Source organism: Haliotis asinina, chromosome 3 (genome assembly GCF_037392515.1).
Source record: "Haliotis asinina isolate JCU_RB_2024 chromosome 3, JCU_Hal_asi_v2, whole genome shotgun sequence".
Taxonomy (NCBI): Eukaryota; Metazoa; Mollusca; class Gastropoda; order Lepetellida; family Haliotidae; genus Haliotis; species Haliotis asinina.
Genome location: NC_090282.1, coordinates 14,503,682 through 14,567,833, shown reverse-complemented (window position 1 = coordinate 14,567,833; position 64,152 = coordinate 14,503,682). Strand labels below are relative to the sequence as shown.

Sequence of the window (64,152 nt, the reverse complement as noted above, 5' to 3'; positions counted from 1 at the left end):
TGTTGCAATTAAAACAAACTAACAGATGATTGGTAAAGTGTGTACGAACTGAAATGCTTAATATAGACTCAACGTTATGTTTTAAGTATATTGATGATGGTAGGAAAGATTTAGCAGATTTGTCCTACTAATAGGTAACGGGATGATGCACAGTATATTCGTTAAATCTTGACGTTGTTAAAATGAAAATAAATAATCATGAAAATACATAATAGTGCCTTACACACGCACTCTTTTACTCTCTAAACATATAGGGTATTTATTTATTTATTTATTTATTTATTTATTTATTTATTTATTTATTTATTTATTTATTTATTTATTTATATACATGTATATTTAAGAGTAAGAGAGTGTGTGTGCTTTCAATGACTTACTGAGAATAGTTTCGATAGACTCTGATAAGGCCTATCACAAGTTTGGGTATGCTTACTATGAATAGTTGTCGGTGCTACATTTTCACAGAGCATTTTCATATATGCACCTCAATGTCCGTTGTCTTGTCTGTAAGACGCACCTGCTAATAATCCATAACTGCAAAAGTCACTGTGACATACTCTTTATGACGTAACAATTTGGATGACGTCACACCTGAATGAAGCAGTAGGTGGACTGGAAAATGTAAACATTTTGCTCTTCACTGAATGAGGAATGTATTTTGTAAGAAAATCGTAAGCATGATGACTGCTGCAGATTGATCACTGCATATATGTCGTGCACAAAACTGACCATATTTGTTTTCTGTCAAAATATACAGAGGCACTCACTTTACTTTAACTGTTGTGAAATGTGTCTTTAATAGTATTTATATTCTTGGTTCCTAATTGTTATAGGAGACTCGTGGAGGTCCCAGTCAGGACTGATCTTCAGTAACCCATGTTTGCAGCAACGGGATCGACACAGTTATAGTGCGTTCGACAAAAGCGGACCGATGAATTGCAGTTTAACTCAAAAGATAATAAACATAAATTACTCAATGAAACGCAGATCATAATCAAAACACCATACCAACTCTGTGAGTTTTTTACAGAAATTTTGTCCTAAAAATAAAAATGCTGTTTAACAAACTATCATTAAAATACTGACACAGTTCACTGTTTGGTACGAGAGAGGCGTGCAGAGAAAGTGAAGCACGTGCACAAGTGCCGACAAAGCTACATACCTGTTCGCCCCTTTCTCTGAACTCCTTACTCGTAACAAATAGTGAACTGTTTCAATATTTTTATGATAGTTTGTTAAACAACTTTTTAAATATTCTTTTTGACAAAAATTCTGCAAAAACCTCATGGATTTGGTATGATGTTTTGATTATGATCCGCGTTTCGTTGAGTAATTTATGCTGATTAGTTTTCGAGTTAGATTGCAATTAATCGGTCCGCTTTTGAGCCAAACGGACTACCGTCTCGCTGACTTGGTTGACGCATGTCATCGGTTCCCATATACGCAGATCTATGCACCTGCTGTTGATCACATGATTGTCTGGTCCTGACTCGATTTTTTTGCAAACGGCCGCCTTGTATAGCTGGACTTTACCAGAACGCGGCGTAAAACTAATCTCACTCACTATTGCCATAGATAATGTAATGAGGTCTTGGCGATCTGTAGAAATATAACATATAGTTTGTCTTTATGATTTGCATGTATTTTACTGTTTCCACTTAGAAGTGCTTAGGAAAAGTCTTTAGACCTAGAATAATTGAATTTGATAGTGATATTTGTAGTGCACTCTGTGAGCATTACCTCGCGAATGGAGTTTGCCGCATTATAAATGCACATATTATTACTATTTTATTTCGGGTCGGACGGGAAGGTAAATGCTTGAAGTGCTGTGACATCATGTGCCAGCTCTCCATTTCCATAAAGGTTTGGTATGTCGAGCTGCATCTGAGAATTGTTGTGCATGGACGTCGTAGACTAAAATTTTCCGCAGGTGCATCAGCTCTTAGCGGACAGATCTGTGAAATAATGCAAGCGGATTCAGCTGTAGTGTTTATTGAGTATGATTGCCGATAGTTGTGCAGCAAACGAACGCTTTGTGAAATGGGGCATGTTGTGTGACGCGTCGCTCCTTCGATATGCCCCAAGCCCACGACATATCCACGATTATTGTTAATCTGTGGAAGTGTGAAACTGTGATGGTTGGTTTTGCATATAAATAGAACATATTACTCCAGCAATAAAATTAAACGGCATCTCCACATGCAGAGGTGTATCGTTTGTTGATCGCACTGCAAGTGCATGGATTTATGATTTTGTCCATAACATCGCTCAGTACCCATTTTAAGGACCTCCCAGGCAAAGGTGGGACAGTCTCCCGTTGTACAGAGTCGGTACGCAGAGTTAATGATACTGTAATACATAATCCACATGATCTGTACCCATCACATGCTGTCAGTCACGTAGTCTCAGCCATTGTAACTGAACCATATAATATTTCCCTCTCCACCAAGCCCTATCTGTACTGCAAACACTTTAAATGAATCAAGTCTAGATTTTTCCTGGCGAATCTACCATCTTTTATGGGCCTCTTTTCAAATTAAATGGAGCAGGTGAGTTGGGTTTTACTGCATTTACTGATATTCCAGCAATATCACATCGTGGTACACAAGAAATTAGCTTCACACATTGTACCCATGTGAGGAATGCAAAGAAAAGAGTGAACCACTGGACTGCCCCACTGGCCCCAATATAAAAGGAATGTTCTACTCAATTTAGGCACACTCAGAAAATAAGGTTAACTTGTCAGTCAGGTCACTGAGCTGCTTACCAGATCCCTGTTTTCCTTCACTGACATTATGATCATGGACGCTCATGCATGTTAGGAGTCCAAATTCAGAGTAGGCCTGCAGCAATCTAACTGTGGTTTTCCTTACACTTGTCAGACTGCAGTGATCAAACTTTGTTTTTTCTCTCACACAAAACAAAATGCAGTGATCAAACTTTAGTTCCCCTCATGTAAATCGAACTGCAGTGATCAAACTTTGATATATTCCTCTTACATAAAAAGGACTGTAGTAATCAAACATTGTCTTTCTCATCAGCTGGGATAAAGGGACAGCTGTGATCACATGCTGGCCTTCCTTTCTCATCAGAAACACTGTGTTGATCGAATTTGGGTTTTCCTCTCACATGAAGTAGACTGCAGCAATAAAACTTTGATTTTTCTCTCACACCAGTCAGGCACCAGTATTCAAACTTTGATTTTCCTCTCACATACGTAAGACTGCAGTGATGAAACTGAAATTCCATGTCACAGACACCCCCTTCCCCATCCTCTTCACACCCATATTCTTTCCAAGCCTGTATGCTCAGTTCAGAAGATGGCGGTAAATGGCTCCAAAACTGCTGATGCATTGTCATGAAATACTCATTCAGTCACAAAATAAATTGTTTGTTTACATAACTTATTTCACAGTATTTTGAAATAAGTGACCAGTCAAAAAAGTTATCAAATTTCTGTGTTTTCAACTGTTCAAATGAACATTTCAATATTTTTCTACGCCAGTAAATACCAGTTTAGACAATCATATCTTCACACTGAAAGTGACACAGTGTAACCCACAAATTATAATGTTCATGGATTATTCACATCATATTTATTTCACCAGCTGTCAAAATAGCAAATAATGTGAAAACATAACAAAACTCTTGTTATACAGTAAGACAAAAATCAACAAAAACAAATGATCATCCATGTTTGTAAGAACAGCACAAAAATAGAAGAACCTGGACGATATATACTACTCAAGCTAAGTTAGACAATAAAGATTCTTCAATATGTCTAAAGTGGAAGCTGTCAAAACAAGCATCTGTCCAATCCGGCAAGTTGTCAACATCAGCATAAAATCTCAGTCCTGTGGCATGTACATTTATCATCAGCAGTCCACTCTGGCACATCGTCTTAATTGGATTATTTCTTCAGTCCCAATGAGTGCCAATTTAAACAGCTTCCATTGTGTAAGTAACAGTAACCTGACATAACATGACAAATTAACTACAGTTCTATGACAGAGTCAGGTGTTCCCTAACATACTTTGAGTAGTATATATTACATGCCTCTGTATGTATCAAACCATACACAGCAGCATGAGGTAGAAACGTATAAAATCTCATAAATATTCATTCATAATTACTACCTGCTGTTACCTTCTTTAAAAAAAATAGCTAAAAATTAAAACACTTGTCTTAGATATTCCTTTGCCTATGCCAATAAATAACATTAAGGTTTTTGAAAACATGAACAAATTTGTTCCGATAAAACATACCTATGTTACTGAAAAAATAGTAAAAGAAACCAAATAATACACATAGTGTTATTTACTTGTGTTGCAAGTGGTCAACATCAATAACAATCCCACTGAAGCACAAACATAGCCCAGTGCTGTGTATTTACTAGCAATGCACCAATCGAAAGTTTGCCACTGGATATATTTGTTGTCTGTTTAATGTATTTCCTTTCAGCAGGATGGCTTTGCAACAAACATGATACCATATTACTGCAATCTTTCACACTCATGATAACAATGAAATAATTTGGAATAATTTCCTCCATGATACATGCATACAATAACAAACTGGTCCCCCTGAGTAGTCCTTGCTACATTTGTTACTACAGCTACTACAACTATCACCTACAGCTAGTACTACCATAGCTGATATCACTACAAAGTCTGAATCTATCCTCAGATAGGAGAGGTGCTTGCATGTATACTCATGAAAACAAATAAGGGAACACCTAAAAGTACAATGTTCCTTTATTCTTTTCCAGGTTTCTTTACAAGGTATGTATTGCACTGTGGGTGAAATTCTGGAAATATATAAAGGAACACTTCTCCGTTCATGTGTTCCCTTATTTGTTTCCATGAGTATATCATCAAAGACATGTCGTCTCAACAGTTGTGCATCATTGATACTTATAACTGATAAAACTATGTAAAAATGAATATTTTTGGTATAATCTGACCTCCAGTCTTATTGGTTTTCAGAATAAAATGTGCAGCAAGTAGTTAACAAGTGTATGAGGGAACTTTCAGATACAGCATTACCAGCATAACCTTTACGCATCAGTATAACATATAAACAACCAATAATAGTTTTCATCCTTCATTTTAAACAGGGTAAGGTATTATACAGTTTACATATATCTTTCTTGTCTCTGGATTCTTAAAACATCTGTCTGTAGATTGAAAATATATCGAGGATGAATTTCCATGAAAATATTTATCACATTGTAATGTTCCTGAGAGGTTAAAACAGGAAACAATTTTAACACAACAACAAAATACTGAAAATTAAATACTGAAACAAATATGTATTTTTTTTGCTATTTCAGACAGTCACCTTATATGAATGAAGAAGGCAAAAGGCGGTTCATACAAAGAAAGGCGTTTGGATTTGCACAGACTTAAAGTGATAATGGCTGTATTATTTATAATAATGAAGAACATACAATTTTCTAACCATCTGCATGTCTAACCAACACATACAATATGACCAATGAATACGACTGAGGCAAGAATATGCAAGTATTAAAAGACCAAAATGCTTTTAAGTTAAATTGTAACTTCTGATTATGATTCTTCAATTAATGGAACATAATATCTGTATTTCTAGAGCATTACATTTACGTAAATTTATTCACTGGTACATTCAAAACAACAGAAAACATAATATTTTGAAGATATAACATATATTTGGACGCTTAATTGGCAGTACATCATATTTAATTCTACCCTTAGTTTTATGAACTAGGAAATATGAAGACATAACTCCAGAGCATCAGCACCAGAAAATCATTTATCAAAATCAGATCAAAAATTATTTTAAAGGTCACACGCAACTAAATAAACAAACATAATTAAAAACACAATTATCACTTATCCATCACATATAATATACATTGCTGATTGTGAAAATTCAAATGAACAAAATTATAAGTGTATAATCGCAATCTAAATTGCAATATTTTGTACTTGGGCATACTTCCCTCGAAACAAAGCAACTGGGAGATTATTCCCCATCAGAGCGGGCGAGTGTGCACTCAAGTGTAACAAAGACTTTTCATTGACTGGTTCATTTGCCGATACGCAGAAGGCTCATTGTGTGTATGATTGGCATTTCAGAAGTATGGTGAGTAATAGGAAAGTAATTTTTTGTTATGGATAACAACTTCTTCAAGAGTGATAACAGTGTAAGAATCCATACTTAAAAGTCACATCATATACAATAAAAGAAGTTGTTATCCACAAATAATGTATATAGAGATGTTGGGTTTTGCAAATCATCACATACAATTACAACATAAACTAATCAAGGCGAAACAAATTTGGGTGTCAGTAACTTATGTTTGTGAGTGGATCCAACAGATCTTAAATCATTACATGGAACATTATGCCCTGGATCCTAGAAGATGATACACATTGCACAACCTAAAACTATACAATGTCTTGCGACTAACAAATGCATGGGGTATATATATCTTGGTATAGAAGTTGGAGTCAACAGGCATTAGTTCACATAATATCAAAACAGTTGGAGAAAATAGGTGTGCATTCATACATTGTCTCAACAGTTGGTGACAATAGGTGTCTGTTCACATATTACCTCAACAGTTGGAAACAACTGGTGTGTGTTCACATACTACCCCAACAGATGGAGATGTGTGTGTCCATGTATCACCTAAATATTTGGAGACAACAGGTGTGTGTTCATATATCACCTAAGCAGTTGGAGACAACAGGTGTGTGGTCACATATCACCTCAACAGTTGGAGACAATAGCTATGTGGTCACATATAACCCCAACAGTTGGAGACAATAGGTGTGTGGTCACATTTTACCCCAATAGTTGGAGACAATAGCTGTGTGGTCACATTTTACCCCAACAGTTGGAGACAATTGGCATGTGGCTGAGTATTGTCCTTGGCTGTGCTCTCCAAGAGTGCAGAATTTCAAGCCGGAAATCATTTCAAGAAGTGTAAGTAAGTACAATGTGGTTACATGATGGTTGCAGTGGGCAGTATTCCAGCTGTATCAGTGCATCCTGTATGTTATCAAGTCTATACAAGACAATCAGCTCAACACGCAGGAACAATGATCCTGTGACTGCAACATAACATCCAGTATGTCATGTCTCAACAACTCTTGTTGGATCAGGGACATTTCTGTTAGGTCTAAGACAGGTCAAAGGTCTACCCAGGTACCCTATCCTACCCAGATACCTGTTGTTTTAATCCTGACATCAAATTTGCAAGAAATGGCAATATATTCTTTAGCTTGGAGGCTAAAATTTTGAGTACTTCAGTATCTTAACCACGTATCATTTTCAAAAGAAGTCACTGTACATTATGTCCAAATCTACAAATACAATACAACCTTACAATCATGACAGAATAACATAGTACATTGTTTAATCTATTTGTCACATAATCATGACAAGTCTGGGCATTGAGACTGACACTCATTACCCTCATGTCCCGGGTACCTGGGATACCTGTCCCAGCCCTAATTACTTTTTAATTCCTTTTGGGGATTTACCCACAGGCCCCCATCTATTTGCAAGGATTATAGATTTAGAAAAAATATATAAAAATTGAGATCCCCTCCCCTCCCGACTCAAAATGCTACACCATATAATACATCATGACAAAACTGGACACTTAGGTGTACCCGATCTGCATGCTTTGCTGATCACTGCGCTACCATAGCATGCAATCAATTAAAACTCTATGTACACATAATCATGGTTGATTGGCCTATTGACCACCACTCATGACACCTGCCTATGAGTTATTGTTATTTCTGAAAGCTGACTGAGACTCAAATTTGACTATCAACTAAACGATCTTGCAATATTTATTATTTTTTTCAATTCTTGCAACAATATGAGGGTCTATGGATCTACCTGGAAAACTACCCATCTTGTTTAATGCCACTAAACACCCAGATGTCAAGTCAATGTATACAGACGGATGTTGTTGTTGATGCTGCATGGCTGTCTTTGAGATCAATCAAGGTAAAATGTCAGAACTGGGACAAAAGCAGCCTGTTATAATATACTGGAAAAATGGTGCCGTGGATAAATACAGGAGCACATGATTATAAGAAAACCTACAGGCATTAAAAGTGTTTCAAAACATTTGACTGAGTTAAATACATCTCATATACACAACAGATTTATCACACAACTGGTAGTTATCGACAGAGTTACATGGACAATGAAAAGAAGAATATGAATAAATACAATATTCTGAGTATGTTTAGGCAATATAAATACAAGATATATATATATAATATATATATATATATGTGGTCTCTGTATAACTAGAAATGTTGCACACATTAAACAAATTAACTTCCTTGCAATATACATTTGAGACATTTCATTGTCTGTTTCCCTTTTGTTCATTTATCATATGTGTATGCTATAACTAAGTGTATTTAACCATCAAGGGCTCAGCAGCATATGGGCACTGTTGCTCATCTTAGGCGGCATAAGAGAGACATCAAGTTGATATGCTTGCAGGGATTACAGAGGGTTGAATGTTATATGAAAATATATAAATACATGTATTGCTATGTCACAGAAATGTGTGTTTTAAAATATGTCACTAGCAGTTCCACCTCTGAGTGAAATTCTGACAAGTGCCAATTGTAGGACATATATTCTGATCTCCACTAGGATACTGAAGCATCTTCAGCACAGCCTGATAATGTTATTACCTCCCTTTGCTGACTTTTTATCCAACCAAGGGTCTATGCTGGGAAGTTGATCATACCAATCACAAGGCTTTTATCATAACTCACTTTCCCTTCTTTCGTGTAACTGATTAAATTTGGCAATACAATTATTGCAGAGGTACTCTGAAAAAGAAGGAGCATACATTTTTTGAAGGTTTCAGACCTGTCAATACAATTGTCTGATGCAAGTCGCACAGTGAGCAAACCTTGGTAGCTGCAGATGCTATCTTTGTTGACACTGGCAAGCTTGGTTGTAATGGCATATCTGACTCGTCACTGTGTGGACCCAGCAAAGGGAAGTAATAAAATTATTGGGGGGAAGGTGCAGATATATCCAGGATCCAAGTGAGATTTTAGCATATACCCTTGAGATTACTGAGGATGTGTGCAGGATAGTTTAGTCAGATGACATTTGTCTGTGCTGACCACAAGGATATGTGAAGTGATTGACAGTGCTGATTGGTCAGCATCGCAGATTTTCAGAGATTCATCTATTAACTGAACAATAGATGGACTTGAGTGTATGTTCAACCCTACTTATTTTCAATACCAATATATTCAAAGGAAAGAAAAAACTAAGTAATGAATTGAATAATGAATACAGAACTACATCTTGTCTGTGTCTCATAAATAAATGTTTAGACATTTTCCAAGGCCAAAGAACACCTCAACATCATTACAAACAGAGACGTCCACATTCATCAAGTGACGTTGGTTTGTATATAAACATTCAGTATAAACATAATATTTCATGCCAGTGCCCTCAGCCACCTTAAGCCTACTTTCAAGTCGTCAGTACAAAATGACTTGTATACACTTCCTTCATCACTCAATACCTACTGCCAGACATATATGTATATATACACAGGCTGGGTTGTAATGAATGTTGTCTGGTTTCAATCTGTTCCCTCATTGGTCAAGGCTTTTCCCTTAATGAATTTGTTGATGTGTGCAGCATAGATGTAGAGATGAAGAAGAAATTGTCCTCAAGTGATAATAAGAATCTTTTCAATATTCTTTCACTTTCAAATTCACAGGGTTAGCAGCTGTGGAAATGGATTAGATACAGATGTCTAACCTGATGTACCTGGGAACAAAATACAGCAGACTGTAGACAAATATATATATACTGTCTCAGTACTACTTTCAATAAAGCAGATTTAACTGTTTCATAGACTTTAACTGTTGGAAGAGATTTGCCCCAAATGCAATCAACCATTGGTAGGCTTTTAGAATTGTAAAAAACAGTTAAATATCACGCTGTAGTTTCCTCCAGTGGTCTTCCTATGGGTGTTGAGTCATTGGACCCTTCTAATACTGTGTATTCACTTCTCTTTTCACCATGGCAACAACTGCAATCCTTTGTGCAGCATATATACAAAGACAGGTTTATACCCTGAAACAAACAGGTAATTATGTCATATCCTCCCTTTCATGTAATATTATAATTGATTTCAATACTTTGGGTACATAGTGTTTTATGAACATATTTCCATGAATCAAATTATTAAAGAAAACATACCTGGGCAAGGGTTGTGAAGCCACAAGCTCATGCTTGGTGACATTCATAACTATAAGTTTGGTTAACATCCCAGAAGCACAGGTTGATAACAGCAAAATTGTGGTGAAATATATATCCACTGACTTAATAATACACAAGCACATAATTAGTGAAACCACCAAGCAATGGTGAAACCCATTGGCACAGGTTAAGAGAAACCAACTGGCACAGGTTTAGTGAAACCCACTGGCATGGGGTTAGTGAAACCCTCTGGCATAGGATTAGTGAAACCTAGAACCCACTGGCATGGTATAATGAAACCCCCTGGCACATGTTTGGTGCTGGCAACCAAAGGTTCAACCCCCATGTGTTTGGACTTTGTCTATTCCCTTACAGTAACACAAAATATACAGCCTTGGAGGTCAATGTAAGAGCATAATTTAGGTCCTCTGCTACTCATACTTGTCGACCATACGGTTACATTGCATTTAGCAATATTCCAGCAATATCACGGGGGGGCAACACCAGAAATGAGAATTCACATATGATACCTATGTGGAGAATCGAACCGGGGTCTTCAGCACAATGACTGAACAATAAGCCACAAACCATAAGGTAACAAAACACACTGCACACTGGACTGTACAAAGTAACTCAAGGTAACAAGGCCACCACCCTTAAGGTAATGAAACACACTGCACACTGGACTGTACAAAGTAACTCAAGGTAACAAGGCCACCACCCCATAAGGTAACAAAACACACTGCATACTGGACTGTACAAAATAACTCAAGGTAACAAGGCCACCACCCCATAAGGTAACAAAACACACTGCATACTGGACTGTACAAAGTAACTCAAGGTAACAAGGCCACCACCCTTAAGGTAATGAAACACACTGCACACTGGACTGTACAAAGTAACTCAAGGTAACAAGGCCACCATCCCATAAGGTAATGAAACACACTGCATACTGGACTGTACAAAGTAACTCAAGGTAACAAGGCCACAAACCATAAGGTAACAAAACACACTGCATACTGGACTGTACAAAGTAACTCAAGGTAACAAGGCCACCATCCCATAAGGTAACAAAACACACTGCATACTGGACTGTACAAAGTAACTCAAGGTAACAAGGCCACCACCCATAAGGTAACAAAACACACTGCATACTGGACTGTACAAAGTAACTCAAGGTAACAAGGCCACCATCCCATAAGGTAATGAAACACACTGCACACTGGACTGTACAAAGTAACTCAAGGTAACAAGGCCACAAACCATAAGGTAACAAAAACACACTGCACACTGGACTGTACAAAGTAACTCAAGGTAACAAGGCCACAAACCATAAGGTAACAAAAACACACTGCACACTGGACTGTACAAAGTAACTCAAGGTCACTAGGTCACCACCCATAAGGTCACTAGGTATACTTACGGCCAAAAGAAACATAGCTGCTACTAATGAGGATGCCCAGCCGAAGCCAAAGTGTTCCTTTAACACTCCACCAAGTGTGGGGCCTATAAAAGTCCTGCAATACAACAATCGCGGTTACAACAACAACTCTGTAGCCCACCTGAGATTTTTCCTGAAACATTTAACAAAATTGGTAAAAAAAATATGCAAACAAAATTGAAGACATGATTATGAATATGAATACAATATATTAAGGCATTTTTCATTACCTGCCTAAAAGAAAGATATTCATTAATAGATTACTTTATTTACATAAGTTAATACTCACCCCAAACAGTATGCTGAATTGAAAAGCCCAGAGACTAAAGCATAGGTGTCTAAACTGTCTTTAAATCCAAGTTTCCTGAAAAAACATATATCAAACAATTACCGTAACAAATAAGGTTGGTTGGTTATGACAACAATATCAATTGACATACATACTTGGCACCCACAAGGTAGGTTATATCCCCCATGACAGTTATCTACTTACTGGTCTCCCAGAAGGTGGGTTATAACAGCTGACCTACTTACCTGGCACAAATGAGAAGGCAGGTCAAGGTAGGTATGAGGGCACAACCAACAAAGAGTCCAACCATCATCAAGCTGACGATATTTAGCCACAATGTACTGCAGAAAAACAAATATGTGTAGAAACATATATGTTATGAAGAAAGTTTGTTTAAATGTATTTAACTCTGAGGGAAAAGAGTAAACTAAATCAATGCACCCTCCTAATTAGGTACAGTGAATTTTATGATTCCTCTCCAGGCGCAATTCCGCTATTTACAACCTGCACTGGTGCATGTATAAAATGGCTGGTAGTAGGTTATTTCTAATACTTAACAGATTGCACTCAACACAGGTAACATCTTATAGCTGTTATTGTGTTTTAATTTGTAAAATTTAAATAATATGTTATCGATGTGACTTGTAGTCATGGTAGTAAGTGCAGCAGTGTTGTTATGAGCACACAATGAAGTGATGTTAATCACCAAGGAAGTTAATGGTTCCTGGTCCTTATTTAACTACAGGAATGATAAGATGATAAACAGAACTAACTTAGGAAGCACCTTACAGTCTCACATCTGTTGATAATGCTGGTGCCTAAAATATCCAGTCGTGATGAGTGACAACAAAACTCCAGTGATAGAGTCAGTCAAACACATGATTAGCTAACTGAGTTTTGATAAAGCTTATGTAAAACTGAAAGTTAACAGAATCATTCATCATTTATCATAAAGTGGTCTGGTTCTGTTGAATGTATCTGATATCTGATTCAAAGCTCTAAATTATTATTGTTGCAAAATGTAATAACTACATTATGAGCAGATATGAAATGAAATCCAAGAATATTTGCAGTTTGAAACCATAAGTGGAAATTATCAAGTAGTCCATGGACAAGTAAGATACCATTATCTGATTGCCCGAAATGAAAACTGACTTGTACCAGGCGTCCGGCGATGGTACTTTTGAACCCCTGATTCATCTAATATATGTTGCCAAAAATGTTTTCCTACCTAATTTCATGTGTTACAATATTGTAGATCTGAAGAAATTAAAAAAAACAACAACATGTGAACAACATTTGCAAAATGAAGCATACTAACAGACTGATGCATACAATGCATAGTCTCAATGCATAATAGATACGACTACAGAATATCGGATACCTTCCACCATCTTTGAAGGCAAGAGAGTTTACTTTTAGTCAGCATAAGGTTTAGGGTTAGGGTGACATGACGCTAAACAATATGGCTTGTAGGTATCCAATATTCGGTAGGTGCACTGATTTGTGCAAGGGTCTGGAATGTTTACTCACAGCATAAGGGCATGAGAGGTGTACTCACAATGGCAGGAAAGGCAGCAGCGGACAGGGGCCCATCAGGAGGAAGGCAACGCATGACATGAAGTTCCCCACCACCATCAGTGACTTGACCTGACCCTGACATCAACAAACAGGTACTGTTAGTTGGCTACTGACCTAAAGCTCAGTTGGAATATCATGCACAAGCATGGAATTAGTCTAAAAACGATAATGACAGTTTTACGATGGTTTTGAAGAGGCAGTTGGGTAGCCTAGTGAATAAAGCATTCACTCGTCATGTCAAATACCTGAATCTGATTCCTTACATGGGTACAGTGTGTAAAGCTTATTCCCGATCTCCATCCCGATATGATCTTGGTAAAATGTTACTAAATGTTTCGTAAGACTAAACACACACACTCATTAAATATAATAAAGAATGAATGTTGTTAAATTTATAGCCACAATCAGCTATATTTTTCAATCACTATATTTCATTCATATCACAGAGGCTTTTTGCTGGCATATTACAAAAACTGGCATAGAACAACACACAATTCAGAAATTATTACCCATGGGAACAATATCTAGGATAGTTCAAGCATTGAATATTATTTTGAAAGGTATTACATTCATCATACCAAGTTAGTGTAGGAAGAACAACCACATGTCTCAAATGTTAATAGCAAAGGTCAAACCCCACACTGATGTTTTTGACAGACCGAATATTGAAATCAGGGATTTGCATCCCACTAACACGTGAAGGTCCCGGGGTAGAATAGGCCTTCAGCAAACCATGCTTGTCATAAAGGGTGACCGTGCTTGTCATAAGAGGCGACTAACGGGATCGGGTGGTCAGACTCGCTGACTTGGTTGACACATGTCATCGGTTCCCACTTGCACAGATCGATGCTCATGTTGTTGATCACTGGATTGTCTGGTCCAGACTCGTTTTTTTACAGACCGTCGCCATATGGCTGGAATATTGCCGAGTGCGGCGTAAAAGTAAACTCACTCACACTGAATCCAACTGATCAGCCAAGATGGAACAACTAAGGGAGGCAACTCTGCCAAGTGAATTGCTAGGCCTTGAAAGTGTGGTTGGTGAGCGGTGTTACCTTGGCATCTCCGACCCAGCCCCAGATGGGGGCTGTGAAACCATACACTGCTGGAGCTGCCAGGAAGATGAATCCTACAACCAAGGTACTCAGGTTGAACTGCAACAGACCAGAAAAGTGTAGGGGTAAAACAGTCACAGTATGGTATGTAATGTGGAACAATGTTTTGGTTCTGTGTTTATGATATGATCATAATGCAGAAAATTGACAACAATAGTCAAACCTTACTCTGCTTAATAACCCAGAGAAAAAATAACCACAGTCTTTGTCATTTTTAATGAACAAAACAGTAATTTTTTTGCAAGATGGTAGAACGGTACAAAACATCGAAAATAATAAAGTTTTGGATTGCATTACGGTATACTGAATTGAGGGCCAAATACTATACAAGTATTACTAGTTGTTTTCACTTGACTAATAAACATAGACCACGGATGCTTGACTACAGACAAACTTTATACTTCACCACATAAGTGTGAGCATTAGTCGAAAAATAATATTGTTCAATGTGGAAATCGGTGACAAAACTAGGAATGTATGCTCAGATTGTAATACAGCAAACTGAACATTCCCCCTAGAGTTGGGTATTGCAGAGAATATTCCCTTTGCAATTCACTGCAAAAACCTATATTGCGATATGTATTGCAATACATTGCAACATTTTATTTTAACAAAAAGCTACTCATAATCGAGTTAATGCTTGATTTATAAAGAAAAAAACACAACAAAATCAAAATCACTATGCTTGATTAAGCCTGAATACAACCTTTTAATTCATTATGAAATAAACAATATTTGGCACAAATGAAACAAGGAAAAGAAAAATTTAAGATCAACACAGTGGTTACTTCATTAATGAGTAAATATCTAAAACATTCAGACCCAAAACATTGTGAGACACTTGAATAAAAATTAAGAACACAACTTCAAACCAAACATAATTTGACTTAATGACATAAGAAATGGAAACAGCTGAAGGTGTCTAAGTTACTAAGTTTTCTGAATGCATGTCCAAATATTGGTTTTACGTTAGTGCATTGCAATATGTACTGAGTTCATGTCTGAAATGGAAAACACCTGTAAAACGCTAATATTGCACTGTCCTAATCCCCCCAGCTGATGATAGTATGGATTCTCTGGGTCTGGCTCACCTCCAGGCTGTACTCACCTCATGGAGATGGGAGGCCAGAGTTGGGTCGAGGAACCCGAGGGAGAAAGATCCACAGAATATAGAGAAGCATGTGACCCACACCTCCAGACTTGTCAGCAGGGTGAACACAGAACCCTTGTAGGGCTGGCGTGCCTCTGCAACAAATGTATTGATCATTACATTCAGTTAGAATATCACAAAAAAGGTGAAGTACCGAATTTAGGACTATTCATAATTTCACCCTGGCTTTTATAGAGAAGCTTGTACAATGTGAATGACTCCCTTAAAATTTATGCACAAACTAAATGCACCCCCTCAGCAGGTCATGTACAAATTTAATGACCATCCTTCCCATAAGTTTTAAGCATAATTCTATGAACATTCCCTTAATCTGCTTCAGCTATATTCCAGCAATGGGATCCATAATCAAGGATCTGATATCATGTATGTCATCAAGGAGTGATCAAAAAAATTATCAGACATGTCAGCATTTTGATCCTGTTTATTTCATCAAGAAGTGATCACAAACTGTCAGACATGTTTGCATTTTGATCTTGTTTATTCATCAAAGAAGTGATCAAAAAAATTATCAGACATGTCAGCATTTGGGTCCTGTTTATTTCATCAAGAAGTGATCACAAACTGTCAGACATGTCAGCATTTGGGTCCTGCTTATCTCATCAAGATGTGATCACAAACTATCAGACTTGTCAGCATTTGGGTCCTGCTTATCTCATCAAGAAGTGATCACAAACTATCAGACATGTCAGCATTTGGGTCCTGCTTATCTCATCAAAGAAGTGATCACAAACTGTCAGACATGTCAGCATTTGGGTCCTGCTTATCTCATCAAGAAGTGATCACAAACTATCAGACATGTCAGCATTTGGGTCCTGCTTATCTCATCAAGAAGTGATCACAAACTATCAGACATGTCAGCATTTTGATCCTGTTTTTTTCATCAAAGAAGTGATCACAAACTATCAGACATGTCAGCATTTGGGTCCTGCTTATCTTATCAAGATGTGATCACAAACTATCAGACATGTCAGCATTTGGGTCCTGCTTATCTCATCAAAGAAGTGATCACAAACTATCAGACTTGTCAGCATTTGGGTCCTGCTTATCTCATCAAGAAGTGATCACAAACTATCAGACATGTCAGCATTTGGGTCCTGCTTATCTCATCAAAGAAGTGATCACAAACTATCAGACATGTCAGCATTTGGGTCCTGCTTATCTCATCAAAGAAGTGATCACAAACTATCAGACATGTCAGCATTTGGGTCCTGCTTATCTCATCAAAGAAGTGATCACAAACTATCAGACATGTCAGCATTTGGGTCCTGCTTATCTCATCAAGAAGTGATCACAAACTATCAGACATGTCAGCATTTGGGTCCTGCTTACAACCAGCACTGGTTACAAGGGAGGGACTGTAACAAACCAGTGCAAAGTACCTCATCCTGTTTCATAACTATGGGTTACAGTCCGTGATTGGTAATAGTTGGAAGAACATGACCACATAACAATGATATAATAATGGTATGATGGCTCTAGTATGGCAATGGTCTGATTCTGACAGAGCAATGATCTAACAGTTGACAGTGGTATAACAATTATATAACAATAGTATGACAACAGTACAGTAATGACAACAATTTGACAATGGTATGGTTAAGGTTATGGTATTACAATGATAAAGCAACGGTTTCACTAGGGAATGACCATGGTATGCTAATGATATCGCAAAGATTTAATGAAGGTTTGACAATGGTATGACAATGGTATGGTTAAGGTATAAAAATGGTGCAATGATGATATACCAATGGTTTGCTTAAGGTATGATAATGGTATGATGCTGATACTGCAATGATTTGACAAAGGTATGACAAAAGTATGGTCACAGTATGAAAATGGTATGATAATGATATACCAATGGTTTGACAAAGGTATGACAAAGGTATGATGACATACCAATGGTTTGACAAAGGTATGACAAAGGTATGATGATAGAGCAATGGTTTGACAAAAGTATGACATAAGCGTAACCAGGTCTTTGTTCCTACCGTTATTAGATGGCATGAAGAAGAACGACGAGATAGCACACATCAGACATAAGCCACCTAGTGTCCAGAACGGCAGACCATAACCACCTAGCTGTAAAGCATACAAATGACATATTATGTGCAGTAACATGAAAGATGAGTGGTCATAAACTTTGATTGAGCTGTATATTATATACCTTTTACTCTGGCACCATACCTCACTGTTTTTAAATGACAAGGCAATATGACTTTATACAGAGGGAAACGCGTGTTCAGAGAACATCACTGGTCAGAGATGAGCACCCTCTATATTGGAGTTCTATCAAAGGAGCCTTTCACCTTATTTTTGGGCTCCATTAAGGGAACCTGTCATCTTGGTCAGAGAACAGCACCCTCTATATTGGGCTCCATCACTGGAACCTTTCACTTTGTACAGAGATGAGCAGCCCTTCTTTGGGGCTCCATTAAAGAACAACTAAACTCAATTTTTGGGTACTCTTTTTACCACTGCAAATGAAAGACTTCTGGATAGTCATAAACAGAACACCATTTATTTTTTTTAAGAAAAACCTTGTGGTTAATTAATGCCAAGCACCCAAAAGTTGCTAAAAAGCCGTCTGCTTCTCTCTCGCCCGCAAACGAAACCGCAGACTGGTTATGTAACTCTGTCAACAGAGCCCTACAGTGATGTCATAGAAGGAATGACTTTCAGTTAGTTGTATAGAAAATGTGAAGGAAGCTCATCATTTTGCTGATTTCTCCATGTCATCAAAGATATGAGGAATTGTTGTGTTGCCATCACTATGCACAAATTTCCACCGGACCCCATAGTTTGAGCTTAAAATGGTTGATAGTGTGTGCGAAGCAAGCGTTGTGGAAGCCTGTGGTATATACTAAATCGGATGGTTCGTCCCCTACCACGCTTCCAGGATAGAAAATGGAGTTCAAGTTTCATCGAGCTGATAAAATCAAGACTGCTTACTAAACATTGCTGACGAAAAGGATTTTGGATGAATATAACGCTTCCTTTCTCGGAAACGAGGTAGTGGTCAAAGTGACAATATTATCGTAATTAATATTATATTGACCCCTTATATTGACCGCTTCCAAGAGTGAAATCGTTATGTTATAAGCAATGTCATGTAAAATCCTAATGTCCTATCAATAAAATACATATTTTACTACCAGTAGAAAGTAATTTTGATTTTGTAAGTCGGTGAAAACAAATTTAAATAGCATTCATCCCAAGACAGGGTGCCGACATTTTTGAAAATCATAAAGTCATATCCATTTGAATTAATGAGATCATGTATGGTTTATTCTCATCACGTTAGAAAATCAAAACTACATAAATATGTATTTGAATCATTACCAAAAGGAGTTTGTATGACACAACCTGTAACATAACCTAAGCAAGGATGGGGTCGAAGTGAAAATACTGCGCAATAAATTTCTTCACTTGCTAAATTTACTTGGTTTGTAACGTTCACTCACCAGTATGTAGACACTTGTCAAAATATGTCTTTGTACTTGGTCTCATAATCCTAATTACTTTATAATCATACTTGTATGCATTTTGAAACCTAATAAAAAGAAACGATCTGCGAATGTATAACAGGAATGTAATATGTAGACATTTTACAGTTTGCCTATATGAATCATAATTCGCACGCATGCCCTAGTGTATGTCGTCTGCATCATTACACTTCACGACGAAAACAATGATTCTGTTGAAAGCTACGACAACTTAATAAAAACAAAAATTATAGTTATAGGAGCAATGTCAGGCTATTACCTTGTAATATCCACCTTGTGTATCCATCAATATCCACGAAAACAAGTGATATATAATTCATCTGCAGATTTCCCAAGTGATGTGTCTTTTAACCGTCTAACATACAAAAACGTGATGTATCGTTTCAAGTTTTTCACATTGCTGAATAGTTTCATTGGTCACCCAAGATAGCACACCTGGCAACTAATTGCATAATGTGCATCATTCTTTTAAAAAAGTTATTTAGTTAGCCAATAATAAGCAATCAATCAATGTATTGGCGGTTAATCCTTTGAAAGAAGGGTGTTGTTTTTACATAGACACAGACACGACAGAGTGTATTCAGTATAGATTAGTAAATGTACATACATAAACACTACCTTTTGACAAATTACCCATTTAAATCTGCAAAAATCTAATTAATCAATCAGCATGTTATCAATTAATCCTTTGATCGATCCAGACACAAGAAATGCCAAATGGGGGCCTTTGTTGGGTAATCTAAGTGGCGTTACCACTAATTATACCTGTTATAAATTCATTAACTGAGCATCAAGTGAACGATGACAAATAACGTGTAGGTTTATACCACCTAACATGGATTACAACCTAGTGACACCAAGTGATTTTGACAGAATCGTCTATGAAAACAAGGGTTGTAACTCGAAAACTAGGCAAAGCAGGAGACAAAACTAAATGATAGTAGATTGTGAGAACATATAGCTTTCATTTTTCTCAACAGCTTTTGCGATTTCAGGTTTGTACAAACCTGTAAACGAAATAGTTTAACCCCTGAAATGTAGATGAATACTGCACAGACCCTCATTTCTATACCTACAATTACGTCACAGAGACGCGTCGCTCTAATTGGTTGAAATTTCGTTTGAGGCTGAGAATTCTGCACTGTTGACAAAAAGCTCAATTTAAGTTAATTATAGGTCGAAATGAGTAGTTTTATTGGCAGGGTTTCATTTAGAGTGATGTCAGCAAGTGATTTTGTATTTGTACCCTACATGAGTATATGTGATCTTTAAGAACACTACTCAACTTGTACAGAGAAGGGCAGTCCCTATTTTGGACCCCATTCAGTGTACTATTCAGTGCTCTGTACTCACCTGATACAGAGCGCCCCCTATTGGAGGTCCAATCATAAGGCCCAGCCCACTGAATGTTTCCAAGGTTCCCTGAAACACCACAGTACAACATCATTTCTAGTATCACTGAATGAATGTAGCATGCTTGTTACAGGAATGTTATTACACTTTCCCAGTAAAGCACAGATTCTGGTTCTTTTGTTGGGTTGAGTCCCATTCGGGACACTGAGAGTCAGGCACCTAATCACCAGAACACAAAGTCAGCCGTCTAACCAACTCAGAAGAAGCTGCAGAGGTGGAGTGGGTAAAGTGACCGACTTAGGGTTTGATTTCCAGATGGGACTTGAAGGTCACATACAACGTAAAACACAACTTTGCAGATTCTGGTACCTTTCCGTATGCACTTACCAAAACAAATCATAAAAAATGCCAATTCAACCTATAAAGTTGAAAAAAAAACGCGATGAAAAAAAAGCCAGTGAAATTGGAGTTCAAATGTTTCACTAAATTCCCCCCAGTAGTATAGGGAATGATAGTCCGAAAACACTTTTCAAAAAACCCCTCTAAAAAGCCTCATTTACTAAATGAGGCTTTGGTGGGACCCTTAGCTCTTGATACTATTGCCCCTACTACAAAGCCACGCCATCACGTTTACCGTGACTTGGCAGGCGGTAACACTGTGCCGTACGGTACGATCAATAATTCTTCTCTTACAAACCCCCTACCCGGCCCACCCCTCAAGTAGTACAAGTTAGGTTCGTCGGCTTTCATATCCACTTTATCTATGTTGTAAGTTTTGACCGACCATATAGGATCGGTGGCTCGCTTACGGCTATCACCCTCGTGTTCCCCAGGCTGGTACAGATACCTCACTAGGGCCCTATCCGGTATCTGTTTCTCCTTCCCACGCAATGGAGCGGCCGACTCTGCAACTATTGATTTTAGTTTGATAGCGTCTGCCGGTTTCTTACCGGTGAGACGGGTGACTTCATGGTTGATTGCCGACACCACCTCGGGTAACCTCGTGACCCATTCGGTCGATCGTTTTCCAGGGGTGGTCATCTCCCTAGCATACTGATGGCCGAACAAGCGCTCAGCCAAAGTCCTATTAAATCTCTCAACTATAGCTTGGCTGCGATGGGCTCCAGCCGTGCCACGCCTGACCTTCGTATCGTGTTTGGCTAGCAGTTGTGACACGGCACCCATGAACTCCCGTCCGGGGTCAACTTGCAGCTCTGTTGGCCACGTCAGCGGACTGCGTTTGTATATACGTTCGAATCCTCTGGCTACCTGGGCCGAATCTTTCGTGGTCAAGGGTTCGGCTTCCTTGTAACGACTGGCTACGTCCACTACGGTTAAGGCATACTTGTACCTCTTATCGTGAGGTAGGAACAGTAGGTCTGCCTGGTGAATGCTATTAGGTATGTTAATACCGAACCTCCTTCTAGGTACGTAGCGTGGTGCAGGCAAATAGATCTGCCACAGGGCTTGTTTTTCAAGCCACGCTTTGGCTTCCTCCGGGGGTACTCGCGCTAGTTTAGCTAGCTTATCTACTGCGCTAGCTCCTTTCCAGTACCCACGCGGGCTGTAGTAAATAGACTCAAATTTTTTCATGTCCATACGCGTATGTGTTTATCCCATCAATAGCTATCCAACGTTTCGTGTCCATAGGCGATAGGGACGTCTTGTTTATAGTCAGTCCGTATATCTTGTGCCCATCACTTCTAAGTGTGTTCATTTTATGTCTAAAGGTAGGGGTCTTGAACAGGGCTTCCTTGAATCTGGCGTGTTTGATGTGTTGTTTCACCACATACTTCTTAACCCCCTTAGCCTTCCGGATCTCGCTATTGTCGGCTTTCAGTATGGAGTACATCTTAGGCCTCAAACCTATGTACTCGGCTATGGGCGTGCCAGCACACTCGTCCTTCATCTTACCTAGGACCTTTTTATTTACCGTACTGTGTATGGCATGGGTCTTAGGGTAATCGCTGGTGTCGTATAAATCGATGTGTTTTTTCATGTCCTCGTACACGTCCTCAGTTCGAATCTCCATCAGCAGGGAATCCGTGTCAGTGTACAGCACTTCGCACCTGTCGCCGTACTGTTTCTTGAGCTCGTTGTAGTAAAAGTCGTACATCAGGTGTTTGGATAAATCGAGGATGCTCATCCCCACGTAAACAGGTCGGTTGAATTTTATGTGGCTTTTCTTCATGTGTAGGGCAGCCAGGTCGTCTGTGAATATCTTGCTACGGTTGAATGCCGGACTGGCTATCAATTTCCTGAGCTTGTCTTCCTCACTAGATCTAACCAGCTTCACGGTCACGCGTTTCCTCAGGTTCTCCATAGTCTTACCAAACACCGAGTTGTTCATGAGCTTGTAGAGATTTTTCTCGAAATCACTGGTGGCTTTTTTTCGTAGGTCTGTGTTCATTCTGATGTAGGGCTCCATCCATGGGCTCTGGTCAAACATGAGCACCCTGTGTATTTTGGCCAGCCTCATACCCAACGACAGGTACAGCTGTAGGTTGCGATAGTGAACGATGTACTTGGTCTTATTCATTAAGTTAGGCACGAGTTTTTCAACGTCTGTCACACGACCACCTGACAAGTTATGTTGGTACTCAGACATCCAGTCTGGGTTAACCCTCATACGTTCGGGTGCAAGGGGATAGCTGTTGTGCGATGCGTGTAATGCCTTGGGATACTCTAAGTCAACCTCGAGGATATAACCTTTGTTCGAATCTGGTGCAATGCTCATAACATCAACGTGGGGTACCCATTCGAATCCCCCTGTAGGTAGATACTGGCTCATGGCCCAGCCGTACAGGTTATTTGCGTCGAGGTAGAGAATGTGATTGGTTGGTTTGTTAGGATCGTAACCTTTCACGTATTGATTATTTGCTTTAGCGTATCGTTTGGATGCCATGGAAATCCCACCTCGCAAGCCTTTCTCAATGAATAGGTGCATGTCGTAATCTGTGAGCAATTCTAAATTAACTCCGGTCTTTTTAAGCAAGGCGTCCCACGACAGACCTGGGCTGGTGTAATACCATGCGGGGTCGAGTTTATACTGCTTGAAACATGTCCGCCGAAACGTCTCGAACACGTCGGCTAACAGCAGTACATCTGTTCTCAAGTACAGGTCGTGATAATCGCCCAGGTTCTTACAACCCAGTTTATTCCATACGTTAATCGCGTGCGAGTAATCGTCTCGTGAGACGGGCGCCTCATTCAGCTTGCTATAAAAGCAGTCGATAGGAGGTAGTCTGGTCTCGGTGAACTTGACCCAACTATCCATGTACTCATATGGGTACACACCCTTCCTCATAAGCAGGGGTCTAGTCTCGGCGTCTGTGTATCGATCGGTGATAGGGAAGGTATTGTTGGCCTTGACCAGACTGTCGAGTGACGACAGGAGGAACTGAAACGAGTCAATGAACCTAAGTCCGTTTAAGCTGAAGGAGATGTATCTCTCCATGTTGTTTGGGATGCACGATATATTACCATCGATTTTCGCGATGGCCTGCATGATCAAGTGTGAGTCGTACCCTCTCAAGTTGTGAAAGACAACGGGAATGTTTATTGTCTTAGGGTTGATTTTAAGCTTGAGGTTGCACGCGTTGTGAGCGGCGCCTCTATACTTACCAGTTATGTGACAGTGATCTCTCACCGAATCACCGTTAAGCGGTGAGTCACACACGTGACACTTAGTGCTACTAGCGTGAGCTAGCCTGTCGGCTCGGGTCATACGCATGGGAGCGATTCTATACAATGTATTCCTAATAATTTTTTCTTCCTCCTGCAAACACTTTAGAAACCTTTCAGCCGCGTCAGGACCCCTATACACTACCGGAGCTTTCGTTTCCCCGTCACAACGGACGACGATGTATCCAAAACCGCAGGCTATATGCTCTTGTGTCTTGTGGGTGAAACTCTCACCACTAGGGGGTGTTGGGGATGATTCCCCTACCACCAAGGCTTCGAAGTCGGCGTATATGATATAAGGCACAGACATTTGATTCTTGTGATTGTCGAATTTTAGGATATTTTCACCTTCCTTAGGCATGTCGACTCGTATGGCCGTCTGCCCCACACCTTGGCAATCCTCCCGGTGGGATTCTAATAAATCGGCCCGACTGAAACCGTGTAGGCATCGTACACAAAAGTGTTTTTCCCCAACGTGTTTCGACTGGTCGTGCAACAACCGGCTGAGATTTTTTATCCACGTGTAGTGATACGTTTCACCTCGCTTGATCATGAATAAATTAATAACTTGGCGATCCTTCACCGGGCTGACCCTGTGTATTATTGTTGTGTTACCTTCGTGTCCAAAGACATTTATAGCCAGATTATTCTGTTTTTCTACTTTAGTGATCTGGGATATTGGGGTGGGTTCATCTATACCATCCCAATTAAGCCCATCGTCTTGTGGATAATTAGAAGGCCTGTTCGGATTAGTGGCAGCTGGAAATAAGGCTGACCTGATAGCTAACCTCAGGCAATCGTTTCCTCTATTCTTAACGTTTACTATGGCTTGTTTGTTCTTATAGTAGGGAGGCAAGGCTAGGTATGACCCACCTCTGAACGGCACGTAGTTAGCTATGTCTAGATAGACGTTATCGATTTTATCTACAGCCCACCCGGACCCCATGTGCGTGTAGCGTTCTAGGTATTCTCGTATCTGCTGAAAACTATTATCGATTGATGCGTCAATGGTCTCTGCATGTGTGACGACCTCTTGTTGACCTCGGAAGTAAGGCTGAACATACTCAGTGGTACTCCCAACCTGCTTATCGAGCGACATTTTCACTGTGATCTGAAACTTGATACTTCCTAGATTATTTAGTTCCTGGTTGACCTTATCAGCTATCAGAGGCTTGATATCTGTAATGTCTATGTTTCTATCAACGTGCATGCGCCAACCTCTCAAATAGTTACCTACAGCGCGCTCAGTGCTCACGAACTGTAGGTCAATAGCTCTATTCTGCCGTAATAATTCTAAAAGCTGTGGTTTTCTCATACGGGAATACCCGCCTAAACCCAAATCGTGTGCCTCGGCTTTCAGTTGTTTTACAGTGGGACGTTTTGCTACGGGGGCATGTGATAACAATGCGGTTAACCCGGCTCTCCCCAGGTTTGAATAACCCGTGTGTCCAAGCTGTTTTGCTTGAGCTTTTAATTGTTTTACCGTAGGAGGGACTTCTAAACCTAGTAATCTCAACAATGCTGACTTCCGCATTCTAGAATACCCGATAACACCTCTCTGTTTTGCGACCCTCTTGAGCTCGCTTACAGTAGACATCGTGTTTACACCTAAGAAAACTAATGACTAATTGGTTCACAGTAAGGGGAGGTAACTCTTAAGTGGCTATCTTGAGCAGTCGCCTACGTTCTTTTATGTAGCCTTTTTTATTCTCGTATATGAGTTGATGTCTGACTACGTTCGCTCCGTGAGCTTTACATAGACAGTAGTGCCCTTTAACCCCGATACCACACACAGAACACGTGTAGTTAGGACTTCCCATATGGAAACAACAGAACCCCTGATTCCTGCATTTCCTACCACAGGCCTCGGTCTTCCCCATAAGTATGTATTCGCATCGGTATGGAGCGGGTCTCATGTTTACTTATATAGGTATTTTAGTTTAATTGCTTTGCAACCAACGCAGTAGCTGCTATACCCAACACTATGAAGCCCAGTTCACGATTCATTTGTCCCTTGGATGGTGTGTAGTACTGAGCGAGTGTGGGTTTATTGAGCGGTTCCAATTGTTTACCAGTTAGTAGATAGTATTCTTTCATTGCTTCATCAACATCGTTGAATGTTTGAACGGCATGGTTTTCACGCGTGAGTTGTTCGTTAATAAAATCGATCCTCTGGAGGCGTTTTTTAGCGTACTCGGCCTGTGCTCTTTGTAATTTCTCAGTAGCGAGATCGTGTCGCTTCCTTTCTTCCTGTATTTCAGCCGCGTGATCATCTCGTAGTTTCGAGAAGAGGAAATTACTCCCGGAAAATGCCAGGGCATTCACTAACGCCCCACCGACCATCATAGCTATCGTGGCCATCCCTATATTTATTTCATTATATTATCAGGTATTATTCCTTGTTTTACTAGGATGTCTTTTGTGGCCATCGCCATACCAAGGTTCATTATGAGCATACCCATATCCTGCAGGTTGAAATCTAGCTTGATAGTTGGTTGTTTAAGCACCATTTTAGTTAACCGAGCGTACCCTACTGCTAGACTAGCTACCACTGTGGCGTGGTATGCGTCGTTGACGAACGTTTTCCCCTCAGACATTATGTATATGATATAAAATATTTTAAATTATAACATGATATGCGGGTCGACGGTGGGGGTACCCCCACTGTTGGGGGTTACCACCTCAGGTACCACCTCACGGTGAGGGTTTCCATCACGTGTATATAACCACGAGATAGCCAAGGCAGCAGTTACACCTACAGCCAACAACAGTCGGGTTGGGTTGGTCACTTTATGTTGGTTACACCACCGTTTTTTACCGGCAGCTACTCTCTTAGGATTCTTCTGTCTGGTTACTGTTGAAGTGGTCTCCACCGTCACTGTTGGGGGTGGGGTCTCCTCCACTGGGGTCTCCACCGTCACCTCGGGACTCACTGGTTCCGTCACCTCGGACATCTATACTATTATTATTATTCTTTCTCTCAAATTGACAATGTTTTGCCGTGATAATCGCCGCCGTCACTGGAGCCAACAACATACCATATTTGTGGTACAACCCGCAGCTGATAGAGCTCACGGCGTGTTCGATAAAAGGGTCTTTCTCGAGGTCCTCCCACAGGTAAAGTCGGCGCTCTGGTGGAATGGGAAGGAAATGTGATACAATACCGGTGTATATCTGGGTCATAGCCGATCCTATTGTCTTTGTCATTTCTGCTCCGAGCCGGGACTCGTATCTAGCGTACAGCTTATCGATTTCTTCGGCTGACATTTTGTGAATTTTATCCGGGGTGTAGTCTCCAAAGTAATGTTTGGCTTTGCCGCCAACAGCCAACGCCACCAGTTTCTCTCGCTTGTCATCAGTGGGGCCTGCGGGCGACAATTGTTCGAGCAATTCCTCACACTCCATCTTATAATATAACAAGTAAGATTTAGTTTTAACTATATAATACCCGATACAAACAAAACACAGAGAAATGAAGGTTAAGTTGCACACGACAAATACTTCAAATATCATAGCTATGCTTAGCATTTGCTTAGCTTTGCTTAGCTTTGCTTAGCTTTGCTTAGCTTTAGCTTAGCTTTGCTTAGCTTTAGTATACTATATATGCTACTGGTTGGTCGGTCTTTAGAACGAGCTTAGCGTGTTTAGTTTCAGTGAGCTGTTTCTTCACCCGTTCCCGTTCTAATTTACTCATCACATCGTTCTCTCTCAAACACTCCTCGAACGAATCCCTGTCCTTGCAGTGAAATAAGGCCACCCATCGCGTCTGCTCCCTGAGGTCTTTCAACACCGAGTTGAACTTCTGCGTTAGCACCCAGACGCTGTGATTTGCATGACGGCCGGAGAAGGCCAGGTACGATAGCATGTCTCTCTTTTTTGTTATCTCGCGATTAGCGCTGCAGTCGTCCAGTATGAACAGCGTCGGTTCCCCTTTAAATTTCTCGTGAAGAGCTTTCAACCAGTCCTGCAGGCGTGTTCCAGGGTCGATTTTATGTACGTCCGGGTCAGTCATCACCCAAGGTCGCGCGTACGTTTTATTCATGCTCAGAGTAGGGCACATGATAACGATGTTATCGAACACATCCTTGTAGTAACCCTCCAACATATCCAACACGAAAACGGTCTTCCCACAGCCAGTCTGCCCGCATATGATAGCGCAGTGTGGGTCAGTGGGTAACCCCAGGGGGTCTCCCCCACTAGTAGATGGCTTGCACAAATCTCCCATTGTCTATATTAAGTTGCGCGTCCATAATTACGTACAAATATAATTTCAACTTACCAGCGGTTTGGGCCTTCTTATTAATCTGGATAGTTATCCCTTCGCTACCGTTATCTATACGGCGCCCGCTACCGTGCAGTTTATCATCATCCGTGGATCGCATGTCCAACCATAGGGCGTACTTGGTGGTCAGGTATTCACCGATCTGCACGGAGCCGAGGTCCAGGTCCTTTGTTATGTAATCCCCCACTGGTAGCTTTTTTATCTCATCCCACTGCTGGTGTGGCCCCATACCATGACTGAACAGCTGGTTGGGCACGCCCTCGATGGTAACTTCCACCTTTTCAATCTCGGGGTTGAAAAACTTCTCGCTGTCCCTCCGGAATGGATCGTAATCCTCCACGGGGACGACCAGGATACCTTTCATCGATCGCGCCGGCACGTTCAGGTTGATATTCCACACAGTGTCGCTCTTATCTCGCACGACTGATCTATGCCTCAGTACGCGATCGTACAGGATAGCCATCTTCCCAGAGTACTGACTTCGAACCTGCCTGGCCAGCTCCGGGCTAGTGACCATGTCGAACTCCAGAGAGATGTTGTCTATGGCATAACTGGCCTCATCACCGTTCGGCGTACGCACTACTTTGCTATAGTCGTTAAACGTGAGCTCGTATTCTAGCCTATCACCCAGCGCGGCCTGGTAAAACGGCGCGTGTCCCGTGAGCAACTCGAAGTCGAGCGGCACGCAGAATCGATTCCCGTATGCTAGAGCGATAGCCTTTTCACCGTCCGATAGCTTGTCTTGCTGGTCTGTCGTGAAGACGTATCCTATGCGCGCCCGGGTTGATTTGCTGATACCCTGGTACACATCATTGACTCGTTCTCTCTCGCTTTTCCAGAGATCCTTGTAGCAGTGAAACACGTCGCTGTCGTCGATGCTCAGTACCTCGTTACCGCTGATCTTGACGGTCGTTTTCTTGATGATAGCTCGACCCACGTTCCGCACTAGCTCGCGTTTGTCGTTGTCGGAGGTCAACGTGATATTGAACGCCAGTCGAACAGTGCCTGGTACAATGAGGTCATTCTCACCAAGGTTTGGAAATCTAACCAGCAGAGTTTGATTCTGGTCTATCTTGCTGGGATTGTTGGTGATAGTCACCGACTGGCGCACGGCTCTGGCACCTAATGGCTCTCTCAATCTTCTGAAAGGATCTAATTTTCTACCGTACATTGTTATATAAATGAAATATATTTTTAATACTAATGGATGAAGACATACCTATGGATGATATGTGGGACGATAGTGCCCAGGCATTCAATGATGACCAGGAGACCTCATTCTCGCAAGGTGACGAGCTCCTTAAAGGCGCCGTCGACGGTTATTACGACGTAGTTGAAAATAAATCCAAACTCAAGTCGTCGGGAAGGAACTATTCCGATTTTACCCTCGATAGCAATGGCACGCTGCGTTTGAAGGCTCACCCGGATATCGATCTCATGCATCAACACACGAGAAAACCGCTTGCCTTATCAACATTGGCCGGTAAACATGGAAGTAAGTTTGTCCAAGATGAACTAGGCTTCAAAGATTACGGTGGCGCACGACCTAAGATTCCTCCGAAGTTAGTTCAAGGCCTGGAAGGTATCAGGGACGCCACATCAGATCAAAACATGACTTATGATATTAAAAAGGTGTTGGCCGACTACGAGAACAAACCATTCCCGGGGCTCGAATTTACCGTTCGGGAACTGAGGGGGTTGGACCTGTTGATGCAAACCATTCGTGGTCAGCTCTGGAAAAGCACAGCCAAAATGAGTGAAATAGACGACCACATCGCCTATGAAAAGAAAAAACTCGGTGAAACTGAGGACGAGTCTATGAAAGCCACCATTGAGGAACGAATACGTAATTTGGAAGATGAAAGGCAGACCTGGTTGGAGACAGCGTCCGGCTACAAAGAAAAGCTTAGATCCCAGGTCAGCCGTATACGGGAAACCATCAATCAAGTCCTCCACCGAGACACCACGTTAGCAGACAGGATTCGGATATTGTTCCGGGAGCAAGGGGTCACCATCGCCAGCATTCTGACTGCATTGGGTTTTATCATATCAACCCTGGTGGTGTCACTAACAGGGGGTACCCCTGTGGGGCCTGCCGGTGGGGGAGTTACCCCCACACCCCCTGGCGGCGGTGTTAAAGACTGGATTAAAAAACTCGGGGAAGGCCTAGCTAAACTGGCTGGTAAAGCCGCCGAAGCCCTTCCCGGCATCCTGGGTAGCATCGTCTCGTGGTTGTTGAGCGCTCTGTCTAAAACTGCCATGTGGCTCAGTCAAAACCTGTGGGCAGCCATCGTCGCCGTGGCGGGTCTGGTGTACGTAGCGGCTAAGAAATCTTTAACCAAATAAGTCCCAAAGTTACCCCGCCAACCACTAGGGCTGTTTTATTATCAATATGCTGCTGATAGGTGGGGGTTTCCCCCACACCCCCCGGGGGTACCTCCACATGAACTTTAGGCTCCGGGGGTGGCGCAACTATACCCGTTTCACGTGGTTGGGTGTGTGGGATATGTGGGGTGTTAATATCGGGGTTGATACCCAACTTTTGATCCTTCGTGGCTATGACTATTTCATTGTTATAACCCACCACTTTTTTTATTCTCAGTTGCATATCACTCGGAGCCATGTACAACCCCACGCCGAATACGTAATTGACTTTCGATCTGGCGTATTCTAACACGTTTTGGTAGCGTTCGATGGCCCTCGGGAGATCAACTGGAGAATTGATAGCATCCTCAACGTTGGAAACGAATTGTGTCTGAGCGTCGTAAGCAGTTCCCTTACCGAGGATGTTGGAACGCGTCATCGACTGCGCACCCAACAGCGCCCACACGTACGTTCGAATCGAGTCGTTCAAGCGTATTGTACCAGCACGAGTGAATTCTTTCGATGTTTTTGAGATCATTTTAGTCCAGGCTGTGGCTGCATCAGGACTGGTTTGCTTTATACAGCTGACATGGATCTTTTCATTCGTTGTGGGGCCTGTAAATGTATGACGGTTTGGGTTGTATGAACCATCTTTAGAACCGGCATAATATTTTCCGGACCTGTAGAAGTACACGAGAACTATACCGAGACCATGGTTCACACCAGGAAGGCGAAAGTCTTTATTCGTTGGAATCTCAAACTCCCCACAAATACGTTCATAAGCGCGTCTATCATAGGGGTTATTCGTAATACTCCACGCTTTATCTTGGGGAAGAGGAGCACTTATTTCCTTCAATATTCGTCTCGTTTGATAATAAATATGAAACAAAACAACCGCCTTACTCAGTTCGTCTATACCGTAGTCTGGTGTCACACCCGACCCTGTCGTCGCACACCACACAGCAAAGTTTAGTTGGTTCTGCCAAAACTGCATTGGGTTTTGATTCCAGTTTACCACCGCCTGCGCGTTATTAACGGACACGACATACTTTTCAAAGATATCAATAAAGGTTGTTTTAAACCCCGTACCATCTGCATTCACCACGATTTTCAAGTGTGCTAAATCCATATTATAATATATAAATTATATATTATAATATGTACATAACACTTCCAGGAATAACGAGCGGTGAGGCCGTTCAGCTGACGCACGCGATCGATAACACGTCAGGTCAACTCGAAGTCGCACTCTGCGATATCACCTACCTACCGCAATGGACTAACATCAACGCCAGCAACAATAAGCTGTTCGTCAGTGGAACTCGCAGCCAGATAACTGACGGCTACTACAGCGTGTGCTCTCTAAACGACGAGGTCTTCAAACCCCTGGGAGCCGAACTCAAGATGAACGACTCAAACGGTACAGTGATGTTAATCAACAACGGAAGAAACCCCTTGAGGCTCGGCCGACCATTAGCGAGGATACTCGGTATGTCTCCTGACGAGATAAAACCAACAACAACCGTCACAGGCACGAAGTTACCCGACCTAGTACCGTACCGAGAGCTGTACATTCATCTCGGTCAGGTGAGCACAACGTACAACATTCAAGGAGGTCACCCTTCCACTATACTGAGAGCAGTGCCAGTGAAAACTGAGAAATACAACGACGGTAGAACCGAGTCGTTTTCACCACGGCAGTATAAGAAATTAACCCAGGGCAACATACCTGAGCTGACAATATCGGTGTTAGATATAAATCATAATCCTGTAAATATAGGATACCTCAGCTTAACACTTCATGTAACATGACCAGCGCACAAGGACCCGGAGGGAAAAAATGCGTCAATATCGGGATCTCCGACCTCGGAGACACACGCGGTTTCGACGCTCCCGGAGTAGATGGTAAAACGTACGCCTTGCAACTGAAAAACAACATTTACAAACGCGTTGAAGTCTCCTCCGGTGGAGCCCTAAGTGATATGATAGATACCACAGGAGCAACAGTCAACACTAAGTACGCCCTCGTCAACACCGGTGATGACAACTGGAGAATATACCCATCGTTCGGAGGTAAACTGTTCGACTTAGACGATGTTGAGAGAACTACCATCAAAAAGAACCGACCATATAAGCTCGTCTTCACCGAAGATGACAAGTGGGTGTTGTTACCCGATTACGACAACTACTGGTTTCTCAATATTAAGCTCTTCTCCCCCTACGTGTTCACTGATAACAAAGACCACTACCTAAACAAAGTCGTGAACGATGGATTCCTGCTCGTGGCTTACGTCCCAACTCAGAGACGTAGCGTAGTCGTCAGCCCAATCAGCAATTCACCACTCCACATGCTATCGAGTAAAACGGGCATACAAAACGTGGCATTACAGTTGGTGTCTGAATTCGAAGGCGTGGATAAAATACTAGATGGTATACCATCAAACACAACACTGGTCATCAAAGTCTACCTAGGGGAATCATCGGGGGGTAACGTCGAGATCGTGAAGGGGGTCAAACTAGGGTGGGAGAAACGGCACAAGGATCAAGTTTGCAACGTTTACGTGCGGGTGGGTGTCGGCTCCAACACCAGTCTGCAGGGTGTCAACGTGATCGTGGAAAACAAGATATCACTAACCAAGATCTTCCTACCTAACAACATACACTTTATTGGTATGAATTTAATCCCTGAATTATTAACAGAAAACCAGTTGGAAATTATATAATAATATTATAATAATGACCAGTCATCATCCCAACACTACGCTTAACGACCTGGAAGATACAGAGGGATTCGATCAGCCTGGTGAGGAAGATGAATTATACATCCTACACTTCAAAGACAACGTGTACAGACGGGTGTCGTTATCAGATTTAAAAGAACCCAAATGGTTGATCAACTTAACAATCGCCTCACCTTATATCACATTAAACGAACTTGGGACTATCGCTAAGATTAGGAACAACGGCATCTGGGCCGGGGATTTCATTCCGGATAGTGTAGCCATAGGAACTACTAATACCGAAAAAAATAGGTTAAAGTCTATATTAAAAAATAAATTAACATTTAACAATTATCCTGCTGACTTAATACCTGATATATACACCCCTTTCACACTCATCATAGAAGTCTTCTTTTTCTATTTAGGTAATGAAAACACCTCAAAAGTACACCAAATTTTACCCGGGGTGTCAATACACTGGTTTGACGAACACCAAGACCAATATTGTCGTATTGTTATACAACAGGATACCCACGGGGGTCCTATAAACCGCTTAATAAACCTCAGTGGGGTTTTTATTACAACAGGAAATTCTATTAACCTCTCACCTATTACCCTAACTAGTAGTCTAGAACTTGTAGACTTCAAATTAATTGATAGAATATTAACTGAACCTCAATTAAAATATCTTTCAAAATATATATTATAGGATGGGTCTGTACCCAGTCGTAGAGGAAGTAGCGAAGACGTTGGAAACCGTAGATGGGTTCCGCTTGAGGCAGTTATGTGATGTGAAACGCCAACTAGAACAAGACCGTGACACGCGGAAAGCACTATGTAAAAAGTACCATAGAGCTTTCAATATCGTGGATGGGGCTGACACTACCCTTATAGCAACCAGCATGGGACTAGGGGCGGCAGGCGTTGGGTTGTTAACCACCATCGTGGCTGCACCTATAGTGTTAGGTATTGAAATAACGGCTGGGGTGACAGGGTTGGTAGGGTTGGCGCTTAAGTTAGTATCACGCAGACTTAATCGTAAGGCATTGAAACACGATGAGATAAAGGTTCTGGCCGAAGCAAAGCTGAACACAGTGAGTGAGCGAATTTCCACGGCACTCTCTGACAGTAAGATCTCAGAAGAGGAGTTTCGTTCAATCCTATCTGAACTCACAAAATATAACGGAATGAAACAAGATATTCGGTCCAAGTCTCGTAAGTCTGCTATCAGCGAGGATGAGAAAAAAAAGTACATAGAACAGGGGATACAAAAAGCCCAACAAGCCTTTATTACGAACACCAAAGAGATCATAGGCGGTTCACGTTAAACTGTTTCATCGAGGTAAACGTGACATAGGGGTGATAGCCGTAAGCGAGCCACCGATCCTATATGGTCGGTCAAAACTTACAACATAGATAAAGTGGATATGAAAGCCGACGAACCTAACTTGTACTACTTGAGGGGTGGGCCGGGTAGGGGGTTTGTAAGAGAAGAATTATTGATCGTACCGTACGGCACAGTGTTACCGCCTGCCAAGTCACGGTAAACGTGATGGCGTAGCTTTGTAGTAGGGGCAATAATAGCAAGAGCTAATGGTCCCACCAAAGCCTCATTTAGTAAATGAGGCTTTTTAGAGGGGGTTTTTGAAAAGTGTTTTCGGACTATCATTCCCTATACTACTCCCCCAGCGCTGGGGGGAAAACTGGTTTCAACAGCTGTTCTGCGCTGCGTCCAAAACGCATGCACAGTGAATAGGTTCGCAGAGCTTGAAACAGTATGCATGACCAGCATCTGAGGTTGTGAGCAGTAGTCTAATCTTGGTTGTGTACATAAACAAGTAAATAATCTACTCGTTACGTAAAAAACTTGTGGTAAGCAGTCTCTATCACAGGGAAAGCTCAGTGTCTGGTTTATTCACACCTATATGTCTGTCTGCCTGTCTGCTAAAGACAACAGGCAATACACAGCTTCAATCATTGACCACGTGCAATTTGAACTTAACACCTATCAGAATATACGACACAAAGAAAATAAGTTGATTTATGACTCCTGCACCCGAGTCCCGTATCTGCCACATTATGTAATTAGGCATGTGTGATACACATGACATGTTTTTATGTCTGTGGGTTGCAAACAAACTACATTCATTTTTTTCGGATGACTGGATCTGACGGAAACTGGTGCAAATTCTTGTCAGTTTCAAGTCCTGCTTTGTACTTGGACGAATGACAGATTCCAGCCACACAATCTCTACTGACATGATTCTTGATTGGATCGAGCGCAAATTCAGAGAACATGTATTTTCCAAACCCAACATCTCTATATACATTCTTCATGGATAACGACTTGTTTTAGTGTATATGATTTTGTTTGACAACAGTATATGAATCCATACTGAAACGACGCATCAAGTACACAAAAAGAAGTTGTTGTCCATAAAGAATATTACTTTCTTGTGACTGGCTATACTTCTAAAATGCCCATCAAACAGATCATCTTTCTGTACACACAATGAACCCTCAGCATATCAGCAAATGAAACAGCCAACAGGAAGCTGTCGTTACACTTGAGTGCATATCCACCCGCTATGATTGGGTTCGGTCTCCCGCAGGCTTCGTTTCGGGGGAAATAAGCCCAAGTACAAAATATTGCACTTTTGAATCGCGATTTTACGCTTATAATTTTGTTTATTTGTTTTTTTAAAAGCAGCAATGTATATTATATGTCATGAATAACTGATAAATGTGTTTTAATTATGTTTGATTTTTAGGTTGCATGTGACCTTTAACCCAACAAAAGTACTAGAATCTGTATTTACTGACAAACTGTAATCCCAATTATAACACGCTGCCTCATGTAGTCTAAATGCCCTACAGAAGGCTGCACACTATGCTGGATTAGTTCACACCTGTACAAACCATGTAAATAAAGACTTCTGCAGCACTTCTTACGTTTACAGTAACTTATTCCTTACAACTGCTTGTTATTAAAGCACACTGTTATGTACTTCTATAGCAGTCCTTAACAAAACAATACAATTACAAATCATTGAACAACATATAATATCGGCATACTTACAAACACTGTGGTCACGTGGTCAGGAAATGAGTAGGCCACTATCGCAAAGCTGGCTGTAATGAAAGCGGAACAACCCAGGGCTTCTACAGATCGGCACACGAAGCACATGACGATGAAAATGGTGCCTGACGGCGATCGATCTAATACCCTGGAACATTGGACATTAGTCAGCTTAGGAGTAATAATTGTAACAAGCCATGGTAAAATATTTGTAGGAAAGGAACAGAAGCAATGACAATCGTTAGTGGTGGTGTGTGGTCCTGTGTATAGAGCTCAGGTAACAAATCAGTTGAAGTTAAGCAGCGTGGAGCTTGGACACTCCTTGGATGGGTGACCCTGTTTGGCAGCTTGACTTCTGAGAGTTCACAGAACTTCAGTCCTGACCCACAACGAAGCACATGTGAGTACATGTGGTTTCACCTTAGGCAAGTCAGGTTTGTTCAAAATTGTCTCTATTCACCCAACAGAAAATGGGTACCCGGTTGGATAAAGTCATTTGACTATAACCTTCCAGAGCCTAACAGGCAGCTTGGGTTATCCGGGGTAACAATAATCAAGCAATCACTTGGTGTTTGGAGACTGTGTGTTATAGAAAATATAGAGGATACTAAACAACCTTCCATGTAATACCATTTTTATTAAACGAGTTAATGATTTGGTATCAAACAAGTGAAAGCGAGTTTGATACTAAATCTTTAACGAGTTTAATGAAAATGGTATTTCATGGAAGCGAGTTTAGTATTCTGTTTATTACTCGCCAACATAAATTGACAGAAACTGCCGCGAAATTGCCTACAGTGTGAGGACTCTCAGCTTTCAAGTCAGCAAGGTCTAGTAAAATCGCGACATCAACATTAGCATTGTGACGTCACAACTTTGAACCATTTTGACGTCATAGGTCAAGCGGTATCACACTAGTGTCATACTGAAGTGAAAATATTACACTGCAGTATCTTCCACGGGCGAGTAATAAGATTTATTATTCTTTACCCTCAGGTGATCATCTCAGTAGTGTTTTTGATAGAATGTCCACCCTGAGAGCAGAAGTTCGCAAGCTTGATCCCTGGCCGTTTCATACCATAAGACATATATATATATATATATGGTACTTGTTGGCCCATGCCTGGTGCTGGCCATCAATGGGTACAAGGACTGGTTGGCTCGGAGTCAGTATAATGTGTCTGAGGACTATTTATGCTTAGCTGTGGTATTATATCTCAGAGAGCTATTACTATAAGACAAGCTTAAGTCCAGGCTAGTACAAGCAGCCACACATACACTGGCAAGCACATCATCATATAAGCATGATATTCTCAAGTGAGACGCTAACCTCACCCTCGGACATTTAGCATAATAATTTATCTGTTCATATGAGGCTTTTCTTGAGGAATGTTTATCACATGCAAATTATATTCCATCAGTGCCTCTTAAAGCACCAACTGTTTTAAGTCTATATCAATCTAATTCAATCTAAAAACTCTATTTTCATAGAAGGCTACACATAGTTCTGACGTAAACTGTTCTTACACTGTAGTGAAATGTTGATTTAGACAGAAATACGACACTTCTGACTGAGCGAGTTACAGCAACATACTTGGAACATGAAGGTGAGGAACACTAGACATGGGTTAACAGGTTGCATGCTGAACCCATGTGGGGTATGATCACTGCCTAAAGTGGACTGAGAATACCCACAACAAATCATATAGATCACACTGTAAAAGCATGGCTTTTGAACTAACTGGATAATTTAGAGTGAATTTCACACAAAACAGTATCACAAGTCGAGCGCTCTATCAAAATGTCAGGAGACTTGCTATTTCACACAAAATAGTGTCCTCAATTCATCAAACTGAACATAAACCTCAACAAGTTATCTCCCCTTGCATACCTGCTATCACTTGATCTTGGTTAGTGAAAACAACAACCTACCCAAAGAGAATACTGCATGATCCACACACAAACACTCCAGATATGAACACAAATTTAGGTCCTAATCTGGTTAACTGAAAAACAAAAACACAAATAATTAAAGCATGGATAAGCTTTGATGAATTGTTTGTCTTGCATACAGTTGAACAAACATTTCTTAAAGTGAAGATGCATTACAACAAAACAATATCACAATATGCTAATGTCCGTTCTTAACCACTAAAGACTGCAGTGAAGACTGTTTGTTTATACTGAAAATATTAAATAAACTTAAAACGACAGAGATTAAAATTTAAATTTAATTGTAATTTACAATTCAAATTCTTAAACCAATCTTTCACTGAATTCCAGATTTCCATTTCCAATATAATAGATTGGTACAAAATAGTACTCGAAAGAAGGAAAAACAATACCTGATTCTTTTGTATTGCTTCAGATAATGTTAAGACGGTACTATTACAATAATAGTATGAAACAAATTTGATTTCTAAATTATTTTAAGAGGGATATGTTACCTTCTAATATGATGTAAATAATTAGATATGTCATTAGTATCAAGAGAGGTTTTGATCATAGATGTGAAAAACACCTGCCAAGAGTTATTTCCCTTTGATCAGTAATGCATCTTGTAATGCAATCAGAAGTCACATATGAAACTCCCAAAAATTTCAGCCAGACCGCAGGGCTGGGTTGACATAAAATTTGGCAGCCCCGCCCAGAACTTACCTGCCCATGACAACTCTAATTTATTTAGTGTAATTAAATCAAAGCTTTTAAAATAATGCAACTATCAGGCAGGTGAATTTGATAATCTGGCTGTCCGTCTTGAAAATAACATGTCACAGGTGGCCAGGCAGGCAGGTGTTTTGAACACTCATACAATCAACCTACTTCAGAATAACCTTCCATCAGAACATGTACATACCACTACACATCATATCAACTACTGCCAATAGTCGTTACACATTTGCATATCCTATACAATTATGTAAAGTATAAACTTCTTCACACAAAACATAAGGGAGATTAACTGTAGGAAACTGTTGTTTCAGGACAACGAAAACATACATATGAATTTCTCAAGGAGAGGCCTATTCCCTAGTCACTCAGCTTCAATTTCATACTTTTTCTCCTAATTGAATCAGACTAGTTATGTAAAGGTGGACTTTTATACACTTAGTAATATTCCAACTATATGGCGGTGGTCTGTAAAGTCTGGACCAGACAATCCAGTGATCAACAGCATGGGAACAGATGACATGTGTCAACCAAGTCTGCTAGCTTGACCACCTGTTAGTTGCCTCTTATGACAAGCGTAGTTGCCTTTTATGGCAACCATTGGTTGCTAAAGGCCTATTCTACCCCATACTTTCATGGGTCTCATGAGAAATGATCGGTAAACATTCACACAGAAGTATTATTACTTAAACATGTGAAGATAAGCCTAGTGCATGAGGTAAATTATCAGTTATGTTAGTTCATGCAGACTGTGTGAAACAAAACACTTTATATCACATATTCTAGATTGCATTGTAGTTTTGAGTGGCCTTCACACGGAAAACAAAAATTTGACAACACGTTCAAAATTTTAAAAGTTGTCAAGTTGGTGTTTTCACATATCAAACAAATGTTGTCAAACTTTTGTGTCATTCGAGCACTTTATCTCCATCGGTGGTGTGGTCATGTGACATTATCATTGACTGCGATTGGTTGTTTCTGAAAAAAATGTTCTCATGTACTCATGTTTGACATCACAAAAAGTGCAAAAGATGGAAAAGTTAGTGAGACCAGAACAGAGACAGATCGTATTTGTCAACAGCTGTTGGTGGTGAGTTGTTGGAACCTCCTTACTCCCAGACCTAAGTTTGACAAATGTACGTTGTCTGACTTTAGCATGCTGTGTGAAGGCCACTAAAACAAACCGAAATATTTGTCATTATACAGTGTGGGAAAACAGTATATAAAAAACATGAATACACAATAGTGACGATATGAGAACAAAGCACCACTTACAAATGTTCCAAATACTGGTGATGATACAAATATGACAAATTCAAAGCAGCCAAAAATAAATCCAACAATAGTTTGAGATGCCCCCTTTGACGCAGCCTGCAACAAACAATACAATAAACATTTGAGATGCTCCCCATGCATGATCCTGCAAGAAACTACATGAGAAACATTACACAGAGCACATTAGTGACAGGCGGAACTACTAGAAATACCCAATCCTGATTGGTTACAAGCACAGACTTTGTAACATTCTGGTCACTAGACAAATTGGTAGTGAAAAAAGAACATACAAAAAACATTCAAGATTAATTTCATACTTCTCAAATCTGACTCTTTAGAAATTTGTGCAAAGTTCATTGAAATGATTCTGTCTGCCTTAATGTTTGTGGCACTCTATCCATATTTTTTGTGTGGTGAAGTTTCGATGTTGGCAAATGAAAAAATAGTTCTGCTTAGATTTGTTTTCCTTCTTTCCCTTTCAGCAAAATAATGGCATAAAGTCTTGCCTTTGAAAATTTATACCTACATCAACATATGGCAAGAACATTAGACTTCCATCACTTGAAAAGACTTAAAGAAGCAGGGACATGACAAATGGTTATTATTCAATTGTTGGATTCATATAGTAAGTTTTTTCTTGTGGAAAGCAAGTGAAAATAATTGTTCAAGGCATGCCCAGTGCAAATAGAAAAGGTTTCAGAAGGAGCTCTGAGTGCTGACTTAAATATGGTGACTTTAAAATGTTGTCAAATATTGTCTGCATAAATACTGAGGACAAATATGGGTCGGAACATATTTAGATAATACCGTAGTTAAACAGAGATAAACAGTGATATATGTTAGGCCCCACTATACACTCATTTATACAAGGATCAAAACATTGCTTAATTTGCTTGCCATGGCATGGCAGGGGTTAAAAAATATGAAGAGAAGCCACTGGCCACAGGGCAAGTGATTTCAGGAAAGTAACTTGTCCTGACTAATTTTCCACTTGCCCTGGTTTTATGACACAAAGCGCGATGTTAATGTTTACTGGACTATTTATCAAAGAGTGATAATTTCACTCTCTACTAGCTTTACTTTATCATAGTTGCAAACTTTAATAGCTTCATTATGAGCACATATGAAATTAAATCCAAGATTATTTGCAGTTTGAAACCATAAGTGGAAATTATCTAGTAGTCCACGGACAAGTAAGTTATTTGACTCGTCCCGGGCATCAGGCGATGGGATTTTTTAACCCCTGCATGGTAAACGTTGAAATGGCACAAATGAAATATTATCAAAGTGCCTTGGTGGCACAACTAAAATCATACAAATAGTACTCACCACTCAATTTTAAAATGAAAACAGATAAATCTGACAAACTGAAATAATTCAATCTTATTTTTACATCCCATCAAATTGTTTATGGGTTACACTCTAAATCTCACAGTTTTAAATGGATGTGGGCATTTTGAATGCGAGAGCACACACCAGGAAATACTGTTTCACATGTTGACATAGTTTGTGTGTTAGCATATGTGTCCAGGACAAATGATGCTATGACAGTTTTGGCCAGGTGTCAGCTGTACAGGTTAATTGAATGTTTATTGACTGGAAAACAATAATTTGGCATTGTTGTGATATTTTATGTGTGGCAACCTAAAAAATGATCACGCTTCTATCGCCACATACCAAATAATGGACAAGTAATAATGTATAGCTAGCTGGGTGATGCTGACTTCAAGGGGAGGTGACCCGTTTTGTTCTGAGGAAATGGGGAGTGGGTGGTTCTATCAATGGTTGAGGGCTTTCTTTCTCAACCATAACCAAGGAGGAGTGCTTTATTATACACACAAAGTGTCAATGATGGATAATTAGGTGAACATGCTATGTAGATACATAATAGTAACTGAAGCGCTAGTAAAATCAACTTAATGGCAGTAGGCCTATCTGTAAAAAGATAATTCGACCCTTGCATCCTTGTTGTCCTGGTGGACACGAGGTAGGGCGTCTGCTTACTAAGAACAAAAATGCGGATCAAATCCTGCTAGGGATAAAATGTGAACATTAATATTGAGCTTTGAATATTTTTCAATTGAATTCAAACACTAAGATACCATTTGAACTTAAATGTCCATGTTAATACAGATTTAGGAAAAAGTATAAACTGGGTAGAGTTCTTACTTACCATAAGTAAAACTGGCAAGTATGTCTTACAAAAAGTAAAACCGGGAAATAGGTCTTACTTAAAGAAAGTAAAACGTGGGAACAAATAAAACCTTCAAATGCAGTTATTCCGGGAAAAGAGGGCATGTCTAATATATAGTGACAATCAAAATGTAGATCTATATGCTCAGACACAGTACGAATTATACCAATTTTCACTGTACTTGGAAAGAAAATGTCCGAGTAAAAGCCCAGTAACAGGAATTCCTGTATTTAGGGCCAAGCAAAATTTCTTTCCTGATCTAAGCCTATGAGCTTAAATTTGGATTAAATTCTTGGGTGTTTAGAGTGTTTCCATACACACCAACTCTGATGCTCTAAATACTCTCTGTGTTAGATGTCAGTCAGTCCTCTCATAATAGTTCGTGTTTTGCACTGATTAGACTGCCAACTTTATCATCCGCATTCACATTTACTTAATCAAGGAAACATCTTCATAGCTGTCCATTTTTAATTTATAGACAAGTTTCCTGATAAGGCCAGACTAATTCTATTTCTTGTTCTATGGATTTTTGTCCTCAGAAAACCTAAAGGCAGGCAGGAAAAAAAATAAAAATAAAATTTCCAATCAATGTAATATTCCTTCTAAATACTCAAAATATTCTACTTTTGGCAATTTATGAAATGAATATGGGTAAAAAAAACCCCTAAAAAGTATTTCCTTGTGCGTTTACATTTTTAGCTGATAAAAACATTAGGATTTTATTTTTTGAGCGTGGGAAATCCATTTTTATTTTTTTTCTCATTCTTGAAAAAATATGGCAGGCGGATTCGTAAAACAGGAAATACAATTGGTCTGGTCTAAAAGAGTTTTAAAAAATTGATTCTTTTCTTCTTTATCAAAATACTGTGCATTTAAATTTAAGCCCCGGGTACTGTACTTAAATGTGGATAAAATATTTCATCCATAGAACAGTGATTTTCCTTATTTATATCGGGAGCTTAAACATGGGAGCTCCCGGCAAGATGTTTCAGTTTTAATACTGGATCAACTGAATAATGAAGTAAATTGATAAAATGAATACGCTGATCACTGTAAAAGGACCCAGTTTGTGAATAATTACAACAATCTGAGGAAACATAATTCTCGAATATCAGATCTATTATGTCATGATGAATATTGGTGAAGTTGATGTAAAACCTGGGGAAATCGTTTTGTTAAATCTAACATTGCAATTTTACTGCAGATATTATTATTCTGTGTATTGAAGCAGAGTTTCTCATTGATTATTGAATATATGAATCATGAACACATGCAACAAATTATTGCATTCTGACAAAAAAACCCAACAACATTGCATGGTTCTATTGTACAAGATCTGTTTTAGAAAGAAATTGTTACGGACAGTTAATATTTCTGTATTCCCTGCAAACTTTGTTTGGCCAGCGATATACACTGAAAACCACTACATGTTTATCATATAATTCTGTAACTTTCTGATAAAATATACAACCTGTTTAAGGAGATATGTGGGTATCTTTTCGGAAAAAACAGGTAATAACGAGACAGGACCTGACGTGGAACTATTGCATTAAAATCCCAAACTGTTAAAACCATCACTATACCACTGTGATTGGATTTTAACCTGAGTATCATTCACCTGTATTTGTTAATATGAAAATAATATTCCTGTACATAACTAGCACTCACCTCTTTTGGGAAGAATGGCGCAAGCAGAGAGAAACATGTGCATGCACAGAAGTTCACAAACGCTAATGTGAGAAATGTCAACTTCTTTTTATGATTCAATTTGTTAAATGAAAACTCGACTCTCTCATTGCTGTTTTCATCATGATCTGCATTCTTCTTTTCCACAATTGCAAGATTGCCTGAGTCAGTGAGTATGGGGGTCCTTTCATTCACTTGTAAATCCTTTTCCATGATTTATGAATCTACTGAAGACACCTGGAGAATTTCAGTTGAAGTATCAGACTCTTGAACTACCTTGATAAAATTCCAGATGCACCTGCAAAGATAATGGCATTTTATCAGTATCTTACATGTAGAATAATACTGTAAAACAACCAAAAAACTCTAAAACAAAAAGAATTAGAGGTCATGAACATTTGGGGTGGGGGGTGTAACACTTTTACGAAACGTTAAGGTTAGTCTTCACTACCTTAAGAAATCTTCAAAAAATGAAAACCCATCATCATCCTCCTCTCACAATATCAACAAGAATACATATTGATACAATGATTATTTCTTAGTGATGATAACTGGTCAGCGGTACAGATGTAGACTAGATGTTTTGGTAGCTATAGCTACTGATGTTTTCAGTTAATACATGCATTTCAGCTATTAAATGATCAAATATACTGAAAATATCCAGGGCCAAATAAAGCATCTCGTTACGTCCATCTATCTGGAAAGTATCCATCACATGCATAAACTTGGTGTGGACTGAAAGTGCAAACACTGCCCTGTTACATGTGGTGCAACTTAGACAGGTATTGCACCAGTCAAGTACAACACTATGTGCGACGCATTTATGGCAATGCCTGAAACGATACAAATTAAACTCACCTGACATGCCATTGTGAACAGTTGTATCTAGAAAAAATTTTCCTTCATTGTATTGCAGCTCTGGGCATGAGCAAAACTGTGTGACGTAATTATGGCATCACATGGACAGATACAAATTAAGAGTCACCGGACCAGTGCATGAACTAGTCATGGGACTGCTAACCCATGGCTAGCAAAAATCCAATCTTGCCTGTAAATCTCCATAGTCACTTGCCTGATTGGCTAGTGCAGTCACGATATGGCTGAAATATTGCCAAAGTGACTTTAAATTTTAACTCACTCACTGACTGGCTAGTGAAATTTCACGTGGTTCTATTGTAAATATATCAATCTCTCTGACTTGTTTAAGGAGAATTATCAATATCAGTAGGAGATTTCATATGGGCTTGAAAATGTTTCACCATAATGTTTGTTCCGGTTTGGAACCCTAAATGCTGAAGTCTACCTTAAAAATTGCTGAATACAAAGACAAAAGTACAAAAGTACTTGCCCTCAAACTGAAACTCGCTAGTTATCAGGACTGTATCCCAGGCCCCCCTAAGTAACTGAAGAAATTACAGCAAATTTGAAGGAATTGCATCTCAAATGTAAACAACCACAGCCCACTCGCGAAACATTTATGGCAATATCGACAGTGCACTAACGGAAGCAATGTCGGTAATATTTGAAACACACTTGGCCATCTTCGGAGATTTCTCGGCTCGGTTCGTGATTTGTCGGTCGCGTCCTGAAACTCACACATCTAAACATGGCATCACTGAAATGAGCACCTATCTTTGTGAGTTTTGTTTTTAGTTCCTACTACTTCATTTATATAATTATCCACCTTTGACCTTCCATGTTGAAGGCGTTTATGTATGAGGTGTTGTCGGAGCTATAGATTACTTTTTTAGGAAAAGATCGTCACTGCAGAAGAGTGTCATAAGTCATGTCCTGGAGGCTTCCGATGTTCAGACGTAAACAACCTCCGGGGGCATGACATATGACACTCCTCTGCAGTGATGATCTTTTCTTGAAAAAACAATTTAAAGTCCCGAAAACACCTTATACCTAAACACATTCAACACCGGTGGTAAAAGGTGGATAATAATAAAAATGAAATAGTAGGAACTAAAAACAAAACTCACCGAGATGGGTGTTCCATGCGTGAGTTTCAGGACGCGAGCGACAAATCATGGAACGGAGCCAAGAAATCTCCGAAGATGGCCATGTATGTTTCAAGTATTACTGACACTGCATCCGTTAGGGGCATTGTGTTTATGTTATTACCGCTACACTACTGATATTGCCGTAAATGTTTCGCGAGTGGGCTGTGCTTGTTTACATTTGAGATGCAATTCCTTCAAATTTGCTGTAATTCCTTCAATTATTTAGGGAAGCGTGTGTCCTGTTAAAGTTGTTCTGTATTGTCATTGGCCAGACTGATGTCATTCTACGAGTTAAGACCAAGCACCATAACTATGTATATAAGCAAAAACTAGAGACATACACATTGTCCTGACTAGTATTTTATGGGTGTGTTACAAACAACCAATCGCTTGCAAGCGATGTACAGAGATTCACTTGAAAAAGGAAGTGCTAACTTTCAGCTGCTTGTAATTGCAGCAATTGCTGGATGAGGTCACTTCGTCCTCAAACCAAAATGGTGGCCTAGGGAAATTAGAATTCGACGGCTGATCAACAATCATAAATTCATCACTCGCCATCAAGACTCTTCTCATGCAGTCTTTCTTAGGGCCAGACAAGCAAATGACAATCGCTCTGCCATTTTTGGAATAGTGAGAAATGCTTCAACCTGATGCAAGCCAGGAATAAGTGATTCATTTGCTTACTGTAATCTTCTGGCAATTTCCGGCTTTCATCACACCCTATAAATAACCAGTATTCGGGGAATAGTTTGTCTGCATCACTTATATTATCTCTGCTCAGTCAGAAGAGGATTTGTATGGAGACTTGTTATTAATGTTGTTATTAATGAGGACTGGGATCCTACTTTTTTTCAACAAAATAATTCCAATGTAATTTTTGTGGCAGATAATTTCTATTTTCCAAAGTCTGGAACATAATCATGTTTTCAAATAGCCTAGATACCCTACAGTCACCCACTTGACACAAAAGGCGCTGCCATCACATTTAAAAATATCTTCTTAGGGACTGGTCATGTATTTACACGGGTGGGTGAGCTGGTTGGACTGTCCCAAAGTTTTGCTGACAAATAATAGTCCTGATATATCATATGGTCTATGATTAAAATTATTCTGATGTCAAGCGGTGTTTCCATTTCGCTTATTTCTTCTTCGTCTTCACTGGAATATCGCCTTGCAAGATGTAAAATTGGTTCACATTGATACATTACAACATCCATATCTGAAATGACATCAGGAACATTTTTTATTGCTTCAGAATCCATGGGCTCTTTTAAGTTTTGGGACAAAATTAAAGAGGAAGCCATCCGCTATAGGCACATATGACGTCATGTCATGTGATACTCTCGCTGCTGATTAACTGTCAGGTGTTTCTGTGATAGGTGGAAATATGAATACAATTTTTGTGTTTCGCAATTTTACAAACTTTCTGTTCAAATTTAAGCACGGAAGATGTCTTGTAGAATGCCTTTAAGGTATAATAGATTCTTAAATCATGCCAGATTATGGCTTAATAAAAATGTTCATCATATTAGTAGCTTAATGATCAAACCAATGTCTACATTCAAATTTGGGGCTGGGGAATTATTTTGTGGGCTTGCAACTTTTCGGCATACCTAACCTGACTGGCTAGCAGAATTTGGAAACTTATCTCAGACACTGCACTTGACAGAGCATTGTGAACAGTTATATCTAAAACACTTTTCCTTCATTGGTCTACAAATTCTTCATGATACCCAAAGAAAACAATCAATCCTCAAAGTGAATGAAACATGAGTAAACACTAAAGAGCAAAATACATCGTGACAGTTCTTGTGGTTTTAATTACAACCCATTAAACAAGAAGTAGTCAGCTACTCAACCACTACTCTGAAGCCAGATGTAGTAAAATGTCTTACTGCACTGGAGAAAGGATACTTGAATGACACGGTCAAAAGTACATGCTATCTTTCTCAATGAGGCCTTGTTATTGATAACAGATTCTCACCTCGTTGAGCTACTGGGGCGTCCAGTGGGAGGGTTCATAAGCAGCCCACCCGAAATCTGCAGAAAAGACGGTGAATTGAAACTTACCCGACCATTACACAATAAAAATGTCACATTATCCGTTGAAAGTATTACCAGAGATCATCCTGATGCCAGCATTGAACTGTATACCATGGATAACAAGATAAACAGAGTCTTGATAACCCACAGTGAACCGTTAATGTAGGTCACAATGACATAACCACTGGTATCTTCCAGTTCAGGCTAACACTGTTACAGTTGGGGTCAGTATCTGGTCTCTTCACATGTGGCCACAGTCATGGTATAATTGAAACTGACATCTACAGGTAAAGCAAAATGTCAAAACAATATTTCTTTGCAGTACCTGAACTGATAGCCAATATATGTCCCATTACCAAGCTCTGTGACTATCTGTGTCAGGCAATAAACATTTGTGTTAGAAACATTTGGAAATGTTTACACAGGTGTAATATACATTACAAATATAATATACTGTATTAATTAATTACATCCATAGCTTTGAGACCAGTGATAGTTTGTTGAAAATGTAATTGAACACGACAGCCTCATCTGTACAAAACAGCAACAATATCAGTCTCTCTTGTTATAGTTGGGCGAGGAAGCCATAATAGAGAAAACAGCCTGCATTCATACTTTCATTGTTAAACCGGAGCACTTAAAGTCATGCATCAGTGCACGAGACGAATATTTTACTGAAACTACTTAACATTCCTACTGCACCATCACACATATTGCATTAATCATGTAACATGCTATATTTGGGATTACACTTTCCTTGTAAAGTACAGATTCTTGTACTTTTGTTGGGTTGAGTCCCATCTGGGATTCGAACCCACACCCTACGTCATCTGCCTAACCCACTCAGCCACAGTGATTTACACAATGAAAGTCAGACAACTGGTAGTCCAGACTGCAGACTTTGTGTTTCCCCTGATAAGTCTAAACTGGCATGGCTACCACGCCCGAAGCTATGAATACACAGTGCCATCTAGAATGTGGTCAAATGAAAATGATGTTAGCTTTAGGATTACAAATTTCCAAGTATAGTACAAATTCTAGTACATTTGTTCGGTTGACATCCGGGATTTGAACCTATACCTTCAGAGACAGCTACCTAATTGAGCACACTGCCGAGTCAGCTGCCTAACCCGGTCAGCCACCATGACTTCCACAGAAATGGAAGTCAGATAACTGGTATGTCACCAGTATGTCACCAAATGAAATGACCTTTAAATGAAGGATATGAGTTTCACATGAGCATGTTTTGAACTGTTGACTTCAGATATTACACTTCAAGAAAAAAAGGTTTCAACAAAAACATATTTTAAAATATTTCTGTGATTTTTACAAATTTTGGGGATTGCTGTCAATACAATATGCAAATTAAATATTTTAACAGGGCAAGTCAATCCATGAAACAAAAAATAATTGTGGATAGTATTTACATTGAATAACTGTTTTTGATACATATGCTTGATGCCTTTGTCATGTAAGCATGAGTCATTAGCTTTTCATAGGTATGCTTACACAGGTAACATCAATATGTGAACAGGTGTGATACTACATCATCAAACTGTGTTGATAAAAGGCCACATGAATAAATGACTCGTTATATAAATTTCTCATTTGTGGTAGGTTATTCTGGTAGGACATAATTTCTCTCTTGGTTCAATGTAGTGCAGTGTAGTTCAACTTTATGTTGTCAGACCCTACCGAAGCAAAGGGGTGATGGGGTAGCCCAGAGGTTAAAGCATTTACCCGTCATGCTGAAGACCTGGGTTCAATATCCCCACATGGGTATAATGTGTGAAGCCATTTCTAGTGTCCCCCACTGTGATATTGCTGGAATATTGCTAAAAATGGCATAAAATCAAACTCACTCACATTTACTCAAGAACCAAACGTTGTACCTGGTATAACAATGGAGCAAGTTTGGTGTCATAGATTCAGAACTTAGTATTTCTTAACAAAGGTATATATATTTAAATGGGTGCCTTAAATTTATTTTCAAGCCTCTTTACTACACTACAATGGTAGCTTGGTGAAGCAGACATGATTTTGAAAATGGTTGTCAAACCCATGATTACATTTTGATCCAGATTCATATTAACAGCCCATGTAGCTTAGCAACTTAGGATTGCAAATGAGCAAACAGTGCTCAAGACTGCGCATTTCCTCATGTCCATACTCGATAATGGTCTACAATTCAGATGACTCTCTGGAGACCGACTGTTATTATCCAAATATTCTTCTTCATGACAAATCTTGTACATGCTCTCCTGACCTAGCCACTGGGGCGATTTTGCTGAAATGTTCAGGGGTGATAGCCTACATGCAGAAATGCATGCAATGAACAAAATATCTCGACTTCCAGTTTCCAGAAAGAGTTGTATACTGTGAAAATACAACTGGGCTACTTCAGTTTCTGCAGAGTGAGTGGGTGAGTGACACCATTAACACCACTTTTAGCAATCTTCCAGCAGTATTGTGGCAGGGGACACCAGAAATGGGCCTCAAATATTGTATATGGGTGGATATAGGAACCTGGACTTCCAACACAATGAGCTATAACCTTACCAACTGGGCTACTTCAGTTTCTGCAGAGTGAGTGAGTGAGTTTAGTTTTACACTGCTTTTAGTAATATTCCAGCAGTATCACAGCAGGAACACCAGAAACGGGCTTCACATGTTGTTCCCATGTGGGAAATTGAACCCGGGTCGTTGGCATGACTGACCACCTTGACCACTAGGATACCCCTCCGCCCTGCAGCTGGTTAAAAGCTTAAGACCTGCTTCACTTCTGGCTTTCCTCCCACAGTTGAAGGCTAATGTTGCTTACCTGAATGTCCGATGACTACAGCGTCTCTCCCAATCTAACCATGGTAACCAACACATCGTAAGCATCATTTGGTGGGGCGTTTTTTAATTGTGAGGCCATTTTATGTGGACGCATACAAACAAGTCACACTTCATCAAACCAGTCATGTCAACTCTTTTATTCTAGAAAAACACTCCTGTAGTACAAGAGAAACATTATATTAACCTTCACAATACATACACATATATACAATAAACATTACTTACAGCCAGAAGCTAATTTTCAAATATTCTTGGTAATCTGCAAGTTTCAGTCTATAAAAGCATTGAGCATGTATCAGTTGTATGTTGTATGTGTGCAGTGTCTGCGTTAGACTTCCCTGTATATGGGTTGTCTGCTCCCCATGCTGGGTGAGTGAGTTTAATTTTACACCACAACATTCCAGCTATATGGCAGCAGTCTGTAAATAATTGAGTCTGGACCAGACAATCCAATGATCAACAGCATGACCATCCATCTGTGCAACTGGGATGACATGTGACGACCAAGTCAGTGAGCCAGAAAACCTGATCCCCTTAGCTGAATCTTACGAGAAGCATAGCCACTTTTTATCCCCATGCTGGAGTTCACAGGGGACGCACTGTTAAAACAGATTACTGACAAGTTTGCATATGCATCTTCACTGTCCCATTTCACTGAGTCAACATGATATGAGTTGCTCTGACTGACATCTTGGAAGACACAGTTTCTCTTCGACAGGCACACGAGTATCATGAGTACCAAGCCAACATCTTCTAACTTTGCTGTTGGCCATATTGCATACGTTTGGCTTCTTTGGTACCTGTGTCGCTGAGACTGTTTGTGGTCATGATTTATTCATGAATTTATGTTGATTTACAAACCTGGGGTCAAGGTGACCCACAATAATGCATTACAAGGTCTCTTGCAGAAAAAATGGTCATCTTAGCCAAGCTGAAATAGACTAGATCTCTAGACTAGGGCGCCACAACATTTATGACTTTCTGATTTGCTACTGAGAAACAATGTGCTCTGAAGCACCACAACATTTACGACTTTCTGATTTGGTCCTGAGAGACTATACTATCGACAAAATATATCATTGTGTCAAGTTGCCTGAATGTTGGGTAAATCAAAAAGGTGTAATTACATGCCTCTGGGACAAGTACTGTGAAACGGGTGGGGTAGCAATGAGACCTGGGCATGGTAGACCAAAATCAACAACACCATGACAGGATCGTCTCATTAAATTAATGACCCCATGCAATAGGTTCAAATCAGCACCTGCCATCAACAGGGAATTCCATACAATCACAGGGCGATGAATTTCACATTCAACCGTTAAAAAACAGCTCCATCAAGCCCATCTGAAAGTAAGGCAGCCTTTCAAGAGTGTTACCATTACAGCTCACCATAGGCACCAAAGGCATGAGCTAGACAGCATCAAGGACGGGCTTTTTGCTACTGGTATTACACCATGTTCTCAGATGAGTCAAGGTTTTGCCTCAGATTCACAGATGGCAGAAGACGTTGTTGGAGCTGTAGCAGTGAGCAGTATGCCAGAGCGGCAATTATTGACCATGATTGATATGGGGAAGGTAGTGTCATGGTGTTGGGCGATGTTACACATGACAGGCGATAAGATCTGGTCTTCGTTAATAGATCCTTGACACGTCAACGATACGTAGACGAAATTTTGTGTCCTGTCGTGGCTCCACTGGCTAGAATCATCAGTAGGAAGTTTGAATTCCTAGATGATAATGCCAGACCGATAAAGCTGTTGGGCCGCTGGCCCACAGCTTATATCCGACGAGAGGGCATACAGACATTGGACTGGCCCGCTAAGTCCTCAGATCTGTCCCCAATTGAACATCGATGTGGCATTCTCAGGCGAAGGGTGTACTCAGGCGAACCCGCACCCCTCAACCTTGCCCAGCATGGTGCAGCTCTTCAGGAGAAATGGAGGGCAATACCCTTGGCAACCATCCAGAAATTGATCAACAGTGTGCCATCAAGGTGTTGTGATATTGAACTTCATGCCCAAATTTGATTCAGTGGACATTCTGTGCAATTTCACATTCACTTTCATTTCATCAATTCCCTTATTTTTTTGCCCGTAGTATTGGTGCTTTGGGGCATGACACAAAGATCACTTGCAGACAATGAAAAAAAACAAACTTGTCATCAAAAGTCATCAGAAACATGTACCCCAATTTTTTATGCAAAGCATTATTACTTAACTATAATCACGAAAAAAGTTTCTGCTATCTCAGTTTCAGACATTATCAGGTCTCTGGTCTTAAACACTGATGATATTATTCAAAGCTAATCTTTAAAGCTTTGCCAGGTCTCTACGCCTCCACTGGCTACGATACTGTTAGTGCTCTTTGCTTTCTCGCAAAATTCTTTTCCTTGAAAATCATGAAGGGATGAATGAATGTTCACAATGAATGCATTTTGGAAACAGTTGAATGTTTCAAGTTTTCTACGCTTAAAGCCTTTACTTGTATCCTCAAGGGTCCTCAACAGGCCCCTGGTGTGAGTGTACTATGGTACATTGCTTTCTGTTCAAGAAAGGGAGAATTGTAGTTACAATAGCTTCTTCCTTGTCGTGAACCTCTTCAGAAACACCTATCTCATTCCAGCTACAAGTCATTCATTTGGAAGTGGAGTCTTTGTCAGATATTCCAAGCCTAACCAGTCAAGGCTGGAAAACAATGAATGAAGGTGATCTGATTGTAGACCAGATGAATGGACTCACGGCTGCTGAAGCTGTACTACACCTTCCTTTCTATTTATCCCTGTGAGCACGTGTTCCAGCTCAGTGCATCTATATCAAGAATGGGATTAAGTGTTCTGATGAGTCCTTTGAAATCCTTGCTGAAGTGAAGGATTAGATGGTTTCTTCATCTTATTTAAACAGAGATGCTGAACAAAGTGATATTTTATTATACACAGAGAAAGTATAGTCTATATGACAAATAAGACTGAATACATCTGTAGTACATTTCTACCTTTGGGACAAAAAATGCAATTCCATAACATGGACACCTAGTTATTACATTTATTACAGATGCCTGTTATGCCGCAAGTGCAAGCAACAAGTTATGATATCACTTCACAATAGAAACATAATATTGTTTGGTCCCTCTATGTGGTACTGACAACCCTGTTTCCAGGGTCCAGCCCATGGACTACTTAGGTCGGCCATAATGCATAAGCACTACAGTAATATAAACTGACTTTTTTCTGCTGCTTTTGTAATAGGTAAGATGGGGTATTGTTTTACCTGGGGTTGCACAGCATTATCAGACTATGGAAATAGGCACCAGGGACGAGGTAAATAGTTTTGGAGGCAGTTTTTGACTGATGTAACAGTTATCATAGCCTGCTGATTTGGAACAAACTAATTCATGTTCATTTCATGATATTCAACTGTATACCACATCATTATATGTTGCAACATACTCTCAGTCGTGTTTTTGACATTGATTAAACCAAGTAAAATATATATTATCAAAATCAGTTAGAGATTCCCCATGAGTATGAAAATGTTTTGCTATAATATTCTTTCTGGTTTTTGAGCCCCAAATACAGCAGTCAAAAAAACATTATCAATAAATACAACTGCAAATGATGATGTACTTTTTCCTGGTTTTGTGTGCTGTGCAAGTTGTTCTGTATCCTCAGTTGTTGACCTGGTGTTATTCTAAGGTTGTAACCTGGCACCAGAACAGTGTCCATGAGCTAAAACTAGGAAAATATACATTGTCTCGGCTGATATTTTGTAATTCACCAATTTTTAGGACATAACTTATCTGTGTCTCAATTATCTCCACTGGACTAGGCTGGCATCTTGTATGGAGACAATGTGATTGACTAATGAGAACAAGGATTCTTCAACAAAATAATTCCTTGCAACAGTGTAATGTTTTAAGCAGACAATTTCTGTTATCCCTGTATGAAGCATTATTGTTTTGCAAAATATTTTCAGGGACAATCAGTTTGGACTGAAAATTGAAGACTCTCTGCAGTCAACCGTTAACACAAAAGGAACAGCAATCACATTTCAAAAAACAAAATTTATAGGTACGGGCGAGCTGGTTGGAACAGTATCACATTTTGCTGACAAATAAAATTGCTGATAAATTATATTGTGTTGTTTAAAAATCATGGCAATGTGAAGTGGTACCTCCATTTTCATTAACTCTTTTTCATCTTCACTGGAAGTTTCTCTTGCAAGACGTAAAATTTGTTCATATCAAACATCCTTGTAAACTATGACGCTAGGTCAAGTTCGGGAACATCTTTTACTGCTTCAGAATGCACAGACACTATAAAGTTTTCAGGTAAAGTCAAAGAGGATGTCATCGGCACAAGGCACTTATGAAGCCATGCCATGTGATACCCACTTCTGCTCATCAGTGTTCACATGTTTCTGTAATAAGTGGAAACATGAGTGGGTTTTTACATGCTTATTGCAATTTTATGATTTCAATATTTTTTTCAAAATAAATTAGGGTGACTTTTAGAATACTTTTACCCCCATGAAAAATATCTGTTAATATTAATAGTACTCTTCTTTAACCTAGCTGTGGTCAGACTAGATGGTGGACCGGTTAGTCATATCCTTACTGTCCACATCTGTCTTACTGTAATATAGATAAGTATATACAATACAGACAAGTATATACAATACAGACAAGTATATACAATACAGACAAGTATATACAATATAGGTAAGTATATACAATATAGATAAGTATATACAATATAGATAAGTATATACAATATAGATAAGTATATACAATATACATAAGTATATACAATATACATAAGTGTATACAATATAGGTAAGTGTATACAATATAGGTAAGTATATACAATATAGGTAAGTATATACAATATAGATAAGTATATACAATATACATAAGTATATACAATATAGATAAGTATATACAATATACACAAGTATATACAATATACACAAGTATATACAATGTCAGTAAAACTTTGTCCTGTTGTGTTGCTGTTTCTTTAAGGAATGTAAACTTGCTTTTACACCTCAGAATGTCTTTTAATACCTACAATTAATCTGAAAAAGCAGTGTTATAAACATCATATCTGTAATCTCCACCAAAATGAACAATAGTTAAGTTCTGTCCAGAACTAGGGAACATGCAAAGAATGAAAACGTTTGGAAAATGTTTGTTGCTATGTAACAGGAATGACCCGAAAGATGGCGATAATTGTAACGATCAAGTTTCTACTGTTTGACTTGCTAGAGATAATGTAAGATATAGTGATACCCTGAAATACTAAACAAACATATGCTTGCTTCTGCCAGCACAGAAAGTCACATTTGATGTCAGTGGGCTTGACATCAACCCACTTGATATCCAGTGAAGCTAATCTTTAGAAATTATGCGATCTCATGGATCAGTACAAACAATCCCAAAAGGGTGATTCGTCAGGTAAAGAATTCTTAACCTTGATCCTAGTCAGTGTGATAAGAGTGGGCTACATAAGTATTGTCACTCTCAGGCATGTAGCAAGCCAATTTTTTTCATGTAAACCCAAGAGGATGGAAAACGTTACATTAAACAGTATTGAGGGCTTGCTCATCCTTTTCAGCAACAATCATGTTTGGGATATAATGATGATAAACAATACACGCAACTCCCTTGTATAAGGTGAGACATGTATCAATAATCACTGGGATTGGCCATCCTCACTGAGAAACTGAGGGTGATAAACAAATTCTGACGTTGATTATCTAAGGTGCCCCTACAATGGCGGAAATCCTTTCTTAAAACAAATCATCAACATTTTCACTGATCGCCCACTACATTGAATTAATGAAAATAAAGTTCATATGTGTTTTTTGTTAAATTAAGAAGCCCACTGCCATATATCATTTTTTGTATACCAAACATCAGGGTGCTTCTTATGGTAAATACAATAATAACGTCTTGATCTTTATTGTGATACAAACCAATATCTTAGATATCATAAGTGAACATATCAGTTTTGCCTGACAATCATTGTTTCTACATGTCACTGTGAATGATGTCATTAAACAATTGAGAGTGACATCAATGATGAGGGTCATCAAACTGCTTACCATGTTTTATTGGACAGAAGTACAGGCTAGCGACCAGTTATCACTGTGTACCAGTTATCGTACACACATGGCTGTAGCACTTGACAAGACAGTGTGATTTGTACTTTCGTAGTAGTTCACACAGTGACACATCACTAAACACATGCTAAGGCGATAGGCAACGAGAGTTAAAACAAACTGTCTTAACAAGCACTACAGCCAGGTGTTGGCAATAGCTGGTACGCAGCGATAACTGGTCACTACCCAGTAGATGAATACAAGATAATACAGAAATTATTGCACTTGACGGTCATGCTTGTGCAGTAATGTCTATATATCTCAAAGTGTAAAATCCATTCATCAGGAAAGGCACTTGACAAAATAGTATGAAACAAGTTGACAAACTTTTTATAAACTGAAAAGTCAGACATAAACCAATAAACAAAACGAATACACCCTTACGGGCTTACAGTCGCTCATCCCTAGCTTGTTTAGTACTTCAACTTCTTCATCATGTCTATCACTCATGAGGCGCCAACCTAGATACAGACTGAATGACAAAACACGTGACGGACAGTCTTACATACATAGCTGACGACAGAACCTGTTTTGTACCTGTGCCAAATAGTTATCACTTGCATGTCACCGCAAGTCAATAAAGAATAACGACCTGTGCAACGCCCGAACACACGACTTGGTTGCGATGTCAACATAAACTCACCTGAGATTTCCATAACGTCACTTGCGCACTATGCAACACTGCTGTCTTGCAAGGGATATATACATGTCACACACACCCATCACTGCACCTCCAGAAAATTGCACAACACGGGGGTAAGACGTGTGCCCTAGAACTGAATCTGGATTAGTTTGGAACCTGGAGTTACCCCCCTTGAGATGTTCCCTTGTTGGGAAATATCTATGTCAGAGACCATAAACCGGTTATGGTCTGTGGCTATGCTAGGTATTGTTGTCTCCTTTTTTCACATTATATTGAAAACATTTCCCATTATTGGTTTTTGCTGCAGTGTGGGACAATTATCACAACAAACGACTCTCTTGTATATATTTTGGCATCATATTTCAGCAAACATCGATTATTATGTTCAAATATATAGCAATCTATCATTGCATGTTACACCAGCAGATCCATAGGAGGGGTGCTGGGGTACTCAACCTCCTCCCTTTGTTCCTGAACTTTTCTTTGTTTAATGACCATTGAAAAATTGAATATACACCCCCTCTTTCTCAAAACGCTGTATCCGCTTCTTTTTTAATTTTATCAAATACTCATTTTCGACTGACATCCTGTGTTCATACGTACCAACGTTTGGTTGACATGTAAACAACTTGTAAATCTTTAACGAAATTAACGACCCCGAGCTCCCACGTCCGTAAAGCACAATTTAACTACTTCAACAATAGTCCAAAACCGGTACTGCAGTGTTCACAGAAATAGCAAACCAGTTTCTTCACGCCTGTCAAACAAGCTGAATCAAATAATCCTTCTTGCATTTTATTCCTTACCCAGAAGTGTTCTAAATTTATGACAAATATGGCAAGCATATTCTGGAGAGGAAAACCTTAGTGTCCGCGACGTTATGTTACTGCCAATGACAGTAGATGGAGAATCTCTAAAACACTGTCCCAATTACGGGAATGTCCCTTGATCTCTCTAGTCGGAGTTAAGGAGCGCTGATCCAGACAGATTAATGTTTATTGCTAACAATCTCATTACGTCATAGGGTCATCCCCTGTTACTTCGACATGGGAACTGGTCAGCTGTCCACCCTTGGCAGAATTCCCTCAGCATACACAATGGGACAATAAGAACTGTGGATGCCCATCAGTTGTCCATTATTTGAAAATATTCCCGGTAGCTCTTGTCTGAAGTAAACCCGCTGTGTAGGCTTTTTTCTGATTTCCCGATGCTTGGATGGTATAACGACTGAACCAATTTGATCCATTTTTTTTACCTCGATATGTATTCACGTCATGTAACAATGCCATGTCTATTGACCTACGATAGATGAAGTACAGTGATGAGTCTCCGCACTTCGTCATCTGTTCAGGTGGAACGACGCCATTCCTGTTGTTCATGACTTCACACTGTTTGGGAGAGTTGGCGTTTACTCGAGGTGCTTACTTGGTCGGATTACCATAAATGTTTTAGCGAGCTGCTTTACTCCTGCTCTTATTAGAAGACCGACTCTTATTAGAGATCCGGCGCTGATTAAAGGAAACTGCTTTGTCCCGTGACATGCTCTCTATATACAATGTTGGAACCGACATGCCGCAACCCAGCATACAGCTACCCACAGTGTTTCCATACAAGTTCATAGCATTTTGGAGACCCATGACCTCACGGAATCCCGAATATGCAAGTGAGAAAATAAAACCCGTTTTACAAACGATAGACATAGTGTGATTTCATAATCATTACACGCTATATCAATGCATTTACATAGTATTACTGTTAGTATTATTGAGATTAATTCCATCTAACTGCCGTAGGGAATCACCTCACATTCACATTTAATTGTAGGTGTAAGAAAGTACTTAAAGCATGTTTGTCGATTGTGAGACGGGTTTAACACTGGATAAACACGAACATGCTTGATGGCGTGAGGCGTTCCTGTGTAGATTGTTGCATGTCCAAACCAATAGATGTGGTTATTTTAAATGGAAATATATCTTTCCTGGCCAAGCAATTATATGCTGAGAGAAATAAATATGGAACGCCACTTCTTAGCAGTATCCCTTCATATAAGCTCAGATTTCCTAACACGCCATTCAAAGTTGGTGATAGAAACAAGAAAACATCAAAGGACCGCTAGAATTTTCCTGTGTTCCTTCTTTGTTTCTAATTCTATATTCATATTGTATGAATATTTGTTTTCAGGTACATTGTTGGACTGTTTATGGACAGGTGAAGGTTAGATTCCTAGTGTCGAGTCCTCAGTGCATACCGACTTAAGTATATGTGATAAGGAGGCTGTCATGCTCTGTTACTCACGTTTCGTTGTACTCCCAATGGCGTGGTATTTCATACCGTCATTACTCTACCCCAGCCTTGTCCCTGTTACTTACAATCCGCCGTGAAACAGGTGAACTGTTTCCTCCCGCCTTTTCCACAGTTGGTACCTGCCAAAAATGACTATCTACACACTTGACAAAATGGACAAACCTACCGAGCAGGGATTTTATGACTGCTTCACCCCATCCCATTTGATGAATTCGCAAAATTACATACATACATACATACATACATACATACATACATACATACATACATACATACATACATACATACATCTTCACCGTCAACACAATGGATCACATTGTATTACGATGAAGCATACACGGAGTACATCAACGCGCGAGCGAGCGTGCGTGCGTGCGTGCGTGCGTGCGTGCGGAGTATTAATGGAAATATATGGAAGTGTCAGCCATGATCAGTTAGTACAGTAGTATGGTGGTATGCCGCTTGTGGCTCCAGTGCACAAGTAGGGTGCCTTGGTCACGGGACAACCTCGCTGACCCTGAGTATGAGTTAAGATATACCATGCCGTCAGAAATACATGATGTAGAGTGGAAACAATATTCACAGCGAGGTAAATGTCACTGGAGGCGACAACAAGTGCCTGTAACCTGGTGAGTGAGTGATTGAGTTGGGTTTTACGCCTCTTTTAGCAATACTTCAACAATACCACGGCGTTTGGCAGCAGAAATGGGCTTCGCATTATGTACCCACATGGGGAATCGAACCCGGGTCTTTGGCGTGACGAGGAAGCGCTTTAACTATTAGGCTACTCTCTGTGTTATCTGGGTCTACATTTTCGAAGCTCTCTTACCACTAAGACAGTCGTAAGTGCCGCACATTAACATCACGTTGCGACTATCTTAGCGCTAAGAGAGCTTCGAAAATCTAGGCCCTGGTCTACAGACTGCATGTAGCTAAAGATTATAACAGCTGTTTATGTGGTCACAAACAGTATCAGAAGCTTGTATAAAGTACTGATACTGGTAGTGACCATGTTTCTCCCAGCTGCCTATTACTGTATTATATTTGCATTCGGTATATTTTGTATTTCTGAATAACCATCTGGTAGATCTGTTCTGATTAGGGATACCCGGAACTGTTTCTATTTTCAGTTTATTAAGTGTTTTGCAATGTTTTGTCCTCTACGGTTTATGTTTCGCAAAGTCTTGCTTTAAGTTTAACGACGTTAGGGGCACGCGATCTTAAAGCTGGTGACTAAGTAGACAATACCAGGAAGTGATAAAAGAATGTCATCTTTCACAGTGTAAATGTTGGAGTATGGAATGCGCTAATACTAACTTTTTTCCATCTACAATAATCGCACAGGTGGCACAGAGGTATTTTGATACTATTTTGTTCATACTCTAGTATCCCGTTCCTTGACAAGTATCAAGTTCCAGGTTCACAGCATTTGTGAAAAGGTAGTTCCCATCCCCGTTCCAGGATGTGATGACGTTCAGGTTGAAGTACGAACTTAAACTCGTAATGCTTACTTGACACACTTTTAGTCACCCCAAAAAGTGAAGATGCGGGTAAGGATTTTTAAAAATGTTTTTATTGTTTCCAATTGTACATCATTAAACATCGGTTCACATTTTAAGACAGCGTCTATTTTCATTGATAATTTGGGAATATAGATCCCTATTTTGTTTCATGAATTTGGAGGCTATTATATTTAATTGCAATGAACCTTCCACGTTGAAAATTTCGCTCGAAAGAAGCATGACCTCTTAAAGTTTTGGAGTGTGTTGGTAAACCCCACATAAATGGATATATATGTGGCAGGTAGGATAATATGGTTTAAAAATCTATCTGTGTATAATGTTCAAAACCAAACAAAGTATTGGTATGTTGTTATTTTAGCTGTGTTCTAAATATGATTATTCATCCAAACTTCAAGTTCATTCCAGAATGTTTGTGTTTATCCGCACACACAATAAACAAGACACATATTCTCATTCGGCTCCTTATAAAAACCGCAAACACAACTGTCACTACGTTTAATTCTAAATGCTTAGAATAGATAATACCAAGTAAAAACATGTATTGGAAAACAAATAGTCAGACATCTATCAAAGTATTTCTTTAAGTCGTAAAAATATGATTCCAGTCAACAGTAACCTTAGCGAAAGATGCTTGCCATTTAAGATACACTTTAGGTTAAGGTAAATCTTCATCGGAAATCAAGGCATCACGCCCCCCTCCCCCCTCCAAAAACCCCCCCAAAAAAACAAAACAAAAAAACCCAACAAAAAACAAACAAACAAACAAACAAACCTACCCCCCAAAAAACAAAAAAACAAACAAACAAAATAAAACCAAACAACGGAAAAACCAAAAAAACCCAAAACATCAGCAAACCCCCCCCCAAAAAAAAACAAACAAAAAACAACACACACCACACACACACAAAATGAATAAATAAAATAAATAAAAAATAACAAACAAACAAAAGAGAACAGAGTCTTCGCATGATTTCATTGAAGTCAAATGACACTCATTTATGAGTAAGTCGGAAATAAATATGTTTAAACCAGTAAGTCGGAAACTGGGATATTTCTAGAGTGTTTATTAATATAATTCCAAGAGCCAGGTTGTTTATTCAAAACATGCACAAAAAAGAAAAAAACATTTTCTTCTACAGGTCAGTTTTGTCTTACAGGTCCTTAATCGTAAGAACGCCTCTACGTGTCCACTTTGTCTTGTAAGGTGTTGGGTTTTCTTGTTATCGTGGTTAAACCATATATAGTGGTTTGGCTATTAAATATTTCCAGGACTCACATGGCTTTTTTTACAATATTTGTTCTAAGCTTTCAAATTTCCTTCTTTCTTGTTATCATGGTTAAACCATATATTGTGGTTGGACTATTAAATATTTCCAGGACTCACATGACTTTTTGCAATATTTGTTCTAAGCTTTCAAATTTCCTTCTACAAGGGTCGTCGATGTGAGTTCATTGAACAACATTGAACAACCACTGCCATACAGCTCACTCACCCACTTCTGTCCCCAAATTATTGTTATCATATTTACAGCCATTATTGCTATAGATCTAGTTAAAGAATAGATAAATGAAAAAAAAAAAACACAGAATAATTCGATATTCTAAGTATATTCCTAACACGGGCAAATACATAAAGTACTTCAAGTCATCTGGTCACACACATAGATTTTTCAAATAACCACCATTGATCACATAGCGGATGTTATGTACTATCTACATACAGACATAAGGGTTTGGGGGACAATGGAGAGGGAAGCTACCTAGACTACTGTTTGTCATCTCGAACACAGCTGCTTGTCTGACAGCATCCCTGTATATCAGTGCCAATTGATGTAGCTCGTCTGTCAAGCATCCTCGGACAAAGACACTCACACACACGTGTGTATTTAAGTCGTACACCCGACGGTCAGTCGGTTTACATTTGATTCTTGTTTTAGCGGGTTTCTAATTGTACTAAATGACGGCTG

The 64,152-nt window shown here is 39.6% G+C and overlaps 1 protein-coding gene across 1 annotated transcript; it reads right to left on the bottom strand.

Annotated features, from left to right (window-relative positions):
- Positions 1-8,882: 8,882 nt before the first annotated feature.
- LOC137277522 (MFS-type transporter SLC18B1-like) lies at positions 8,883-48,862 on the bottom strand. Its single transcript, XM_067809292.1, has 14 exons — positions 48,792-48,862; positions 44,650-44,965; positions 40,788-40,883; positions 38,775-38,848; positions 36,843-36,990; positions 20,714-20,782; positions 17,846-17,936; positions 15,795-15,931; positions 14,627-14,725; positions 13,552-13,646; positions 12,236-12,331; positions 11,991-12,065; positions 11,684-11,777; positions 8,883-10,134 (listed from the first exon to the last, which is right to left on the bottom strand). Exons 2-14 carry the CDS (start codon positions 44,878-44,880, stop codon positions 9,994-9,996), a joined length of 1,446 nt encoding a protein of 481 aa, XP_067665393.1. The 5' UTR covers positions 44,881-44,965; positions 48,792-48,862; the 3' UTR covers positions 8,883-9,993.
- Positions 48,863-64,152: the final 15,290 nt, after the last annotated feature.

Coding starts and splice junctions, on each gene's coding strand:
- LOC137277522 (XM_067809292.1), bottom strand. CDS start 44,880: ATGGAAAAGGATTTACAAGTGAATGAAAGGACCCCCATACTCACTGAC. Junction 40,884..44,649: donor CGCCATTCTTCCCAAAAGAG/GTGAGTGCTAGT, acceptor TGTTTGTTGCAG/GCTGCGTCAAAGGGGGCATC. Junction 13,647..14,626: donor GCTGGGTCGGAGATGCCAAG/GTAACACCGCTC, acceptor TGTTGATGTCAG/GGTCAGGTCAAGTCACTGAT.